Raw genomic sequence first — 70,458 nt, forward strand, 5'->3', positions numbered from 1 at the left:
GGCGCTGGAGCCGGCGGGGGCGCCCGCCGCGTCCTAGGAGCGCACGCTCCGCGCGCCCTGCCGGAGCGGGGGGCGGGCGGCGGGCGGCGGGGACCCCGCGCGGCGGCGCGAGGAGGGGGCTTCCCCGGAGGACGCGCCCCCGGAGGACGCCCGGCGGCGGCGGCGGCGCCCCGCTCCTCCGCGCGAGCTGAGTGGCCCCGGCCCCGGGCGCGGGCGGCGCGGCGCCATGCCGGCGTGACGGCGCCCCCCGGCTGCCCGCGCGGCCCCCGCTGCCCCGCGCCGCGCCACGCCGGCCGGGCGGCAGGATGGGCTGCGTCCAGAGCATCACCTGCAAGGCGCGGATCCGGCGCGAGAATATCGTGGTGTACGACGTGTGCGCCACCATCGACCAGTGCCCCACGCGCATCGAGGAGACCTCGCCCATCGTCCTGCGCTACAAGACCCCCTACTTCAAAGCCTCGGCCCGCGTGGTCATGCCCCCCATCCCCCGCCACGAGACCTGGGTGGTGGGCTGGATCCAGGCGTGCAACCAGATGGAGTTCTTCAACACCTACAGCGACCTGGGCATGTAAGCGACCGGCCGCGCGGGGCCGGAGCGGCCCTGGCCCCGGTCTCCGCTCCCCACCCGACCCTCCTCCCGGCTCCTGCTCTCCGCTCTCTCCATCCTCCCGCTAAACCTTCCTCCCGCCTCCTCTTCCACCTCCCTCCTCCCTGCGCTTTTGTTTCAGTGACAGGGCGGGCGCAGGGAGGCACCTCGCGGAGCGTTTTCTCGTGGTTTGCGTGTGACTCCCCATGAACGCAGGGAGCGCGGTGCGGGGCGGGGAGAACGCGACGAGCAGGGTTCGCGAGACCCAGCTCGGGGTGGCTGGCCAGTGCCCTGGGAGTTTCGGGGCGTCGTCTGGGTTTGGGGGGGCTTCCCGGGAAGAGTTTGGGGGACCGGTGGAGAGAGGAGTGGAGCGGAGTGCAGTGCGGGGGCGCATGGGGCTGTGCCGCGCGTCCTTTGGAGAAACCCGAGCGGGCTTGGAGGAAAGGGTCCCGGGCGTCCACGTTCCTCCCACTGTTGAATTGGAGCTCTTGTCCCCCGGGCTGCGAAGCCTGGAGGCGTTTCCACCCGGAACCGCAAGTCCTGTGGAGCCGCGCGCCTGGCTCGGCGCCCTCTGCTTGAGTTCTGGGCAGTGGGAGCGGGAGGCGCCGAGCGCGTCCCGGCGGAGCGGGGCTGGTGGCCTGCGAGAGCTGCTCCGGCTGGCGCGGCGCGCTGTGCGCCTTGTGCTCCCGGAAAGCGGGGGTCTCTTGTCGGTCGGGGGTCTTTACTTATTCCAGAACTTTCCTAATTGTGGCGCTGGGAGGGATTCCCGGGTGCCCACCGCCGGATCCTTCCGGCGAGCTGGGAGCTCTCCAACTTCTTTCAGCAGCGGTGCGCGCCGGGCGCGCGGGCGGTCGTGGAGACCCAGCCTCGCGGCCGCTCCACGGCCGCCAGGGGCCCACAGCCTGCCCTGAACCGCAGGCTGGGGCTGTCATGTCCGGGACTCTTATTTACTACATTTTCATAACTCCCTGCCGGCCTCCTATCAGAAGTAGACTCTGAGCGGATGGCAGCTACAATGGCGGAAAGGTTTGGGGCCTGCATTCTACCTCCTGTTACAACGTAGGTCTAGGGCACCCTAATGAGCCGACACCCTATCGGGAAACCGTCTTCTGGAAAGTCAGCCTCATTTCATTTATTAATCTAAACCTCTAGAGCTCCCAAGGTTCGTCTAGGGACTATGGGGTGGGGAATTTCTATTTTAAAAGATCAAACCATCTTTTTAGCAGCAGTTTGCAGGATTTTTATTGCGCTGAGAGCTTGTAAGTTACCGCTAGTCATAGCTGCTAAATGGAATGTTGACAGGTCACCTTGTTCTCCACCCCCCCACCCCCGCACCCCTCTCACACGACTACCCCCCAGAGAGTTTGACTTTCTTAAGCATAAAAGCTCAGTGTTGGAGAAATCTTCCTAGTGAAGGTGTATGAAAGGCCTGTTTCCTCCATGCTTCCACGCGTTATGATCTTGTCTTTCTGGAAGGCAGCTGGATGTGAGAAATGGGGGAGAGGTTATATTGGGTGAATCACGTCATTTCAAAACAGACACACCCTCCAAAGTATGATTATATCTGAACACATGTGTCTCCTAAAGCCGTTGTTTTTAGAAACCCATTATTTGCAGCCAAGTCGGGAAAAGGCCCAGACAGGGCAAGGGAGCCCTCCCTTCTATCTGCCTGGTCTGGCCCTGAGGGCAGTGCCACCTTCCTGGGGACCTGGGGGTCAGTGATTGCAGCCTGGGGCCCCTGTAGAGGAAGCCAGAGGGACTGAACAGAGACAGCCTCGCTTTTCTCAAGATTGTACAGCCTGGGCTCTCCCTTGCCTCACATCTCTTGTAAATAAGCATATCAAAAGCAAATACATAAATAATTCTTTCCATAAAAGAAAATATGCCCCACCTGAGGAGAGGCCGAGGGGAGCTCTCAAGGGACGTGGGAGTTGAACTTTGTTGAATCTATGGGAGGGTGTGTCCACATTGGAACCAACTTTGATGGGCATGGGTGGGAGCTGGGTCTGAGACTCTGAAAGGACACGTCCTGCCTGACTCTTGCTTGCTGAGTTCTTGTCTTTGGAATTTGGGAAAAAGTCTTGCCTTTAGACTGCCACTTTTCTGTATTTTAAGATTCTTGTTTTCCTGTTGTTGATGTAGGGCAGCAAAAATAGTCCCCAAGAAATCGTAAAGCATATTATTATAGATCCGTGTCTACAGTCTACCTGTCTCTTTGTGTCTGCAATAATTGCTATGTCTTTAAGACTGCTTTGGGGCCCAGATCTGATTGCACCAATTTCCACAAAATGCTGATGCCCTGAAAACTTTGCTGGTATAAACTTTTTCACAGGAGCTCCTAGTACATGAAAGTGACTGCAGCCTGTGGGTTATTGTGTCCACTGCAGCCAGCACCTTGAGTGGAAAAAACACTGCTGGCTGAATTTTCACCTGTGAAATGCACTTGTTACATGAAACATGATATGATGCGAGGGTTTAGGGTTTAGGTTAAAAAGGCAGCTGCCTTTTTAACAGTTTAGAAGGGTTGACGCCAGAGGAAATCGACAACTCAGAATGGCAAGAAAACTCTTCTTTCGGGCTTAATAGAAAACATGAACTTTTGTGGTTTAAATTTCTAACATTTCCAAGAAAACTAGGCCTCTGAAGCCTTTGAAATAGTTGATGATCGTGAAGATCAGAGCTTAAACTGAACTTGAACTCAAGTGACTTGGAACGTCCTCAGAGGAATCGATAGAAACCACGCTGGTGAGTACATTCATCTCTCAGTCGGGCCCGTGAACCCGGCCAGTGCAGCCCCAAGGAGCTGCAAGTCTTCACCCTCCCAGGAGGAAGGGCCACTGTGTCTCTCAGTCCCTCAGTAAACACATATTTACCGGGTGTCTCCAATGTACCGATGCCAGCAAAAAAAAAAAGAAAGGAATCAGCGGGCAGCTTCACTGTTCCTCAGTGTAGGTAAGAGGTGTGGACCCCTGCAGGGAAGGCCAGCACTCCCAAACAGTGTGGGAGAGATGCCAGAGAGAGGCTGGGGGCTGGGCCACTTTCCCAGAGGTGTAAGGGCTGGAGCTGGACGATGGACGAGATTCAGCGAGGCGAGGAGGAGGAACTGACCCTAAATGGAAAGCAGCAAACACGTGGAAGTGGGACAATATGAGGCGTGTTAAGGGGGCTAAGTAGGCTGGAGTGGAGCTTTCAAGTAGAACAGTGCGAGATGAGGTCCAAGAGGTAGGCTGTGGTCTGCTGGGGGAAGGCCACGCACCTGGAAAAGACAAGGTTGAGGTCAGAGTATCAGGAGGCCCTAAGACCTTCTTCAGACTGCTTAGAATGCAAGAGCTTTTCCACGGAGGCACGAGGCCTTTGTGATGGAACAGTGTGGGATACTAGAGTCCAACACCCAAGAGGTGTCCTGACTGAGGTTTGAACAAGAAACGGGGTTCATGTGCGAAGGATGGAGGAGGGGAAGCTGAGCTCGAGGGGAGCTGGCAGTAGCCAAAGGCCCTTCCCAGCCTCTCGGAGCCCGTGCACATTGCCTCCTAGAGCTGTAAGGGAGCTCTGACCAGCCCAGGGCTGTGGTGTGGAAGCCATCTCAGCCGCCGATCGCGAGAACCCTGGCCCGCGTGAACCTTTTAGAGGTCACAGCCCACCTTTCCTTCGGCTCCTGCCTGTGCCTCTTCCTCCTTCAGAGCCCACGGCGCTGGGAATATGACTCGACCCACCCACCTCCGTGGCCCGTTCAGTTCAAGCCGCTTTCTATTCGTTCCAGAACTGTTCCTGCTCAGTTCGCCTGCGATTTCCAAGTTGCTGAATCCAGCAGGCACTTGAGACACTCACCTTTTCCGCACTATTCCACGGAGCCGACGGCTTCCTGCATCTTGACTCACGCCCGTCTTTTAGCTTTCGTGCTGTTTTCCTGGCTGCTCCTCTGCCTCTCTCTTACCTCCAACCCATCGGGACACTTCTTCTCCTTTATTCTCCCCGGGTAATCTCATCCGTCCCGAGGGCATCCCGAGGGCAGCCGATGCTCTCTGCAACATCGTCACCTGCAGCTCAGGTGTGTTCATCTGCCCAACATTTCCACTTGGCTGTCCAGAAGATATCTGAAGCGTAACGGACCCAAATCCGTACCTCCGCCGTTCTTCCCCATCTTAGTAAATAACGCCACCAGTTCCTGGGCTGCTCGGCTGAAACACCGGCGTGTCACCCTCGATCCTTCCCCACCCCTTCACTCCATCCTCAGATCCTACTGATCCCATCTCCAGGATAGCTGTGTAATCCGGCCAGCACTCTCTGCGCCTGCCCCTTCCAGCTAGGACATGTCACCATCAGTTCCTCCAATAGAGGCTTTCTAACCAAATCTGCCACCCCCATTCTTGCCCGCCCAACAGTTTCTTTCTTCCCCACACAAGAGCCAGACTGATATTTTAAAAATATAAATGCTACCACTTTCCTGCTTAAACTCTTCAGTGACTTTCCATTGCAATTGGATAAAATGTGAAGATCTCTTCCCACTCTCTGAATTTCTCTTCTTAACGCTCTGTCAGCCTTTTACCGTTTCTCCAAAGGAACCAACTTCGTCCCAGTTCAGCATTTTTCCTTGTGCTGCTCTCGGTCTGAAATGCTCTTCTTGCCCACCCTTTTCTAGCAAATTCCTGCTGTTCCTTCAGGTCTCAAACTGTCGTGAGCTCCTCAGAGAGGCTGCTCCTGTTTTCACAGCTTAAATTAGGGCTCCCCTGCTCCCTTTCATAACGCACTGATCTTTTGCTCGTTACAGTTAGTGAGAAGATAATTGTGTGCTTATTTAACACTGACTCATCTAGAACGTAAGCTCCACAAGTACATATTCCATGCATTATATTCTCTATGAGCCAACAGTACTGGGCCCACAGCACACGTTCAATAAACAGCCAACAAAAATAATGAGCCCTTCTTCTAACCTAGGACAGTCTTTCCTCTTCACCAAATCACATGTCTCTTCAAAATTAGCTTTTCATATTAAACCTAAGGCTGATCCCACAAAGCTCTTGACTCTAGACACCCCAGCCGTCACATAGCATGGCCCCCCCAGATCCGCTGCTCCTTCTCCTTAGCACTGGCTCCTATCTGTCACGTCCTCGGTCCCTGCAGTATTCTGTGCCCCAGGAGTGGCATTCAGCAAGCACAGGTCTCTCTCTCTCACGTGCCCTGCTGTGAAGCCGTGGTCAGTGTCTGCCCAAGGAGACGTGACAGAGGAAGTTGGTCGTAGCGCTGTTCCACCCGCATCACTGACTCATGGCCTGAACCCCAGGCCTCGGGGACGGGAGGCTCAGCCATTGCTGAAATGCCCACCCTGCTGGGAGAGTTATTGCCCTGAAGCGAACGCTCCCCCGTTCCCAGCTGCATGCAGCCTGGGTGTGGTGTGGCTGTGAGCATGTTCCCCCACTGGTCACGGAGATGCCTCCTTTGGGCATTTGGCTCTGGGGACCCAGCTCAGCCCACCCGTCCAGGGAGCCTGATGAGTGTCCAGGCCACTTGAGACAGTCCCGTCCCATCCCCTCCCTGGTCAGGGAGCTCATGATCGAGGGACCCCCAATCTAGAGCGGCAGATGGGGACCACAATCCAGTTCCCCCAGGAAAGTCCTGAGTGCCCTTGAAGGGGAGCTGGCCTGACCCTCTCCTCTAATCTCCATCTCCGCCAGAGAGGAGCAGAGGATTAGCACGTCTTATCAGGGAGCAGTAAGCTCACCGGAGAGGAAGTGCAACTCCCGGGAGTCAAAGGGGTAGGTGGAACAGGGAGGAGGCAAATGGTGAGGGGAAAAGTTAATGGAGACAAATCAATGGTGAGTTAAAAACAAAATGGGCTTCGGTAGCCTGGGGTGCAAAAACATGTCTGCACGGCTGCTGGGTGGGATGCAGAAAGCAAGGGGAAGGCAGCTGGGAGGGCATTGGACTGCGGGGTGTCCATGGCGGCGGAGGCCAGTGCTGTGTGGGGCCAAGTCTGAGGAAGCTTCCTGTTCCCGGCTACTGCTGGGCCCGATGTGGGATCCAAGGTCCCAACACCCCATTTCTCTCTCGTTCCGATGGCATCTGGTCTTGTCTGACCCTCTCTGCGACCCTGTGAGCTGGCGGCTGCTATGATGCCCGTCTTACTGGGGGGGAAACTGAGGCTTAGGGAGCTCAGATGATTTGCCCGAGGCCACACGCCTGGTGAGTGGCTGAGCTCGGGTGTGCTGACCCTGCGTCCTGGCTGCCTGGACGCCGACGACCACAGCTTGGCCCAGAAGGACGCGCCAGTGGTGTGGCTGCTGCCTCACTTCTTCCTCAACCCTGTTGAGCAGCTCAGGGTTGTCCCAAGGTCCCACGCAGAGGATTCTGTAACTCCCTTCCCAACCAGCCACCCCAGTCCATTGTCACCGATAGTCGAGGGCCCACTGTTTCTGCTGTGTGAACGCCACACAGGCCGTAAGAAGTGTCCATAGTTGATAAATCGGCGGTGAGGACAAGTGACATGACATTAGCAGTCACACAGCAGTCTGGTGACCGGCCGCTCAGAGCAGCAGGGCCAGCGTGGTGCCAGCGTCCCCGGGAAGGATGGACGCCCACAGCGGGGGCACTCCCCCCACGGAAACAGAGCCCTGGGCGAGTGCCCAGGCTTTGGGGGTCCTTTGTGATGAGTTGTCGGAAAGGGGGGTGTGAGAGTTACTGCCCCGAAGTGACTGTTGGCACTGCTTTCTCATCAAGGAGATCCCACCACCGAAAGGGGAAGAAAATACCATAAGGTCTGCGTGCTGGGTGCTTTCCACATGGCCTCGTGCACACCATACCAGTGAGGGGGGCTCATGGTGAGGTTCGGGGGGTGGGAGATTCCTCTGCAGCTCTCAGGGGCCCCACGCTGGCCATCTGGGCTGCAGGCTCTCACCCTGTTCCCCTGCCGCCCGGTGGGCACATGTTGGCCCTGAGGGCAGCCCTGAGCCCCATCAAACAGTCACCCAGACCGCTCAGGGGCCGACCTGGGATCCGTGTGTCCCTCAAACTGTGCAGAGAGTTGCTCTTTGGAGAGATGTTAGGAGGAGAAAGAGGACCCCCTCCTGGTGGGGGGAGGACCCCAGCTCTGCCGTCAGCCCATCGGACATACCCAGGGATCCTTACACTATTAGTCCTTTTTCCAAGGCCCCAGAGGCCACCGTGAGAGCCCTGTAGACCTGAGGTTCTGAGATACGAGCCAGCTGCCACTGCTCACTGTCAGTTGAAGATACGGCTGCTGGCTTCGCAGCCCAGGGGTTGGGTTTGAGTGCCAGCTGTGTGACCTTTGGCAGGTCCCTCAGCAGCGTCTCATTTGCATGCATATAAATGGGCAATAAGGAGATGTGCCTCTTTCGCTGGGGGCCAGGAATCAGTGAGATGACACTGACGGGGCTCTCCAAACTATACCACGTGGTGCACATGTTATTTGTATTATGATAGCGATGGATCAGCCTGAAGAAACAAGGAGGGCCTCGTGGTGACCCTGTGGCTTCCCGGGGCACAGAAGCATCTAGACTCTAGGGAGGGGTCCCTGAGCCATCAGCTGCTGCCCGCCCTCCAGCCCCCTCAGAGCTGAAGGGGAGGAGAAAGCTCCCTTCCCAGCCAGAGCTGTCTTCCATGCATACTCGGGGGAGGGTGGCTACTTGTCACCCCACCCAGAAGTCACCCTCCCAGGTCTGCCCTGAGCGACAGACTCGGGGGACAAATGAGGGTGTGTGAGCCACACTGTCGTGCTCAGGGAGGGAGGTGTGGAGTTTCCAGCCTGGGTGGGCAGGTGAGACTAACACTGCAAGTAATTTGTGTCCAAAACTATTTTTAATACATGTTTTCCGACATATTTTTAATATATCTGTAATACATATTTTCACGATTTGGTCTCTCTACAAGGGGACCTCACGCAACGAACCGCACAATAATCGTAAAACCTCTTTAGGGCAACTGTTTTCCCGTTTTAGATGAAGGAACAAGGTCACTCTGGCAGGTGCTGGGAGAATCAGACCTGGTGTCCAGGTCCCCACCTCCTGCCCCAGTGGCCTCCTGTGCCAAGTGCAGTGGCTGCCGGCGGGGACAGGAGCCATGTGCAGTGAGCTCTTATGGGTCGGGTGGCACATGAGCACTTTGGGGGCACCACCGGTGGCCTCTGAAGACGAGAGGGTAGAGAGGGGCATGTAAATGTGCTCAGCAAAAGCAATGAGAAACCTCAGGCTGTCAGATTAAAACAAAATGAACAAGGCCACGTGCCGTCTGAGGTCCCCTTCGTGGGGTGACAGTAAGAGGCGGCCTCGGGAAGCCCCTGGCTGGCTCCTCTCTCGAGGCCTGGCCTTTCCAGGCTGGCTTGGGGGCCTGTGTTAGGCCGGGTGCCCAGCGGCTGTCCGAGGTGTGACTAATGGGGGGCCATGAATAACAGCCGCGGTCAGCATGCCATGCAGCATCCTGAACGGGCCGGCCGGCCGGGGAGGTCAGGGTTCCTGGGCAGCAGTGGTGGCAGGGCCGGGAATGGCCAGGAACAGGCGGATGAGACGTTGCTTTGCCCTGGGCTTGGGGCATGGGGGGCAGGACTCAGGATATGTGGGCAGGGAGAGGCTTGAGGGGCCCGCGGGCATGCTGGTCCTGAGAGAGGCTGTGGCCTTCTCGTCCCTCCTCCCAAGAGCCACTGGCGGAGCCCCCGTTCCAAAATGGCAGCCTCTGCCTGCGAGCCTGGGAGACGCAACTCAGGACCGGGTGTTTTTTTGAGTGACTCGAATATTGGAAAATCTGTTTCAAACTTCCATGAACAACCTTCACTAGTGTTTAGGAAGGACGAGATATGTGCCAAGAAGCTAAACCCAAACCCCTGTTGCAGTGTCTTCTTGGCCTTCGGAACCAGGGAGCCTGTCGTTGGCTGGACAGGTGTACACTTTAAGGAATGAGCAGGTGTTTGCTTATTGTCTGAGCACCTTAATTTAATGGCAGTGACAACAGCCATTTGTGGAACACTTACCTGGTGCTAAATGCTTCTTGGGCACTGTCTGTGAACTCTGTCCCCATGTTAGAGATGATGAAACTGAGGCTGAAGTCTGGGCAACCGGCCCAGCAGTCGCCCCGCTGGTCAGTGGCAGAGGAAACCAGAATTCCGGTAACTCCTCTTGAGGTTATCCTGCCTCATCAGGGTCGAATGAATGAAGGGGGCGTGTTCAGGATGTTGCCTGAGCGCTTGCTTGTCCTTGCTGAGGAGCCCTGGGACTGGAAAGCACGTACAGTCAGCAGTTACCACCTCCTATTTTTCCATCCCAGCCCCCCGCCCTGTGTGCTGAGGGTCCAAGTCTGTGGGCAGAGATGGCCGCCTGCCCAAGAGAGGAAACCACACGGGGTGCAGCCTCTAGTCACCCCAGGGATGTCTGCACAGCTGCCAGGAGCAGGGAGACCAGCGTATTCTCAGTGTCCGTAGGTCGCAGTTAGCAGGTGAGAAAGGAGAGGGTCTCCCCAAAGACGCCCATCACAGATGGCTGGAAACGGGAGGGCCTGATGGCCTGTGGGAGGAGAGGTGGTGGAAAAAGTGGGACTCGGTCTAGGTCCCCAACATCCAGAATCCCTTTCCTCCCCCCTCCGGCCCAGGTGCTGGCCCCCAGCCCACAGACAGGCAAGGGAGCTCCATGGCCCCTGGCAGCTCCAGGAGAAACAGGATCCAAGTAGTGTCAAAGATGACAGATTGTGAGGGGGGCAGGGGCCCTCCCCTGACAGCAGGGCTCAGCTGGGGGCCCCTGTGAAATGGAACAGATGGGGGAAGTCTGGGAGGGCTGTCCTAGCAGCCTGGAGACGCTGTTTCTGTTGCGGTTTTTACTTGGGTTTCCCTCCATTTTTTTTCTTTTATTTTGGTGAACTGGAGGCATTTTAGCAGAGGGGCGTGATCTAATTGTGTGATGTCTGCTTCTTCTAAAGGAGCAGGGGAAGGGAGGAGCTAGCGAGCAGGTGGGGGCCAACGCGTCTTCCTTTGCCCCGTTGGACCTCCGGGGGTCACAGCAGAAGCTAAGTGGCAGATCAGCTGAGATCCTCAAAGGACTGACTTTGTTTGCAAACAAGACTGTGGTTTTTAGTAACAATTGAATTCAGTGGATTTAATTTTTTGTGAAGGCTTATCATTTTTCTGAGAAACACACCCCATAATGGAATGACAGTCTAGAGGAGTGACCCAGCCAGCAGACCCTGTATTGGGAGGAAAGAGTCAGAGCCACCATTGTCAGCTGGGCCTCCTGGCTCCAGGTGGCAGAGTGAGTCGTCCCCTTTCTCATGTCCATTTAGTGCCCATCAGAAACCTGAGCTGCATCTCACCCACTTGGCTGTCAGGTGAGCCCCTTCCCAACCCAGACATCTGTCATCACTTCATCACCTAAAAGCCCAAGACGAACATGAGACGCTAGGTGTTTTACACACAACGTATCTCATGTAAAGCTCACTTAAATTCCTACGATCCCTGTTTGGCTAAAGCAGCTGAGGCTTTTGAAAGACGGTGTGACGTGCCCGAACTCACAGTGCTACAGCCAGAATTTAACCCCGGCTTCTGAGGACGTTGTGTGTGCTGCTGACCGCTGTTAGTACACCGTCATCGGACGTCACCACTTCTCCTAAAAGACACACAGCCCCTCGATTCCACGCCGGGCTTGAGTTGCTGGGAGCAGAAAGTAATGTGAACATCTGATACCAAGACCATGACAAACATTGTTGCCAAACTGCAAGTATATGAAAGGTAGTCGAGATGTATCTGGAAGCCCCCAAAAAACACACTCTCTTAAAAAAATATTATCAAAGATTTGAGTTCTTTGTGTCAGCAGCTCTGTGGACCCCTCACATCTTGCCATGCATTCATCTGCGGTTTCTACACGGGTGGCTGCATGAGCCTGAGTGTCACTGTTATCGTCACTGTGATGGCTGTTTAACGTTCAAGATGACCCACAAACAGAAGAGTGTCCCACAGTGGGAAGGCTTGGGCTTCAGAGTCAGCAATCACTGAAAGCTCGTTGCCCTTCACCCCTCTTTGACTGGAAATAACGTCATATTAAAAAGCATGGACTCTGCAGCCTCTGTATCTAGGTTCAAATCCTGTCTCCACCGCTTACCAGCTGTGTGACTTCAGGCAGCTTAACTAACCTCTCTGTACCTCTGCATCCTTATCCGTAAAAGGGGATGTTCATAGTACCTACTTCATGAAGTTGTTAGGAAGATTAGGTGAGTTGACATTTACAAAGTACTTAGAACAGCGCCTGATACATTGCAGGCACTACGTTTCTGTTAATTTTTGGGAAAACATTTATTGACAAATATATTTTTTGACAACTATTAATATTTATTGACTATTTTTAATATTTATTGACAAATATTAATGTTTATTGACAAATATTTATTGACTACCTGGTATGTGCCAGGAAATTTCCATACTATGAAGAAAAGCTTGTCTTGGTTGTGTAGAAGCTCTTTGTCCCGTCGACCAGCCAGCTGGCACTGACTGAGCACCTAGGAGCCAGGTGCTGTGCCAGCCCGCGTGGGCTGGGTGGTCAGGGAGGCCCACCCACAAGAGGGGACGCAGTAGACCCGTAACGACCAGCCTTCTCTGGGCAGAATTGTGCCGTTTCCCTAAAGTGTCCTTAGAGGTTCTCACTTGCTTGTCCTGGGGACTCTGTTCCCAGAGAAGCTGTGGCCTGAGACGGCAGCAGCCACGAGAGAACGTCTCATGCCTCCTGCTCCCTGATTCTGTCTGCGTGGTATTATCCCGGCTTTGTGACTGCTTGTTACCTCCGAAACCACAGCTTTCCAGGACGAGAGGGCAGCCCCCCTCGGCACCCCGAGGACTTTTCTGGCCGTCCTCACCACACACAGTCAGCCCTCCTGTCCTGGTGGTGAGCCCATTGCATTTCCCCGTGTCCATCGCTGTGCCCACTGAGCTGCGCTTTGTTCCTTCCTGTCCCCTCTCCTGGAGTGAGAGCCTTTCTGACCGTCTTCTACGTAGATTTGGCCTCTCCTGAAGCCCAGGCAGCTGAGAGCCAGACCCAGAGCTCAAAGCCCAGGGATTCAGATATGAGCTCAGAATTTCTAGGAACCCTGTTGGCTTTGTGTGTTTGCTTGGTGGCTGGAGGGATGTGCAAAGAGACGGGAGGTCATTATCAGAGAGTCAACAGCTAAGCCTGAGCAGGGGAGACTGAGGAAGGCAGGGGACCTGAAGCTTCTAAAAAGGAAGCCAGGCTAAGTCTAGGTCCCCTGAGCCAAAATGAAATGACCACGAATGCTGAGGAGGCCATTCACCTTTGCCAAGAGGTGACAGAGACGCCCCCGAGACCCATTCTCCATTGTTTGTCCACTTTCCCATTCCTGCTGACCTCCTGGGTTCTGAACTTGAGCATCAGCTTAATGCGAAGCCGACTAAGAAAAAGCGTCCATCGCCTTCATTTGGAAAACTTGCATAGATGAGCTCCACTGGGTGCCCAAAGTGCGTCTGACTTGAGCTTGTCTGATCGGAAACAGACCCAAGACTGGACACTCTGCTGATTCTTGCTAAGATAACACGCTGTGGCCTCTCAAAGTCAGAAAGCAGCTGGAAGGGAGTTTGGGAAAACATCTGACTCGTCCCTGCCCTCCTGCACACAGCCCAGAACAGGTGAGTGTCCTGGGCCTCCCGGCCGTTCCGCACCCTCTTCGCCCACCGGGAAGCCCTTTCCCTTTGTGAGCACAGGCGAGGAGCTGATGTCAGGACGGCATCTGCTTCCCACCTACAGGGCGTGCTGGAGAGCAGGCTGCCAACGTGCTCGCACAGGTTGGGCAGGGCCGGGAGGCAGGGGGAAAAACTTCCAAAATGTACCGCCTCATCTCGGCTCCGCCTTTGGACACACCTTTGACTTGGAACGATGAGCATGATAGAAACATGGAAAAGAGAAGAGTCTGGGTGAGAGTGGCGGGTCCTGCAATCCATGGCCTCCTGCGTCTGTGGGTATCAAATGGGGGGTCAGCTCTTTGGTTCCAGGGCCATCCAGGTGGCTCATCCTTCACTTTGACTAGAATGGACTCGACCCAACTTGATGGCTCCCTACCACCTTCCATGTGGGGCAGAGTTTGAGATTCAAGGATCCTGGGGCTGAAATGTGCCTTTTAAATGACAGTCAGGAATAGCAGGTGGACTGGTTCTGATTAGTTTGTTCATTTATTCTATTCTTTAGAGTCCACATATAAGTGAGATCATACGGTATTTGTCTTTCTCCATCTGACTTGTTTCTCTTAGCATCATGTTGTCACTTTGTGAGGGGTAGAAATGTCTAACTCGTACATTGTCTTGTACACCTGAAACGAGTAAAAAAAGAAAAAGAAAGACCAGCAGGTGGTCTTGAGTCCCGCCAGGGCCCACCCCATGGCTGGCTTTTTCAGAGAAACCCAAAACCACTTCTTTTCATAGGCAGGAGACTGGAAAAGAAGGTTGCTTCTTCTATGGAAAGAGGAAGAAATTCATAGAGAAGCCTCTGGGCGAGATACCGGGTGGGGAACAGAAGGGGGTGTCTCCGGCAGGCCTGTCATCCCCTGGGGGCCCTGTCCCTTTCCTGTGCTCTCTCCCTTTGGCAGCTGAAGATTTGCCCTGAGGAAAGTTAGTTTACACCTTGTTACTGTAGAAAAGAGCTGAGGTTTGGGAAAGAAACAGCCACCTACTCCTTATCTGTCACGAGCCCACGAGGCTTGAGATGAATGGGAGACCTCTCGCTGCCCCCTCTCCGCTCCAGACAGGGCGACAGCCAGCATCCTCCCCACATCTCCTGCCTCCCACCTTCCGGGAGTGAGCTCCTCCTTTAGGAAATATGTAACGTTTGTGTGCCTTCACGTACGTGGAAGCAGCTTAAGGGTGCCTGTGATCCTGGGTTTAAATCTGTCTCTTTCGTTTCCTACAAATGTACTGCCATCTGGTGACTTGTGACGCCCACGTCAGGATCATTCAGGAAGAAGGCCAGACCTGTTCTAGACCCCCCCTCCCCATTCACAGCTTTTCCTCCCACCCAAATGCCCCAGCATGCATGGACCTGGGAAATTCTTTCTCTCTCTCTCTCTCTCTCTCTCTCTCTCTCTCTCTCTCTCTCTCTCTCTCTCTCACACACACACACACACACACACACAGACTGTCAGGCAGTCTTGAGTTTGGTATTTATTTCCTGAATAATCAGAAGTCGGCACTCACCAATCCCCTTCCTCCTTGGGAATACTGGACCCACCAATTTGGGGTCAGGATTTCTTTGGTTCCTTTTGTCAGCTGTTTTCGCTGCCTTGTCATTACTCCCTCCTCTTTTATTTTCTTTAAAGGTCACTGAGGCCCTAAGGGCATCCGTTTCCTCCCCACCCTGCCTGCCCTCATCACCTCCAGGCAGGAGCACACTTTCATCTTCTGTAAGATGGGAATTAACATGTCTTCCTTGCCGAGTTTTCAGGAAGATCCTACATCTGCTTGTTTACCACTGTCTGTTGAGTTCCTGTTATGGGCCCAGCTCCCGGCACATAGTAACACTCAGTGACAGTAGCTTTAAGGTCCTCTGTCTCAGGCAAAGCAGTTTCACAACCAAGTGAGGGACACACAAGTGACAGGACTCCACTCTCTTCCTTCAGTCCTTTAACGCTCTTATGTCCGGGAACAGCAGCGTCTTGCTGGATACCCGGATAAAGCCCGCAGAGGTTTCCGTGTCCCCAACCTCCACGTGCTCACGACAAAGCCTGACTGCCGCTTCCCCACCTCCACCCCCTGCCTCTGCAGGCTCAGGCTCGCCACGACCCAGGGCTCTGGGGAAGATCGACATGTCATCCTCGCAGCACTTGGCCTTTAGAAAAAGCCCTGCTGTGCGTTCAGACATTGGTGTAAGAGTGAACTCGAAATCTCTGACACCCTCAACCCCTTGGGGTTCTCACAGCTTATTCTGCATGTCCTTTGCTAGTTCCCAGCTGGCCCCATAAACAAGCAAATTACTGGCAGGATTTGGTTATAAGACAGGGTACTTGGTCAACCCACCTGAAAATACTGGTGAGTGACAAAGGGGCTGTTTGAAAAAATTTAGTGTCAAGGCCACGTCTCTATAGTCCTTTTTTTTTTTAAGTTGGAGACTGTTTTTATTATTATTTTTAATTTTATCAAATGTACTGGTGACTTTCATTAATAAAATCATCTGTATGTTGCCTTGTGTGTTCACCACCCAAATTCAAATCTCCTTCATCACCACGTTTGACCCTTTGCTACTCCCCCCAACCCCCTTTCCCTCTGGTAACCACCATACTGTGGTCTGTGTCTGTGAGTTTTTGTTTGTTTGTCTTGTTCGTTCACTTACTGCTTTCAGTTTTATATCTCACATATGAGGGAAATCATATGGTTCTTCACGTTTTCCGTCTGATTTACTTTGCTTAGTAAATCAGAAAAGTATGATATTTTCAGATCATCCATGGGCTCCATCTTGTGAATGGAGGAGGCTGGGAGATTTCCCAGGTCTTGGGAGATCGGATATCTTAATCTCTCAACAACCAACCTTTAGGGAATGGCTTCAGTCTGTCCCGAGACTAAAAGACCTCAGATTATTCACCTTTGCGCTATCTGTGCGTAACGCACACAGAATGTAAGTGGCTCCTCAGAGCAGCTGGAGGTACATTTGGGCAGAGACCTCCCCACCCCCCAGGCAGATGCCGTGAGGTTTATCCAGAAGGGCTGGGTTTGGGGCCCGAACCCAGAACCCTGAGGCCATCACGGAAACGGAGGCATTTGGAATTCTCTCTGGCTAGATTTCCTCTCCATCCCTTTCCTCCCCTGGCCATCTTGGAGAGTGCCACCTCTCTTTTGAGTCTTCAAGGAGAATCTGTTCACCCAACACATCTCGTGCTGTTGGACTGAATAGAAAAGCAACGGAAGCTTAATCCTCGTTGCCAGTGGAACACAGGGGATGCTTGCTATGTGCCATGGTCCGAAGGATTCCCTTAGTGCAACCTGAATTTTCTTCGAGATGGTTTCCCGTGTCCCATCGCCCAACTTTAGGTGTTGGAGTCGGTTAACCATTCCCGACCTACCCTTTGCTCAGAAAGGAATTGTTTTCAGGGATTTGGCCTTAAAAGAATGTGTGTTCAGATGTCGTTGGTGTTATACACTAGTTTTAGATGATGTATGCCTGCCCCTTGACTCACTTTTTTCAGTTTTCTTCTGGGGCGGATGTAAGCCATGTCTGCTCAGGTGTCAGGAAAATGCCTACTGAGGTAGGTTCTACCTGGAAGTCGCCTGGGGAAGGTGTGCCCCTGTAGGTGGACTGAGCTCTTTCAGGGAACTTGTAGGAACCTCCAAATTGGCCTAATTGATGTTTTTGCACGGTAATCTAGCTGTTTTCATTGTGGACTTAATTAGCTTCTTTAAAAATAATTCTTCAGGTGAAAGCTGCTAATGGCCTCCGGTTCTGCCCTGCTGAGCTGAGCCAGGGGCCTCCTAGTTTGAGGCCAAGTAAAAGGGATCAGTACTTTGTCCCGTGGGCAGTAAGTGTGTGCAGTCGTTACTCCAGTATGGGCTGAAATCAGAAATAGATTCCTGGGGATCAAATATATGGTGATGGAAGGAGAACTGACTCTGGGTGGTGAACACACAATGGGATTTATGGATGATGTAATACAGAATTGTACACCAGAAATCTATGTAATTTTACTAACAATTGTCACCCCAATAAATTAAATTAGAAAAAAAGAAATAGATTCCAGATCAGGACACTCAGCTCTGCAAAGCTCAGCCCTTGTTCCCCACACACGCGGCCAAGAGAAGAGTGCTAGGGGCCAGGTTCTTGCAGAAATCCTGGGGGCTCTGAGCGACCAGGGGGCCACCCTGTGCTTCCCAGGGGCAGCAGCACCCCTCATCCTGCCACGAGCCCGCCAGCTGAATAAAGCACCCAGCCTTCCCTCACTTTTGGGGTGGAGGAGGAAGGGGGGGAGACAAGGGGAATAAAATATTGAATTGGGGACCCTGGGAGAGAGCTTCCCATAAGTAGAACAGGAGGAGACAAGAGGGTAAACCAGGACGGAGGAACTTGGGGCACTGGAGAGGGGCCAGGGGAAAGCGTTACTTTGGGGGTTTCCCAAATGCTTCCATGTCTTTTCCTGCAGTGGCCTCACACACTTCCTACTTGCTCAGTCCCATTGTACAGCCTGTTTGCACAAGGCATTGTTTTTTCAATGGAGATGGGCTTCTCAAATCCAGTTACCATTTTTAGGGATTCTGTATGTGACCCTTAAAAAATAACACGCAGTGAGAAAAAGGAAAGCGGCTTGGCCTGAGCCTTTGTCCTCCACGGAGCAGAAGGAATCTGAGTTTCGAATTAACTAGTCACTGGCAGGAGCAGAACTGCACGTGGAGCACAGGCTGTAGGCTGTTCTTCTCCCAATATTCTAGCCACACACGGGATGCCCTCCCTCTGTACACAGGCGTGTGCCCACAGCAGGGGCTCTGGGCCTGGAGTGCTACCTCCTGGCTTCCTGCCACCACTCACACACTCAGCAGGAAGACAGAGCCTGGACTGAGCGTGTGAGCGGGTGTCCCACGCTTGTTCGTGTTCCCACAAACCGCTCTGCCCTCCCCAGGGACGCCTCAGGCAGCATTCAAATCTTGTCCCCTCCACAGGTGGCCCGACCACAGGTGGTCTCTTTTTACTCCCACAAAATTGCTTTACCTTCCCCTCCCCACCCCCATCCTTTTTATTATTTCATTGCAGCACTCACTGCAATTATGAGGTGGAGATCCTTCAGTGCGTCTAAGAAGGGACAATCAAAGCGATGGCTCCCGGGACACCCATCCATTTGCCACCCTTCATACACATTTGGTCATTAATATTTATCTGCTAACCAGCCAGAGGGATGCTTCCTGCATCCGTGGGTCTGCGCAGGGAAGATGGCCATCCTGCCTCCGCCACTGTGACTCCCGGCCCCATGCCAGGTTCCACCCCAGGGGAAGTGGGAGGAGAGTTCCAAGGACCAGCTTCCCCAGGCTCGGCTGGCTGGCGGTTGTGGGGCTGTGGAACTCGCCCCTCTGTGTTCCAGCTGATAAGCAAAGAGCAGTGGTGTACGCGTGGATAGCTTTTCACCGTCGAGCAAGCATTTTCACTAGCATTAGCCCGGTTGGTTGTCACGATGGAATGTAGCACGGGTATTTACCCCCTACTTATAAAGGACTGGGGTGCAGAAAGGTGCGTGATTTGTCCAAGGCCACACACCTCCCGTGGGCCAGTGCAGGACCAAAACCCCGACTGCCTGCCTGCCATCCAGGCTCCTGCCACCTGGTCATTTCTGTCAAGGCCTTGGCTTCCTTTCCTCCTGCTGCAGGCTTCATCGTGGAGTGTGGAATAAATGAGGGAAGACTAAAATAAGTGAGCCAATAAGAGAATGGCGAATCAATAAATAAATGAATGAGGAATAAATAAAAGGGAGGGAGATGAACTGCAAAGGAGAAAAGTTTAGCACCTATTAACAGGTCTAATTAGGGCGTCAACATGCATGGTGTTGGCTTAGCTCACCTGTGTCTGTTTCCACATTGCTTTTCAGTTCCTCTGTCTTAGGCTTGTGTTTCATATGCATTTTCCGATACTTTTACCCTGAAGCTTACACTGGTAGCAAGGCCAATGTCACGGGTTGTTTTTATCAAGTAGCAAAATGCCTTGTGGGGTAGGATGGCTCGACGTTGTAACTGGTGAGTTGTAAGGTAACCGTGGGTGTGTGCTGAGGGTTCTGTATGGATCCGTTTGCCACCCACCCACCCAGGGCTGTCGCAGGTGAGGCAGGACCTTGGTGAACCTCCGCAGGTACCTGTGTGTTCTCTGATGGGGGTTCCACTGGCTCCACCCCCCGACACACACACTGGCTGTTCAGACAAATGTGTGAACTAAATGTCTCTTTCTGTCACCAAGTTTTTCTTTACCAATGATGTTCAAACTGGCAATACCTTTTTAGTGGCAGCGTATTCCATTTCTACTATTGGTAATAACAATAACGACCATTTATTGGGCAGCTCCTGGTGTGCCTAACCCTGTAAACAGCTGTGAGCACATACAGTGGGGCCCCTCTGATGGTGGGAGAGGGGCCGCAGACGCTCTAGGTTGGGGACCCGTGAAGTACCGGGTCCTGGGCCCACTGGGAGCAAAGCGGACTCGCCCTGTGTGGGGACACTCGCAGGTAACCCCAAGCTCTTCGCTGGATTGGTGGTGATGGTTCACGGGGTGCCCTCTGCTCGCCTGCCCGCCTCCTCTTGGAGACAGCACTCCACCCCTCCTGTTCTCGCCCACCCACCTCACTCCAGAGCCAGCTGGAGGCTGTGTGTTAGCCACCCTTGCAGTGGCCCTGGGGACCCCTCTTCAGGAGCCCGTGGGGCTGAGCGAGCGCTGTATGTGTACAGCTGGCACTCCTGCCAGCCCCGATCACCCCCGTAACTCTCACCAGCACCCACAGCTGCACTCCACACAGTAGGGCTTGTTCTTCCCTCGTTCACTCCACCTCCCCTCGCCCAACACCCTTCCGCGTTTCAACTTGCTGGGGTCCCAGCCCGACATACAGCACACCCGCGGCATCTGCCTGGACCCCCGTCCCTGCAGTGGCTGCTGGCCTCCTGCTGAGTGGGCGACTGGGCACAGCCAGCCAGCCGGTGCCCTGAAAGAAAGGCCCGGGCTTTGGCGGTGGCACCGTGTGATCAAAGCATGCAGACGCACTTGAGTTCGAAGCCCAGTTCCACCACTTATCTGCTGTGTGTCTTTGGACCAGTTACTTGACTTCTCTGAGCCACGGGTGCTGCATGTTTTCAGTGAGGATACTAAGCTGGCTTTATGGCCATGTGAGGGTTTATGGAGATGGCATATGGGAAGCCTGGCACGAGTAGGTTCTCAGGAAATCTGGGCCAGGACCTTCTTTCTCTCTGTCGCCAGCACCCCACCCGTGCCTGACAGTTCCTATAAGGTCTCACCCAACAGCTTTGAGCACCTGAGCTGCCAGCGCCTAGTCCTTAGCTTTCCTCCCTTGGCTGGGAAATGTCATCCTTGAAATTCGAGCTTGTGTCTGAGCTGGGCAGGAGCTCTGTGGGCCCCCTGGAACCATGCACATGTCATCTTGGCAAGGCTCTGGGCGGCGCTTATGACACGCCTCCTTTATTCTCTTAACCACTTAGGTTAGGCCCACTGATGGGCTGGAATCTCCTGCACGAATATTCATTCCTGTCTGTAATAGAAGTGGAAAGGCAGGAAATGGAAAGGCTGCTTAGGGAGGGAGCTGGGAGAAGGATGCAGGGGTCTCCCTGCAGTTCCTACGGTCCTGGGCGGATGGAGAGCCTTCTCCTGACTCATCCCGCCGGGAAACCCACACAGAAAGCTGTTGGAACATTGGCTGTGCGTCCTTTCAATATGATTGTGGCTAGATGGGGCTTGTAGTTTTCCCTGTGCCTCTTGTGGAGTCTCATTTCAAAGGAAGGTAAATACAGGTAAGCATAGGTTTTGCTGTTTGTAGCAGATGCCGCCAAAGAAATTGAAAGCACCTGGGTGTGTTAAATCGTTTTGACCCACCGGGGCTGCTTGCAGTAATTTCCCTGGAAACCTGTGCAAAGGGTTTTCAAGTTGAACTGAGACAATTGTAAATGTGTCCTTTCGTGGGATACCAGAAGGTGACTGCTAATGACGAGAGGGAACAGGGAGCCAGGTGACTTCTTGTCCTAGAAGCTCTCTCTGCTTCCACGGCCTTGGCCTTCTTGGAGTAGCAGTTTGGAGCCTGCTCTGTGGTCAGAATCACACGCACGAGGCCTGTCCTGTGTCTGTGAAATGAAAACATGGCATGATGGGCAGAGGGGCCTGTCAACAGAGCAGCCAGGGAAGGGACACTGTGAGCGGAAGCAGAGAAACGGGCCTGAGTGTCAGATGTCGTGGTTCTTATCACCAACTGACCCAACCTAAAGGAAGCCACTTAACTATGTCAGCCTCAGTTTTCTTGTCAATAAAATGGGGGGTTGCATCAGATTGTAGGGTCACAAGCTTTAGCTTTAGGGCCAGATAAAAATTTGGGGCTTCACTGGTCACTGGTCACTGTTACAACTACTCAGCTGAGCGTGAAATACTCAGTCAGCATGAAAACAGCCAAAAACAATATGTAAATGATAGGCATGGTTGTTCCAATAAAACTTTGTTTGTAAAAAAGGCAGTGGGCCATGGTTTGCCAGCCATGGATTAGAGGACCAATAAGGTTCTTTAAAAAAAAAAAGTCACAGTATTTCTTTTTTTAATTAACAGCTTTATCGAGGTATGATCAATTTATTGAGGTACCAAAAAAACTGTACCTATTTAATATTTAATTTGATGAATTTGGACATAAGCAGGCACCCATGAAACCACCACCAACAATCAAAGTAATAAACATATCCGGTAAGAGTCTTTCTAACAATAAAGTTGCATGTTATATCTTGGGAAGGCATAAAACCCATTAGAACATGAAATTGTTGCCTCTTTTACTTGCAATGTGATTAACTGAAGTCTGTCTTGGTACAGACTCTTTAACATAGCTCATCGGGCGTCAGACTCTTAGAGGGATTGTAGGCCATGAGTGCACTGCCCCTCCGTGCTGGAAGCCCCTGGAAGCCCCTGACTCCTGATTCCCTGTGGTCTGCAGAGAGCTCATTACTCAGGGGCCAGACACCCGCTCCGTCCAAAGCCCCTCCAGCTGTCAACGTGTTGTCAGCGCGGCAGGCCCTGATTCTCTGTGACTACCCGTTCGGTCCTCCTTGCCCAAGCTCCTTGGCTTTCCCTTCTCTGTCCACCCTCCTCCCTCACAGATGAGCTGGGCCTGTGTCCCGAGCCCCACACCCTTCCCTCGCGACCCCTGTCGGGTCTGCACACCCTGGCCCAGCCTTTCAGAGTGAGCACTCCCGCCGGTTGGCCTGCTTAGCTCCCCATCCAGCCGCACCCCACCTGGCTCAACCCCTGTTCCCTTCCTGGATACCCGGCAGCTCTGCCTGCCCCAATTCATCCAGGAAGGTTTAGAACACATGATAACCATTTAGGTAAAGCCCATCCATCCACTCTTTTCCAGACCAGTCAGACCCCCAGTGCCCTCTACTCACCTATGTACCCACAGTTCAGCCAATCCGCCATGACTAACGCAGCCAATGGCCTTCTGGACGGAAGTCTATGCTGATGAATTCATCTATCCATAGAGAAATAGTGCCATTAAGACTGGGGTGAAACAAAGGCCCTAGAAACGGCACTTGTCAGATGGGAGTCAATGGACACTTAAGGTGTTAGCCCACGGGAGAGGCCGCAGCTTGCACTGATGAGGAAGGTGGTGTTGGGGTGGGGCAAGGCACATGGACCAAATGGACAAAGGAGAACTTGCCGTTTGGGGGGGTCTGTTGTTCCGCTGTTGTATTTATTGAGCACCAACAGCAAACTACATGTTCCACAAAATGCAAAAGAATCCTCGCCAGGGCCTGCGTCTTCCCTAAACCTGGGGAGACAGTGGAAAGACCACAGGCTGGCAGACGTCAAGCTCAAAGTCAGGGGCATGGTGAGCCCCCAGCCAGGACAGTTGGCAGGGTGCTGCCACAGAAGGAAAGCCTTGGCGAACCTGTTCTCATCCCCGTTTCACCAGTAATCATGAGGCCCACGGGGTGCTTGGTCACAGAGCAGAACCAGCCCTTGAACCCAGGCAGTGCCCTGCGAAGAGTGGAGAATGGGCGTTTCAGCTGAGGAGGTGAGGTTACCTAGGAGAGAACACAGCGGGAGACGAAATATGTAAACCTTGGCGTCGGGGGAAAGACGCTCTTCTTCCAAAAGGGGCCTAGAGATACAGAGCTTTGAACTCCGGGACTTCGGACTTCATTGGGGTGGCTCGGTGTTCAGCTCTGACCTTGATGGAAGGCTGATGGAAATTGACTCCCAGACGCACCTTCTCTAGAGGGAGCACAGGCTCCTCTCTTTCTCTGGCTGGACGCCTCTTGCTCCCGACACAGCTCTGGATAGAGCCAAGCCTGGTGCTTGTGGGAGCAGTGTCTCCCTCCCGATACAGATAAGCCACAGTCCAGGGTGGCCACCTGTCACCCGGCATCTGGGGAGCAGGGATAGGGTCCCGTCTCTGGTTCTGGTTGGAAAGGACGAAGAACCTGGAAGCAAACTAGGGTCTGCACGCATGTCTGAGCAATTCCAGCTGCCACCTGAGCAAATGCCACCAGGACGCTGTCTCCAGTGACCCCTCTAATCGCACAGTAAGGAGGACCCTGGTACCACATGCCCCCCACCCGCCGACTCTCTCTCCTCATCGTCCCCCCAAACCTGACAATCACCATGTGTAAACTGTCCGATGGAGGAGGCTGAGGGCGACCTTTGGTACAAGACCAGACTGTCTCCATGGGACTCAGGTGCCCTGGGGTCGGCCTGGCTGAGACTGTCAGACGCTGTGAAGAAGTTGGACGCTGCAGCCACGTTGCTGACTTTTGCAGAAAAACAAAGAGCCGAAGCTATACTGTTGTCTCTGAAAATAAGGACAGTGCAGGGCAGGCTCCGTGTCTCTCAGCTGACTGGGGGTGGGGAGGGGTGAGTAGAGGCGCCTCCCCACCCCACTCTGTTATAATGCAGGATGGCTAAGTTTTTTTCCAAGTCCTGCTGGAAATCTCCTGGCTGGAAACCTTCCCAGACACCCAATTTTCTTGCTTGAAGTGCATTTCTTCTTTTCTCCTTGAAAATGAATGCGGGAGAATTTGTCTCTGTTATAAACCCATCCTGGAGCAAAGCATAGCATGTCCAGCATTCACACGGAACTTTCTAAAGGCTTGGTGTGTGAGAGCACTGGGGGCCGGGGGTGTAGGGGGGCTCCTGGGGGTGGAGTACCAAGGACTGGGGCGGGGCAGTCACACAGGAATCTTCAGGGACTCGGCACAGGGGAGACACGCAGACTGAAGACAGCTCTCCATAGGCTGGGCTCCAGAAGTAGGAGTCATGTGCCCCATTCCTTATTAAACCCCTCTTCTCCCCTCACGGACCAGAACTGCTGGGGGCTTGGGCCCTACCTACCATGAGACACCCCCACCCCAAGGAAAGCAGAGCTGACCTCTGTTCTGGGACAGAGTGACTCAGCCTCGGGAATGGGTTCATTCTCTTAAGAAGTGTGTTAAACACCCAAAGTCTGGCAGCCTGTTCTGGGCTCTGCATACAGAGAACTAAACTGGACCCAAGCCCTCCTACAAGGTCCTTCCGTTCTGGGGGAGACAGGTGTGTGTGCATTGGGGTGTCATAGGAGATGAGGTCAGAACGTGAAGCCCGTCCTTCATTCTGTGGGTGATGGGGAGCCACTGAAGGGTTTCGAGAAGAGGAGCGGTCTGGTGGGGGGTTTCATTTTCAAAAGGACTCTCCGAGGAGTTCTTGGTAGGTGATGGATTGGACTCATCTTGGGGGTCCCAAGCGTCCCTGGACCACTGAACCACCTGCCCCCACCTCCGCCAGCTGGACCTGGACTTCCTCCTCCCACAGCCCCCCCGCGTGTGAGGGCTGCCTGTTCTCCTGTCGGATTCCTGTCTAGAACGGCAGGCACTGCGTCCTGCTCTGCAGGGTACCCCCGGGTCCAGCACAGCCTGGAACTCTGCCGATGCTCACTAAATAGATGCATGAATGACCATCAAGTGGAACTAGTGCAGGAGGGAGGAGATCGGGGTCTGGGTGAGCTAGCGCCATGACAGTGGGAAGATGGAAGAGAGGGAAGTGCAGGCCCAGGTATGCTCAGCTCCCGGAGCTTTGCTGGATGCGGGAGCAGGAGCCGCGTCTCCTACGTGAGGCCACAAGCTGTCCTCTCCCAAACTGGGGGGTGGGGAACTCTTCAGGTTTCTCCCTGTGACTTGGGTCCAGGCTTCGTGGTGTGTGGTGACCAGTGCCTGCCCAGCCCCCAGCCATGTGCACAGACGTGCTCACCACTCAGTGACCGCAACACGCTCGGCACAGGGAGGGAGCCTGTGATCGCTCGCCGCCTGCATTGGCCTCAGCAGCAGGGAGAAAAGATGTGAGTGTCCAAATAGCAGAGAGAGAGAGAGAGAACTCAGGCCTCCCACCGCCTGCCTCTTCAGAGACACCCGGCTGTGCAGAGGGAAGCTGCGAAGTCGGTACTTCAGGGCCCAGGGTCAAGGCCAGTGACCAATCCCTGCTGTTTTTCATTGGAGGCCACCTCTTCATCTTCTGACCCTGGGCCTCCAGCCTCCGGGAGGAAGGCCAAGTGGCTGAGAAGAGGCAGACGAGACGCTGGAGCAGGTCTCTGCTGTCCACTCGGGACCATGGGGATAATCTCGTCCTCGGGGCTGCCAGGGCCGCCAGCCCACAGCCGACGGGCAGTGGCTCCTGGGTAATGACAGGGACTTGTGGTGCTGGAAACCCAGACTTGTGTTTCCGCACAACTCAGAGCCACTCGGGATGAAAACTTGCTGAGAGCAGCAGAGGCTCCTGCTTCGATGGGCAATTTGAGTTTCTCAGAGGCAGACAATATGTTGGTACCAGATGTCATTTTAAGCGGCAAACCTATGGTTATGTTGCTGCGATGTGCTTCTTTATTTACTCTAACCCGTAATCCAGAAGCCGTTCTGAAGGGAGTGTGGGCCGCACTCCTCTGAGAACCGAGCCAGGGCTGTGCCCAGCGGGGGAGTTCCACTGCTGTCTGAGCTTGCTGCCCTCGGCGTCTGTCACTGTGTCTGATGGCACTGGTCCTCGGGCGCTGGCACCTTGGTCCCCTCTGCCTGCTGGAGTGTCACCCCCGGATACTTCCTGACTTGCTCATCTCCAGCCCCAGAGACCCCCGGGGGAGGGCAGGTGTGTCACTGGCTGCGTATGTCACTTGGTAGTTCCCCACCCCCTTTCTGGCAGGGGTGAAGAGTGGGGTGGCTGAGGAGGCCTGGGGGTCCCTGTGGGCTCAGGACAGGGCAGGGCACGGGAGTGAGCATGTTCTCCAGGGCGGCACCTGACAGCCGGTACGCGGAGGGCTGGCTGTACTGCTTCTAGTGAAACACGCAGATGGCCTCCCCACCCATGCAGTCCCTCCTCCCCTCCCCAAGTGCCTTCAGGCACAGAATCCAAAGACGTGAAGAGTGTCCCCAGATGTGGGGAGCTCAGGCCAGCACAGGCCTGTGCTGCTCTCTAGCCGCCGGCCACCTGACCGCTGCCTCTGCCTGCCTCTCCGCCTTCCTGTCACCCTGGTGTCACGTGTGCTACCTGTGGGTTCTTCCACCGCCCGGCCCTCCTGGGCCCCCGACTACCGACTACCCGGGCCTGCCACCACTTTGAGACAGGGACAGCAGAGGGACCTCTGCCTTGAGGTTTTCACATCTGAGAAAGGAAAGGAGCCACCCAAGGAAGCCACCCTCCCCACAGGGCCTGGGCAAGTCCTTTGGGAGCTGTGGGAAGTGCAGGGACATTCAGCCGTTCTTGTGAGGTCAGCCCTGCCTCCCATCGTCTGTGGGGCTCTGTAAGGACCGGCCTCCTGAGCCCTGGGGCAGGGAGTGCCAGCGGACTTGCTCCCAGAGAGCCCTGCAGGGTGCAGATGGACAGAGGAGGGAGGGAGGGACTGGGTGTCAGCGGCTCGGCCACCTCTGCCTTGTCACCTTGGACAAATTGCGTGTTCTCATATATGAAATGGGTCTCGTAGCATTCACTGTGCAGAGGGCCCTGGGCATTAAGTGGACAAACGTACATGAAACGCTCTGCTCCCCTGCTCATACTAGGGGTGGAAAGCCAGAACCTGCTGCTCCTCGTTACTGCTGTCACTCGCTAGGAGCCCCGCACGGCCCCTCGCTGGCACAGCGCAGCCTCTGTCGGCCCCAGCCATCCTCTGCTGCTCCCAGGCTCCCTCCAGCATATGGGACCACATGGGTGCATGCAGCCTCCACACAGGCCCAAACACCGCAGGAAAATGCAGGCCCTTCCTGTCCCCACACCTATGGGACACTCCTGCACTATCAGCATTGAAGTAAAGAGCTGGCTGTTTGAAGCAGAGGGAAATGGGCCCTGACAGGACAGGACAGCGTGAGTCCACAGCTGCTGTCAGCCCCGGTGCAGCGGGGCCCTGGGCAGTGCCGGGCCCACCCTGCCTGGCGGTGCCCAGTGCAGCCCTCTGTTGGGTCATGACACCTGTTCTGGGTCACTCTTCACAAACTGACATGCCCCACTTTTTGAGAAACTGGGTTCATGTTTTAAAAGAAACTTAGGAAACAGGAAGAACTGATGGATGATTATTTACATGAGACATAAACATTCTCGTGTTCCCAAGTGCTTCCCTGCAAGACTCCTTAAAGGCCAAAGTTCCCAGGCTTGTAGGAGTGTAGGTTGGGGACTCAGAGAGGCCCATGTGTCCTTCTAGCCCGTCCACTTAGTGGCATGTTAGAAGGTCTCTGAGATCCAGTGTGGTCTTCTGTGAAATGGACATTGTTGGAGGGTTAAAGTCACTTACTCCTTCATGTATCAAAAATGACATTGCTGGGGGACTCTCCATATCACGCAAAAGGAATGACAGGTGGCACCACATTTAAGGGACTGTATTGGGGATGGTTGAACCTAAAATAAGAGCTGTGCTGCCTACACAGAATTCACTTGGGGAGCCCGTGCCCGGGGACCCTGAGGGTCAGGGCTGGCTTTCTGGGTGACCAAGGCTGGCTTAAAGCTGAGGAGCTGGAGCGATGGAGAACCTAGGTCTGCATCCTGGGTGACAAGACAGGCTTACGGAAGCAGGAAGCCCAGCAGGCAGAGACTGGGCAGAGGACGAGAACTGAATCCCAGGTGAACGGTCACAGCAGAGCAGGACTAACTGGGGCAGGAGGAGGGGCTTGAGAGCACCGACCACCTGGAGGAGCCCCCTAAACAAGCCCCAGGTGGGAAGGGTGGTGTACACGGGCAGGCCAGCCTGGGCTCCCCTGTTGGGGGGAGCAGGGCTATGTCCCCACCATCTCAGGACACTTGTCCAGGGCTTTTTATTCTCCAGCTCCATGCTTGCCTCCTTTGGCACAGATAATTAGCTTTTTTTTTTGAGATTTAATTGGGGAAGGGGAACAGGACTTTATTGGGGAACAGTGTGTACTTCCGGGACTTTTCCAAGTCAAGTTGTTGTCCTTTCAGTCTTAGTTGTGGAGGGCGCAGCTCAGCTCCAGGTCCAGTTGCCATTGCTAGTTGCAGGGGGCGCAGCCCACCATCCCTTGAGGGAGTTGAACCGGCAACCTTGTTGTGGGGACAAAGCCCCAAAAAGCAGTTTCCAGGCTCTCGGCCTCACATAGAAAGGTGCTGGCTCAGGTAGTAAATGGCCATCAACTGTGATCAGATGGCCAGCAGCTGTGGCTAGTTGGCCGTCAGCTGTAACCCATAAGCCATTGGCCACTAATATAACGGCTGTGGCTACACTAGCAGAAGGAATGGGAGCTAGCAAGAGCGGATTGCAGAGACGCGGATGCCGCCGGTGAGAATATATTGGTTTGACTCCCCTACTTATGGCTCCATGGGTGTTCCTGTTTGGCCTCACCATGTCCTGCGTTCTTATGTGGGGAGCGGGACCAGAGACCCCGCCGGACGCCCTGCGTGACAAATGGCGCACCGAGCAGGGTCCCCTGCGCGACACATGGCGTAGTCGGCAGGATACGGTGCCGGCCAAAGCTTTCCGGAGGTCAGTGGAGCAGTTTGTGCGTATGAAAGCTCAGTCTGAGGAAGACCAGGAAAAGCAGCTGCCGGAGAGCTCGATCCCCGTGGAGGGGTGGAAAGACATGGACGGTTCCCCAACCAGCAGAGGCCGGAGAAAGCGAAGGTTGTTGACGCCCTGTTGGCTGGGAACTGCTTGCTGACGCAGCCCGGATGCAGGACTTGTCCCAGGAGGAAACGCTTGCCGAGTCCTCCGTGGGAGATGAGGGTGAGGTCAAGGTCATCCCTCACCCCCAGGACAGCCCTGGCGAATGACTATAGACTATGGGGAATTGCCTTCTATCCCTAATTTAATGGACGCTTGACTGTTTGGGAACATACCACCATGTAGTGGGACTGGCGGATGTTTGCTTTTGTGTCTTGACTGGCCGCCATTGATAATATGTAAGCACCTTGATGTGAGCCGCTGTTGTTCCAGCACGGTACCCCGAGAGGCCCAGAGAGAGAGTGGCAGTGCCCTGAGAGGCCCTGGCTGAGTCCAGGAAGTCTGGCTGTGTCCAGAGAGAGTGGCAGTGCCCTGAGAGGCCCTGGCTGTGTCCAGGAAGTCTGGCTGTGTCCAGAGAGAGTGGCAGTGCCCTGAGAGGCCCTGGCTGTGTCCAGGAAGTCTGGCTGTGTCCAGAGAGAGTGGCAGTGCCCTGAGAGCCCTGGCTGTGTCCAGGAAGTCTGGCTGTGTCCAGAGAGAGTGGCAGTGCCCTGAGGCCCTGGCTGTGTCCAGGAAGTCTGGCTGTGCACAGAGAGAGTGGCAGTGCCCTGAGGCCCTGGCTGTGTCCAGGAAGTCTGGCTGTGCACAGAGAGAGTGGCAGTGCCCTGAGAGCCCTGGCTGTGTCTGGGGAGACTGGTGGTACCCTAAGAATCCCAGGAAGTCTGGCTGTGCCCAGAAGGACTGGTGGTGCCCTGAGAAACCCTGGCTGTGCCCGGGGAGACAGGTGGTACCCTAAGAAGCCCAGTAAATCTGGCTGTGCCCAGAAGGACTAGTGGTGCCCTGAGAGGCCCTGGCTGTGCTCAGAGAGACTGGCTGTGTCCAGGATATTGCATTCACCTCCAGGCTCCTCGCACAGGGACCCTCGCGGAAGACACTTGTCGCGTAGATTGTGAGGCGAGAACCTGTAGGGGTGGAATGTGGGGACAAAGCCCCCAAAAGCAGTTTCCAGGCTCTCGGCCTCACATAGAAAGGCGCTGGCTCGGGTAGTAAATGGCCATCAACTGTGATCAGATGGCCAGCTTCTGTGGCTAGTTGGCCGTCAGCTGTAACCCGTAAGCCATTGGCCACTAATATAACGGCTGTGGCTACTCTAGCAGAAAAAATGGGGGCTAGCAAGAGCGGATTGCAGAGAGGCGGTGCCGCCCGTGGGAATGTGTGGTGTGACTCCCCTACTTATGGCTCCGTGGGTGTTCCTGTTTGGCCTCACCATGTCCTACGTTCTTATGTGGGGAGCGGGACCAGAGACCCCGCCGGACGCCCTGCGTGACAAATGGCGCACCGAGCAGGGTCCCCCGCAGGACACTTGTGGTTGAGAGCCCATGCTCCAACCAATTGAGCCACCCGTCCGCCCTGATAATTAGCACTGATGGTAGCTCGTTAGCTAATTATTTCTGGCTCATGTTTACCAAGTCTGTTACAGGCATTTTGGACAGATCTTCTTCCAGAGAGCCAAGTTCTGGAAAATTCTTCAGAAAAATAGACTGGATATATAAGGCTCCCACCCTTTTCCGCTTTTCAGGAAAACACTGTGTGTCCAGATTCTCCAGCCATCCTTCCTCAGCGAGATTCAGGGGAGACTGTTAGAAAACATACAGGACGTGTGTGAGGTTAGAGACTGGCCTTGTCACTTACTGTTGGACCTTGAGAAAACACTGAACCTTCCTGCGCCTTGGTTTCTTGTCTAAAAAATGGAGAACCTCATCTCTTCTTCATAGGATACTGAGGATTAAACGAGGGCGTTTATACCAGAAGCATGTTGTGAAATGTCAAGTTCTAAGCCAGCGTTTGGCTATGGCTGCTTCCCATTCATGCAGTCCCCGCATTGATGGAGCATCTCCATGGCAACGGGAGGGCGCGGGACCCACAGAGGATTATGCCTGAGACCGACCACCTTGCAGAACTATACCATACATCCATGGCGGTCTTGTCAAGGCCACCACCTGCCTTTCTGCCTCAGTCTCCCCTCGCTGTTGGACCGTGCCAGCTACATGGAAAGTGAGAAATCACAGAACTCATTTCAAACGATATCTCCGTATCTCCGAGGTGGCTTTTCTTTATTATAGATTTTGGTTGGGGCTACATTCCCTTTGGTGTGGCAAGTCACGGCCGTGAAAGCATGAAATTAGCTGTGATCCTGGGTGGTCTAACCCCATTGTCCTCAGAGAAGTGACCTCCTCCTTTGGCACATGGCGCCGACTCCCTTGCGACTTTGGCTTTTTCCGCTCGGTCTTCCTGTTGAGTAGGGGTCAGTTTCAATGGCCGGGCGTTGACCTGCCTGTCCGGGCCTGGGCAGCGTCATGTGTGGGTGGGCGAGCAGATGGCTGGGGGTCCTGGCTTGGAAAACGGAGAGTTATCCCCGCGACTGTGAGCTCAGGAGCCCTAAAGAGTGGTGCGTGCGGATGGAGCTTTCTGGTTCCCAGTTTCTGTGATGACATCTTAACCCCCACGAGAGCACCGGGTCGGGAAGCGGGCCCTGAGAAGAAGAGCTGTAGGGCCTCGGAGGGGGGGGAGCCTTGTATTCCCGGCCTTGGCGCGAACCTTTTTGTTTTAAAACAGCTACTTGACGCAGGAGGCTGTTACTACTAGGAGCTTCCGGCTTGGCTTTGCATTCCCCTTACCTGTTCAACGTGGTCATTGAGGCTGGGAGGGCGAGCGCCCCCCGTGTGCTCAGGGCCAGTGGGAGCCCCAGGCCGCCCTGAGAGCTGCTGTTCCGCCCCAGGCAGTTGTGTGCACAGAGCACCCCCACTTGCTGCCGAGCTTTCTGCTGCTGAGTTCAAGGTCCACTTGCGAAATTCCAGCTCCCCTGGATGGAGCGTAGTGCCACCCCACACCACTGGGAGTAGAGGTGGACACATGGGGGCACAGAGCAATTCACATGGGTCTCACCAAACTAGATTGACAGAGATTCCAAAACATCGAGAGGCGTCTAAGTGGGACGCCCCTCTCACTGCCATGGAGCTAAGTGCTTTGCACACCGGCTCTCACTCAGCCTGTAAGAACACGGCCATGTGGCTTCTATTATCGAGAGAGGGGAGATCGGTGAGGGGAGAGGGGAGAGGGGAGAGAGAGCTGCGGGGGATCACGCAGCCAGTCAACCACAGAGCCGGGATTCTACCCGAGCAGCCGCCTCCGCGGCCCCAGGTTAAGTTCAGCTCTCCAGACAGGAAGGAAACCGCCATTTCTGGAGCTCCTGCCATGCTCCAGACACCGTGCTAGGTACCTGGGTCGGGTCTCCTCGTTTGGGCTACATAGCTGTCCTGGTGAAGGGGACCTCGGTAGCCCTGCCTGACAAACGAGAGGACTTCAGTAGCTTACCTGTCCTATTCCCACTGCTGAGTGGCAGAGGTGGGCTTTAAACCCAGAGAGGTCCTTCAAACCTTTAAACCCCCGAGCTCCTTCCCTTACACTGTTTGCCTCCCTCATGACTGTTGTGTGTTCAATTTTTAAAAGTCACCGTATTTATCTGCACTCCTCCCCACTTTGTTGATTGATTCTGGAGCACGTCATTTTGAAGTCCTCCTGTGTCCAAGGGGACACATAACTGGCTGTGACAGGGCTCCTGGTGGGTGTAATTCATGATTTTGATGCAAGGAAGAGGTGAGGAGTGGCACTCAGACCACAGAACATTCTGCGGCTGCTGGGGAGGGCACTTGCTCCTAAGTTTTTTGCTCCTTTGATGCTTCTGTGGGTGGGATTGTTGTCCTAATTGCCGTCGTAGCTCATTATTAGTGTCTGCTGCACCTGGGGAAGGTAGCTTGGGCCAGTCTCCCAGCGTGAAGCCCACGCAGTGGGTGCTTGGAGCCAGTTCTCCACCAGCTGTTGGTCGTCTCCATCGAACACCCAGGGGACTGGCTCTGTGCCCCACCTGGGTCACCTGTGCTCTGGTTTGGGGCTGGGCTCGAGGGATAGGAAGGCAGGAGCAGTGCAGGTCAGACGCCAGAGCACCAGCGGGTCAGAGGTGTTGACCACCTCCCCAGCAGCAGGTGGTGCGGGCGGCGCAACCAGGAGGATGCCGGTACCTGGGGAAGAGAGTGAAGGGGGACCCAGGCCCAGCGTAGGTCCGGGCAGATGTCCTGAGACCCCAGTGGCCTGGGAGCCCAAGGAGAACCCGTTTTGTGGGGTCCTGTGTTCTGGGAGGTGCAGCTCATCCCTAGGGAATCCCCACTGCGTTTCCCATTTAACATCTTCCTTCTGTGGCCCTGAAAGTCCCACTGGCCATCAGCACAAAGGCCGAGGGCTTCGGCCATAGACGCCAGGTGCTGACGTAGCCTCGTCCGCGGAGGTTGAGTCCACTTTCTTGGTTTCATAGATGAGGAGACTGAAGGTGAAAGGGCTCTCGCTGGAGACAGGGCTCAAGAGTCACCCAGAAGGGCATGAGAGATGGTATCTGGCCAGGCTGGTGGTTTCTGGAACAGGTGTATTTAGACTGAGAACCCTCATCCCCTCTGCTGCCCTCTCAAACTAACCTTGCCAGCCAGCCTGCTCACTCCCATGCCCCCCACACACGGGCTGCTCCCTGGAGGCAAGGCCTGTCCTCGCGGTGCCCACAGTCCAGTGGGGATATGTAAGCACAGCACGTTGAAAGGTACACACCACAGGTTGGTCCTCTCAGGAGGTGACTTTGAGCTCCCAATTGAGGGTAAAAGGAGCCGAGTGTATAAAGAGCTGCGGGAAGAGGGTTCTAGACAAAGGGAACAGCAAGTCCAACAACCCTGAGGTGGGAAGGGGGTTCGTCTTGTTCCAGGAGGAGAGGATCAGGGTTCTACAGTGTAAGGGGCCCGGGGCAGTGGTGGAAACGCAGCTGGGACCTGGTGGGGGCCAGACAGTGCCCCGTGGTGTCGTAAGAGGCCGGCGTGGGGATCTCTCAGACATGAGGCAGGATCTGATTGACATTTTAAAACACCACATCTATGGCTTGTAGGGGCAGGGCGAGCGTGGGCATGGGGCCCAGAAGGTCTCGTTGCTGTCTGGAGAGGACAAGTGGCTGGGAACAGGGTGGTGGCCAGGCCATGCAGATTGAGAAGAGACAAATTCAGGTGTGTCCCATCAAGAGGCCATGTGACCCCTCACCTCAGGGAGGCTGTGAGCTCCTCGAGGCTGGCACAGACCGCCATGCCCAGCACAGGGCCCATGCCTGGGCAGCTCCTTGGGGCACAGCCCCGGTCTGCACAGACACCCTCAGGCCTGTGTGAGGACATGTTAGAGACTCCCTTTACTGCAGCTTTTCGTGTGGGGAGGTACTCTGCTCCAAGAGCTTCAGAAGTGTATTCGGAGGTCCGGTCCCCCTCAGACACGACCCCAAAAGCTGGCCGCTGAGCCGAGACCTCAGGGCTGTGAAATGGGAACAAGCCAGTGGGGACGGCGGTTTGAAAGGACCAGCTTCCAAGTAGTGAAGGGTAACTGTAATGAGAAGCTATCCCAGCCCTAGAGACCCAGTGCAAACGGAAGAGGATGCTGACGAGAGTGGCCTTCCCCTCAACCTGGGGCTGCTCTCCCCACAGAGGGATCTTTAAACACTGGAAATGGTCTTTTCTGCTGTGGGAAAATGCCAGAAAGGAAAGGATGTGGTCGGAAAGGAAGAGGGCGAAGGGGAGCTGGGAGGCTGGGATTCACAGGCTTCCCGGAGTCCCACATCAACGGTGCAGAATGAGGAAAACCTCATTTTAAAACTTACACTGTAATCATGGTTAAACCATCTGAGAATCGGGCCCGCGTGGGGGCTAGGCCTGGCGTCTGCGTGGGCTGAGGCCGCCCAGAGGCTGTGGGCTTGTGACTCGCCTGGTGACATGGGCCATTGCATGGAGCCCTTCCAGCCCCCCCCCCCACCTCCCAGCACAGCCTGCTTCCCGGCCCTGAGCCCTGCCCCCACCTGCCCCTTGAAAGGGGCTTTTCTCCATCCTCTCCCCTCTCTATCTCCAGCTCCTGTAGTGGGGTTTGGGGAACAGAAAGGGCTGGGCGCTGCCTTTGCCGAGTCGGAGCAGGAGGCCCGCTGGCACGTAGGCACAGTGCGCTTCTCAGCGCTAGAGGGAGAAAATGTGGTGCTCCTCTAACTGAGCTTTCCACATCCTGCGGTGACTTTGTAGGGCTGAGCCATGAAGACGAGAGAGAACGTGGAGCCTCTTCCCCAGGGCTGAGGGCAGTGCGGTTAGCACAGCTGCTGTGGCCAGCCATCGGGCCCAGGGCACACTCATGTGGAGTGCCCCTCCCTTAGGAAGACAGGCCAGAAAAGGGCCGGCTCAGCCCTCGAGGCAGGTTTGGGGCAGCTGGGTGGGAGCACTGAGGTCCCAACCCCCAGAATGGGGTCTAAAGCAGGGCACCGGTCCCCACAGTCCCCACAGACCCCTTGTCAGGATGGAAGGACACGGCCAGAAGATACCTGAGAGGGTTCCTTTAATGTGTAGGGCCCGGCAGGGGCTCCTGTCCCCGGAGCCCAGGGGCGCCACCATCGCGAATCTCCAGGCCTCCCCTGGGAGCTCTGCAGATCCCCTCCACGTGTGGGCCCCCGACTCCCATCCCACTCCAGCAGGGACCTTAGGGCAGCAGTGCCCTGCACACCTGCCTCGTCCCTGCCTTCAAGAATGCCACTGCCCCCCCCAACCCCTTCAATGACCACAGGGCTTCAGGGGGTCTCTTCAGAGAGGTGGCTCTGCTCTGGTGGGCACTAGAGAACTGGCTGGGTCTGGGTGGAGCCTGGACCTCCACCCAGAGACCACTTATTTTAATGAAATGCTTCGCGTGAGCTTGTTTGATTGAGATTTGCCTCTTTCTTCTAAGGATGGGATGCAAAAAGCATGACGGTTGCAATAATCGATGTTTTCATTATTAGCTCTATTGGTGAGTCCATTAGCTGTGAGCTCTGGGTCAATGGCTGATTGCCTCCAACGCAAACACTGTGTTTATCACGGTGAGGAGAAGGTTGGGAGGAGGAGGAGGAGGAGAATGAGATAATAACTCACATTGACCTGGTGTGTTACTTTCCCCTGCATTTGCTCACACACCGTCTCTTCATTTGAGCCCTGTAACAGCTCCGAGATGTAAGGAGGTCTCCAGCTATTTTTCCTCCTGTTGTACACAGGAGGAGGCTGGCAGCAGTGACCTTCCCGAGGTCAGGAGGTGACACCCTGACCTCCCGAGTTTCCTCTATTCACCACGTGAAAGACGTGGAGGAGAGAGGGATGAGAGTGAGAAACAAAGCAGCTCCTCCCAGAGAGGTGCAGTAGAAAAGGCAGGGTTCGAGGTGAGAGATACCTGGCTTCCCATCCTGGCGCTGCCCCTCCCCGCCCGTGGGACTTTGGTCGGTTACTCTGAGCCACTTTTCCTTGTGTATGAGTGTGTGCCGGTCCCTGCCTCTGATGGTTACTGTCATGTGCCTACACCAGGAAGGTTCCAGGGCTGTCTCTTCCTTCTCTCCCCCATCTCTGTCCCTTACAAAGACCTAAAGTTCAGTGTCATTCGCTTTGGGCCATACACCCTGCTACGTACTTCGTTTTCTAATTTCCTTCTCCCAGCAAGCCCGGCCTGAGTACTGTGATCATGCCTGTTTTACAGATGGGGAGCTGGTACAGAAAGGGCAGGGACCGTGTCTCGTTCACTTGTTCACATGCCTGGGCAGTGGCAGCACTAGGCTGACGAGTCTGGGAGTCTGGCTCCAGGAAGCCTGCTCCCCACTGCAGCTCACGCCCCCTCCTTGCCACCTTCCTGAAGGAATTACCTGGACTGTCAGCTTTTTCTTGTGCTTGTTCAGTACTCTGTAACCCCTTGCAGCATGGCCTCCACCAGCATACCTTTACTGCTGTCTGGTCATTAATAAATCTGCTTGGCTTTCTCTTCACCCCACTCTCTTCGGTTTATGGGGTTTTTGACACGGGTGATTCCCTGGAGTTCTCTTGACTTTGGAAACTAGCTCTCCCTGTCACTGGCTCTTCTGCTTTCCAGATTCCTCTTGGTTTTCGTGCCATCTAAACCAGGCGGCTCAGATCTCTCTGTCATCCCAGAGATCTCACCGTCACCATCACATGCACTGACCCTCTCCATACAGACAGGTGCCACATTCCCCTCTCTAGCCCTGACTTCCTCCTAAGTGCTAGACCCAACTTTGCAACTCCACAGAGGCAGAAGCATCTCAGTTAAACTTCATAGCCCGTCTTTCCCTCAGGTCCTTTTAAGGACCTGGGCTTTTCCGGTGGTTTAGGAGCCATGGGAACTTGGTGGCAGAGGAGTGACACGATTTCCCGCTTCCTGGACACTCTGTTCATGTTTGCGATCACACGATCACGCATGATGGACGCTTTCACCTGAGGGTGCGTTTCTTTCCTTTATTCTCAGTAGTTCTCAGCCCATTTCCTCCACAGAGCTCTCCCCTGATAAAGCTCTCACAGGTGTCGTCTCCGACTCATGTCCCACTTGGAATCTGTGTCGCTTGCTTTCATGTGCAGGTATCTGATGGCATGAATAGTCACTAAGTATCATTTATAGTCACCAATTCATTCATTTCTACTTATGTGTGGCTTGTCCGCCTCCTCCAGTGATAGTCCTGGTGCTATTCTAATAATCGATCCTAAATGAACCAGTGGATGGTAGTGCTTTTTTAAGGTGAGTGAATATATAAAGTGTAAAACTATGATAAAGTACTTTGTAGTATACCAGCTGTACCAAATCCCAGATACACAGGCATGAAAAGAATTAAAACAAGATAATTATTTATTCATTCAGCAAAGATTTATTGAGATCTACCATGTGTTAGTAATGTGCCAGACACTAGTACAAAAATAAATCACAATCCCAAGCCTCAAGGAAATCATAACCTAATGGGGAAGACAGACAAAGAAACAAATAATTATAACCTGGGACCTGTAAAGATCTGGATCTATCCATGGGAGCACAGAAAGGAAGGCTTCCTGGAGGAAGTGACACATGCAATGATTCTCAAAGGATGAGTAGTTAGGTACAGTGAGATTTTTAGGAGGGAGAGAGCAGGGCAGGTAGAGGACAGGGCATGAGCAAATGGGCACAAGTGAGAAGCAGCGTGGTGTGGAGACAAGCAGGCCCAACCATGAGGGCCATATATGTCCTTTATGTCCACTGAGGAACTTGGATTTTATCCTGTGGGTGCTGCTAGTGGGGTCCATGTAGAGGATCCTTTGAAGGGTGTCAGGCATAGAAAGGACGTAATCAGGTCTGCGTGTCTGAACACCAGTACATCCTAAAAGATGAGTTTGAGAGGGATCGGGGTCGGAGGCAGAGAGACCAGTGACAGACCATTTAGTGGACCAGGTCAGAGATGCTGAGGGCTTGGATGAAGTGAGGGCAGTGAGAGTTGGATGGAGAAAAGGAGATAGACTCAAGCATCACTTACCAGGCAAAATTCACAGGATGTGGTGACACAGTAGGTATGGCAGTCTAGGAGAGGGCACAAGAAGAGCCAAAGATAACCCTCACTTGTGGCCTAGCAGACGGTGAGCACTGGGCCACTGCTGCCGCAGAGACAGGGGAAAGGGCCACGTTTATGGTGGAGATGATGAGGTTAGTTTGGGCCATGTGGAATCTGAGGTGCCTCTTTCTTCTGTGTAAAGAGAAATAAAAATTCACTTATCTTGTGGGATATTTTGACCATTATCTGAGAAAACATAGCCACACTTGTTGGAATAGAGCAAGTCCTCAATAAGTATCAGCTATGATGGTGGTGGTGATGATGGTGATGGTGGTGGTGATGGTGGTGGTGATGGTGGTGATGGTGATGATGGTGGTGGTGGTGGTGGTGATGGTGGTGGTGGTGGTGGTGGTGGTGATGATGGTGGTGGTGGTGGTGGTGGTGGTGGTGATGATGGTGGTGGTGGTGGTGATGGTGATGATGGTGGTGGTGGTGATGGTGGTGGTGGTGATGGTGATGGTGGTGGTGGTGGTGATGGTGGTGATGGTGGTGGTGGTGATGGTGGTGATGGTGGTGATGGTGGTGGTGGTGGTGGTGATGGTGATGATGGTGGTGGTGGTGATGGTGGTGATGGTGGTGGTGGTGGTGGTGATGGTGGTGATGGTGGTGGTGGTGGTGATGGTGGTGGTGGTGGTGATGGTGATGGTGGTGGTGGTGGTGATGGTGGTGATGGTGATGGGTGTCATGTGATGTGATAATGGTGATAATGGTAACGATGATGGTGGGATGACGATGGTGGTGGTGGATGAGTCCATGGGAGGGGAGAGAGACATGGGCTAAGAGTGGGGCACATGTCCTCCTCCCTCCTGTACAAGATCAGGGGCATCCAGGAAGAGTAGCAAAGTGCCCCAGATGGCAAGTTTGCTAAACTAAGCAATTAGACTTCCACGCTGGACTGACATCAACGGGAGAACAGCATCCGAAAGACCGTGTGCGCCAGCCTGCAGCACAACTTCCACATTGAGGTGATTCCCAGAAAGTGACCACTATCTCCTGTGTTATCAGTTTCTGTGTCAATGTTTTCTAAGTGCTGATTGGCCAATGACTGGAATTTAAATTCTATGATTTCCTAGGAATTAGTGTAACCTTAACCTTGCCCCTTTTTGCCCCCCTTGCACCATAGTTCCTTCCAAGTACATCAAATTTTACCCACCAACAAAGAAACCGTACACACACTCATACTTCCCAAGAAAGTGGTTCTTGCAGTGGAATGCCTCTAAATGGCTGATTATAATTCCACCATCCCAAAGAGTCGATGCCTCTTTGTGGGTGTCACAAATGCCCCTTGGAGCTTTCTGCTTTAGGTTAGTTGGACCAGCTATGGTTTTATTTAACTTGTTTTGGTATCGCTCTTTTATTTCTGTAGGTTTTTAGAACTTGTTCCTATTTAATCCTCCAAACAGCACAACGTAGAACTTTCTGAGGTGAATTCTCCTCTGAACGTCCCATTTTGCCTACCTTGGCTGTGGTAGTAGAGTGGCGGGCCCCTCTCCAGCTTCTGAAAAATTCATTTAGCCTTTTCTTGTGCATCTCTTCTGCTTTGCCAGGTCAAGCTGGGAACTGCCCGACCTGAGGGAAGGGAGAGTAAAAGCCATCAGTGACTCAGACGGGGTGAGCTACCCTTGGTACGGGAACACCACAGAAACGGTGACCCTGGCTGGCCCCACCAACAAGATCTCCAGGTTCTCCGTCAGCATGAATGACAACTTCTACCCGAGTGTGACGTGGGCAGTGCCAGTGAGCGACAGCAACGTGCCACTGCTCACCAGGATCAAGAGGGACCAAAGTTTTACTACCTGGCTGGTGGCCATGAACACGACCACAAAGGAGAAAATCATTCTGCAGACCATCAAGTGGAGGATGAGGGTGGACATTCAGGTGGACCCCCTTCAGCTCTTGGGGCAACGGGCACGGCTGGTGGGCAGGACTCAGCAAGAGCAGCCCCGGATCCTGAGCCGGATGGAGCCCATCCCCCCCAACGCACTAGTGAAACCCAATGCCAACGACGCACAGGTCCTCATGTGGAGGCCCAAGCGGGGGCCACCTCTGGTTGTGATCCCCCCTAAGTAGCAGCAGACTGGCCTGATGGTGTGGGGAGCACATGCCGCGAAAACACGCCGTGAGGCCGCCAGCGGTGGCGGGAGCCAAACTGAGTTTCTGAGCCAAAGCAGACCTCTTGGTTCACCAGCCTTCACAGCCACTGGTGACGAGGAGGGCTGCTGCTTGGGTGGTAGAACCATAATCCTTAGGAAAAGTCCCTTCCTTTGGGGAATAAAGAAATCAGTGATTTGACAGACTTGCTGTGACTACCATGCAAGTAGCCATATTTTGGAGCTGACCGGGATGATTCTCCTATCCGAACTATTGACCATTTCTCTCCTGTGAGATGCAGGGGATGGAAACGAAATTAAACAGTGCCTGTGGCAAATGCTGCTTCTCAACCAATTAGAAGTGGGCGTGGAAACATCCACACCAGGTGTTTGTAAGAGACTCTCTGTCTGACCATAAGGTGCTGGGGAAAAGGGTGGCATGAAAGTACGGTGGTGACGAGAATGGGGAGAGAAAGGAATAAGTATTATTACAAACTAATTCTTGTGCATTTCTTAATGGATCATCAGATCATCAACATCCTCACTGAAATGCAAGGAACACTTAGAAAACTGGAGACGTGTTGAGATTTGCCCTATTCTGTGGGAGAGCTTCCTGGGAGCTGTCCAAGGTTCTGATGTGAACTATTAATAACTGATGGCGTCTTTCAGTGGTTCCATCTACCTACCTCTTTCCAAAAAGTGATTATTCAGAGTATCCTTAATCGCAGTATTTGGATAGATCATTTCTGTATTCTGTAGCAGCTATGCTATTTGGGGCCTTCACCATGTCTTCAGTGAAACCTGAATTGTGATTTTGTTTACAGCTGCTTATTCTGTTCCCATGACTAGCCCTAAATTTACAAAGATAATTATTTATGAGGCACGAATCCATGTAGGGTTTCAAGAACATTTCAGCAAATAAGAATAGTATTTTCATTTTTTTGTCTGTTTGTTTTTTCTTTTGTTTTTGTTTTTTGTTTTGTTTTGTTTTTTTTAGTTTCTGAATGGTTCACCATGTAGAATGCATGCGTGCATGCCAGGGCGTGTATAGTGCAATGACTAGCGGGGTTATTGGCAGCACCACATATGCCCTGGTAGCATTGAGGCACACACGGCACATACACTGTGTTCCCACATATGTTTACTGGAGCTCAATTTCACAGAAGCGCAACTTTAGCTTCTTGAGCCTTTGTGAGAAAGTGCTTCATAAAGCTTAACTCCAGAGCTCCTTAATGAAAATCTGAGCTACTCTTGTTAAACAAGCCTGTACAGCTCAGAGCCAGCCAATAAAGATGAGAGACCATATTTCCTTTAGTCAAGCCAATATCAAACTTTTTAAAGAGTTTCCGGTCTTTACAGTAAGAATTTTTCCAGCTTTTCTAGCTTATATCACCCCAAAAAAGAGCTTTTCTCTTTATTCTCAATCATGCAACTTGTGAATATATATACAGAGCGTGCCAAAAAAAATGTATTAAGAAAGGAAAAAAACAATGAAAATTGTAATACTCAATATATACCGATAACAAAAGATGAATACAAGTCATGTTTGACTTCTGCAATTACAAGAGGTGCTCAAAGTGGTTATATCAGCGTCCAGACACTTCTGATTACGGTGGACGACTGCTTGAGCAACGCTGACCAAAGTGTGTACATTTTTTTTGGCACCCACGATGTGTATGTGTATGTGTATTTCCTTGTTCAAACCTCCCCATGCAAAATAATTCTCAACCTCTCACTATGTCATCGTGGGTTTTATGGATGGATACTGCCAGCCTAATTTCAGAAGTGAGAGAGTTGTGGTCAGAGCAATGCGTATAGTCCTATGGCTCCTAAGATGTGCCTTCTACCAGTTTGGGAAGGGAGCAGGGAAAGCAGGAGGAATTCCTCATCACTTTTATTCCGTTTGGTCTCATTTCGTTCAGGTTCTAATCCCAGGGGATGGTGCTTATTTACATGAGAGGGTTCACAGATCCATCTCAGGTTATGTGGTGTTAACCTCACACCCCAACCACCCGCTGCTCTCGTATAGATTAGTTACTGATGGCAAGTGGAGCTATTTATAACAGTGCATTTAACGATACACCAGTGACTCACAAAAGACCTGGAGACATTTCATCTAGAAATAATTGAGCTGGTCCATTTGGATTCCTCTGTCCCTTTCCCTCCTTCCTTGGTTTGGTTGGGTTTTGGTTTTGTTTATGGGTGAGGTAGCCCTAAGGAGCTCCGTGGCTGACATGTAAAGCTACCAATACTCAACACTGATGTATCAGAAATCACCACCTCTCCCTCTGATTGAATTAGGTCCACCCTCGTGGGATGCTGGAGCATGGGCACTGATCCTGAAATCTATGTGGCCTGACTTCCAGAAAATCTGATATTTAAAACTCCAGAATTGTAACAAACAACAGATTAACGAGAAAGGATTATTTCTATCCCCAAATCCTATATAAGATTTCTGTTTCCACATTCCTTGTGCCTGTCAAAATGTGACTTACACCATTAGATTTACATGTAACATAACTTTCTCAAAAAAAAAGCAAGGTGCGGTATACTCAGCTAGATTTGTTTCCCCTGAAAACTCGTGCTTTTCATAATTTTAAAAGAAATCACCCCAGGCCAGTTTTCTGGAAAATCAGGGAATGGCAAAATGAGAAAAATAGATGGGAAGATGCTTGTAAAAGATAAAGGTCCTGTGCAAATGTACATTACGGTTTTTGTTGGTGAAACTGTTGTGGACTCCATGGCTGAGTGTCTCAATTTTGAAATCACCTGGCAGAATGCTCTGTGGCCCTGCAACCAATTATTTTAAAGTGATAGTCGTTTTACAGGAAAACAGTCCTTTTTTCTTTCTGTGACCCTTAGATCGTCACCTCTCAGCTTAGTCAGGATATTGCCAAATGAAAGGCTCTCCAACAAGAGAGAACTCACCTTCGAAACTCTGTTGGGGTCACCTCATCATCCCATCAGGCCTTTGTTCCCGAGAGTCCACAGCTCTGACACCAGATGCCATCAGTTTAAAGGGGCTCATTCGGTGCCTTGATTTTTAGTTGCATGGTCTTGGAACTCTGGATTTTACAAACACATACACACACACACACACAGAATGGTTTCTTCGTGGCACAAATTCCTGTGTGGAAAAGAGCATTTCATCAGATCAGAGGTTCTTAGATCTAGTCACCTTTGAGATATTTTATTCTGCTATCTCAAGGAAATTGGGGTCCTGTTACATGAGGTCATCTACTCAGGGTCACACACTTAATTAGCAGCAGAGCCAGGAGAAGAGCCTGGGTCTCCCAAATCTCATATCACAACACTGTCACACTTACCTGAGACCCACCGTCCTCTCCTGGTCTTCCAGCCAAAACTTGTCACCTTCCCTGGACCATTCAACTAGAGACAACTGGATCCACCCTTCAAAGAACAGGGGGAAATGCTTATTACAATCATGTCTGAAAAAGGAATGTTCCAGATTCCTTTTTATCAGTGACAGCTGTTTTGAGATTGAACCCTTAATCTGGACCCTTGGCTAGACATGTTTTACAATCCCGAGTCATTGCTTTGGTCCACAGCACATGGGCAGGTTGGAGGCTTGTCCCCTGTCCACGCCCACTCTGTGGGCCTTTTGACAACTCCCTCTGTTCTGGTGCTAGGAACAACATCTCAGAGGTCAATATCATGTTCTAAGCAGCAATTCTGAGCAGTGAAATAAAAGAATTATGATATCGAATTCACCAAAGTCTTCCATATGCATTTTCTCATCCCCAGACAGTCTTAGGAGGAGTACAATATTGCTATTATTATCCTCACTTTACAGACACCACATTGAGCTCCAAAGAGGTTAAGTGACTTAGTCATAGACATACAAACAGAAAATGTCAGGAGCCAGGGTTCAAGCTGGGCCATTTGGCTCCAAGTCCCATGGCCTTCCACTCTCTCGTGCTGCCTCCCCAGTTGTGCCCTGACTATGGGGCACAAAGAGAAGGGAAGGAGAGAGAAAGCAAGCCACGGGGACCTACCCAGTCATGCAGTCCCTCCCCATCTACTAAGTGGACATATTAAAAATAAGAGAACAAAGGCTGTTTTCTTACGCAGAGGACCTGGTACTCATCAGGGAGACTGGCCCAGGAACAATGCCTGTCGGGCGCCATGTGGGTGAGCTGTCTGTCACCCGGCAGCAACCAGCACAGTGCTGGTAATTAGTAGAGCAGGAAAGTCTCAGGATCCCTTAAGCACCATAAGCACAAAAGGAGGCGGAAAGCACACATCCCGCAGCTGAGGTTTCAGCTGAGCAAAGCCCTGCCACCCGCCGTCCCTCATCACGGCAGGAGCAGCCATGGGACACAGGCACTGGAAGCAGTGGCCTTCCTAGCTCTGCTTGGCACCTTGAATGTTCTTGTTAGCACCGAGGCCACAATTAAACATTGCCAGAGCCAGCTCCCAACTGAGTTGCAAAGAAAGATGTAAACACACACACACACAGACCCAATACACTCACACACTCCTGCAGCTGAAAAGAAATTCAACAACCCAGCGAATGCCTGAACTCTATAATTAAGCCTAAACGATCCTTAGATAAAAAGGGAGCTGAGAGAGCAAGCTCAGTGCACACAGATATTTTTACCCGCGAGTCTTAATGCCATTAATTTCTTTTGAGTTCTTGAGTACATCTGGTTCCAGTTTCCTTGGTAAAACATCTGACTACGGAAGGCCTTCCCAGGAGCTGCCAGCTCCGTGGCCAGAGGACAGCCAAGGTCGTCTGGCCATTCTCACTTTATTGTCAGAAGGGAGGCCCATTGGCTGCAGGCCAGAACCTCAGCAGGATTTGAGATCGTCTGGACCCAGCTGGTGACCTAGACCTTGAGCAAATCACTTCGTTAATCTGGGCCTCAGTTTCCTTCTCTGCTAGCTGAGCCACTGCTGTAGCCCAGCCAGCATCACAGTCAGGAAGACACGGTGGGATGAGGTCAAGAAACATGTCTGAAGTGCTGCCTGATGTACAGTGTGCTCACGTCAGTAGACTCAGGGCCCAGGGTTAATGCCAGGCCCTCAAGCCCCATCTACTTGGAAGCCCAAAGCGATGTCAGGAAACCCACTCTCCCTGCCAAGTGAGCCTGGCCTCGGTGAAGACGGTGGGCTTTACTCTCTCCCCACCCCAGACACCTTGCTGGAGAGGCCTGGGCCCTGGCAGTCAAGGAAAGGAAGGAGACCGCCGCCCGGCCCTGTAGAAAGCAGCTCTGCACAGAATTTGTCACTGGAACTCCGGGAGGCCTTTTGGAAAGGAAGGAGCCTGGGGCGAACATCAGATGTGGGCCAGACTTGAAGTCCCAGCGCGATTTGCCTAGTTTAGGGTGACTGGAGAGGCCAGCCAGGGACAGCTATGTTTTCTCCATCATGGGCTCGGCAAGAGATACAGAGTAGAAGTAATAAAAATTAGATGATAGATAGCTAGGAGAGAGAGAGAGAGATGATAGATAATCTACCTACCTACCCACCTTTCTGTGGCTCTCTACTGTCCTGTCTACAGTTTCTGATGTCCCAGGTCTCGGCTGGGGCCCCACAGTTTGGAGGCAGCGTGACTGGTCTGTGGGTGCAGGTAAAAGGAGGAAATACATCTTCCTATGCTGCACCCCCCACCCCAGGCTGTCTCACCACACCGGAGCCACACTGGTTACGGCCCTCTGGGTCCACTGTGCCTGCTGTGGCCCCTTCCCACAGGGCCCCACCTGGACCAGCCTCACAGCCACCCAGCTTGCCGCAGGGCTACTTCCCAAGCCCCCCACCTCCGTCCCTACACCCTACACTGTGCCTCTCCCCCAGCTGGGCCCCCACCGCAGACTCTGAGGGGAGAAGTAATTTTGCCCGACTGGGAAGTGGTCCCACCGAGAACCTACCAGCTCTTCTCAGCAGGCCAAGTGTGAGGCAGGCCCTGGGCAGCAAGCTGCACGGCCTCGCACAGGAGCCTGTGTCTGCCTCCAGGCTCCCATTTTCCTTGGCTAACCCAGAAAACCTGGCTGGATCCTTAAAACAGCTGAGTGTGCTGAGTCAGGCAGTTCCGCTTGAGAAAAGGGAAAGTAGACCCTGGAATTAGAGCAATGGGGGTGTTGGGGGGGCACAGGGCAGCGGCCCAGCGGCCCTCGGACCTCCCTGGGGATCAGAGGGCTTCAGACAGAGCAGATGAAGTGTTTACTGAGTGTGGCTGAGGCCCGGCAGCCCCGGGAGCAGGGAGGAGACAGGAAGGAGGGCGGAATGCTCTGCTGCAGGCCAGCCCGGGACTCAGGGAGCGGGGCAAGGCCCTGGGTGCAGAGTGTATACCCGATTTGTACAGGAGCCGCCCCTCGCTTGCTGGGTGAACCCCACAGTGTCCGCCCCAGACGCCCAGCTTGCCTCACCCAGCCCAGCCCAGCTCCCTGCCAACTTCCACGCACTCTTGTCTTCAGAAGGACAGCGGAAGAGGGAGGATGGTGAGATCCCACTGCGTACACAGCCTTTCTGCCAGTGGGTATACAGAGCGTCTACGGTGTGTCAGCCTAAGCAGACCCCCGGCCCGCTCTCTTTGGGGAAGCTGTGGGGGTACACAGCATGGGGCACCCCAGACCCTGGCCAGGTCTCCCTTAGTCTTCTCTCTATCCAATACATCCACCCATCTGCCAGTGCGCGGGGGTCCCCTCTGGCCAAGGGCTCGGTGAGGATGAATGTGGTGACAACACAGCACCGTCCAGCTGAGCCCGTCCAAGGGAAGGGCCAGGGGGAGCCTGCAGCCACAGCAAAGCGCACAGACCCGGGGGACAGAGGAGACAGCTGGGTAGCTCCCCGTCACCCCCACCTGTCAGACCAGTCAGAACCGTCTACACAGACGTGATCCCGTGAAATGGTGATTGGGAAAATAATAGGAAAGATAATACATGCCCTCCAGGCTGAGAACTATTTCATTACATTGGGCTTTGAAAGCAAGGCAGCCAATTAAATTATTTCCCACGTCTTCACGTGCCAGAAACTATAGAAAGCTATTCCTTTTAATTCATTAGGGAAGAAAGAAGGACTCTGCATATGCACATGAGACGGGAGGGGCTGGGGCTCCCTCTTAGGGCCCAATGTGTGCACACACACACGCACACACCAGGCACTAAACACCCATCTGTCTCACCTGAAGAATGACATGGCTTTTCTGCAACCAAGAGAATGTCTGCTCCCAGAAGCCACACAAAACCAAACAAAGGCAGAAGCCTTCTTTGGACACGTTCCCCAGGAAGGAAACAGGGCATTTGTTGTGAGAATAACCAGCTGTAAACTCAGATTTGAAACTTTCTGCAGCCAAAAACGACTTTGTCTTTCCCGCCTCAGTGAAGAAGTGGGCATCTCCCCGTCAGCTCCTGTCAGAAGCTCAGAGGGGTCTCGTGGATCAGGAGACCTGAGACCCTGAGGCCTCATTTTGAATTGACTTGACCATGCAGGTCTCACGCGGGTCGCCTCCACCTTTCCATCTGTGAAAGGGGAAGAAGACTGCTTCTCAGTGCCATGGTCACCCCCTTGAAATTACCAGGCTGCAAGAGCACCTCAGCGGCGAGCTCTGAACTCCTTGTGACCCACTGATGGACCAAACTCAACCATGCAGCTAAAATAGTTTCTGTACCCGTCAGGCTGACCCAAAGGCACCCCCTTGTAGGCTAAATATAATTGATATAATATGAACAATATAAGGATAAAGGTAACAAACAGCAGTTGTCACGATGCTGTGAATTTGCAAGTAGCCACCTGGCCAGTGTGGTCCACGAGCAGCAGACACACAGACTCTGAGGTGATCTCCAGGCCTGTGCACACGTGTGCCCACATCGTACCCCATCCCCGTCACCACGCAGGTCTGCCGTGCTGTGCCATGCAAGACACGAAGGGCCAGCAGAGCCTAGCACAGCCAGCGGCGCTGGCCAATTGCTTTTTGAGGAAAGGGAACTGGCATTTGCGACACACAGCAGGGCAGCTGTCCCACAGTGCAGGGTGACAGAGAAACAGTTTCTACAGTGGCTCCAACGCTATTACGTCCCCGTGTGTGTGCAATGGGTTGTCTGCCAACTTCAAACAATTGCAACAAGGCCAGGGAACATCTGAAATGCCCCCCCATTTCTGTAGCTCCTTTGTGCCTGGCTGCTGGGGTATACCTATAGATGATCGTGATATTATTTTAGTTTTTAATCATTTTTTAAGAACTACATAAATGCTATAGACCATACTTATAGAGAAATGCATCGGTAAATAAGTACCCATAGTTTTACATAAAGTTGCAGGGTCACGGTCCCTTTGAAATTTATTTATGGTGCCCAGATGATGACATCTGCTTTTACAGAATGACATTCTTTGCTCATTGTCCTAATGCCCATTTTATTTACGTTTCCATGTCCACATACAGGTCACCTAGTAGGACAAGGCATGCCCAGCAAGCAGAACCACATGGCAGAGACTAAGAGGAGGAAATGAGCCACGGACGGTGCAGAAGCTGAAGCCCTGGACACCTGATTTCCCATTAGCACTAGTGCCATCCTACCTGTCTCCTCGCTGCCCTCCCATCCCGTGACCTGTCACCTCTCACCCCTCCAGGGGCCATGCAACACTCCCTATGGGCTGGGTGGCCTGCTGGTTGGCTCCTGGGGAGCTGTGTTGAGCGGGGACTTGTGCCTGCTGTCTCTTTGTGTGCAAAGATTGGGTCCACCAGATCTCCAGCCCATCCCACCCTCTGCGTGAGGCTGCCCAGGCGTCAGAGCTGGGCAGCCTGGACTTCAGGGGCCTAAAGTGGTCCAGCCTTGATTCTCCAACCCTGCCTCTCCTCCCTACCCGCTGGGTGGGAAACAGAGAGCATAAGCCTCTCCCCTCTTCCTCTCTTCTCCACATGGGGGGCCCAAGTTAACACCTTCGAGATTTCTCTGCTCCTTGGAGGGCCAGGGCCAAAGCATCCTGTTTCCCCCATATGGCCAGGCTGGGTACCTTTGGGTGACTAAGGGCAAAGCGTATGCCGCCAGGACCAAGGAGTGAGGGGAGAACCACCCTAAGAGGGCAAGAATGTTCTACGTACTAGTTTAGTTATTTATGAAATACGTATTTATTATACAACAGGAAATCCACCCCCATCTTTGAAGCCTCCAGCCCCAGAAGGTGTTTTCCAGGCCCCCGAGAGCACAGTGAGTTATTCCTCTTTGAAGCCACAGAAAACATGGCAGTGGTGGGGGCGGGGGGTGATGATTCTTTCCCTGCCCCCAAACACCTCCGCCAGAGGTGTTTCAACCGGAAATGGGGTTAGAAACCACCAGCTAGTGGGGCTCTAAAGACACGCACATCAACAGAAGCACGGCTGTCTAAGCAGAACCCTCAGAACCCTCCTCTCTGCTCCCCTCCCCACTCGCCCCAGGTCTCCTTTCTCCTCCATCGCGTGCCGGGGGGTGGGGGGGGTGGGGGGGGGAGCCAGTCCGCCCCAGGTGCCCATCTCAGAACTGTGTGTCTCCTCTGCTCTGGTGCCGTCCTGTAACACTATCTACACGTCAGAGACCCCGAGGAGCTTAAAAAGACCCTGGTCCCCTCCCCAACTCATTCCAGCGAGACTCTGGGGGCTGAACCTGGGCACAGGTGTTTTTAAAAAGTGACCCCGATGATTCTGATATGAGACCAGGGCTGAGAAGCACGTCTGGTGTTCTCTCTCCTCTGCCCCTGCCCCCCTCCCACCTCCTTCACTCTTTATGTCCCTCCTTTCTCCAAGGATGGGAGGCCATTGAGGAACCCCACCCCTCCTCCTCCCTGAACCTTCCCCAGCAGCTCAGCTACCCTGAGCACATCCCTGCCGAGGTGGCAGGTCCCACCGCTGTCCCCCCGAGGCTGGAGCCTCCACCCGGCCTGGGGGCTGTTCTCAGACCACCTCCAGCTTTTCCAGGAGCCGAAACCTGCCACCTGCCAGATTCTCTCTCCACCTGAACCTCTAGGCTCCCCAGCAAAGCTTTAAAGGGCACTTTGGTGACATGCATGGCTCCAAACCCCAATCCTGGCAGGAACACCCACGCCCAGTCCTTATAACCCCAGCCTTGGCCATTTCTGCGGAGGGTCTCCTGGTGACAGAGGAAGGAGGCACACTGTCCCAAGCCAGTCTTTTCCTAACAATCGGGCAGCATCCAAATCCCAGATGGCTGAGAAGAGACATCTCATGCTTCATACTTATAAGATTGCCACTGCTGAGTGGGGGTCAGTGTGTGTGACTGTGTGTGTCTGTGTGAGTGTGTGTGACTGTGTGTGTGTGAGAGTGTGTGTGTGTGTATATCACGATCCACAGGGGTGTGCTATGTTCATGATGGGCCAGAGTGAATTCCGTGTGAGGTATACATAGAATTTGTGATCTGTACATACCGTTACACACACAGGCAGCCTAGGGAACCTGTGAGGTAGGAAGAGTTGTTTTTGCTACCCGACCCCCCATCTGAGTAACTTCCGGGCAAACACTATGGCACACACCCCGTGGGCGGCCCCCTACTCTTCTTTCCCCATAGTCAGAATGTCCCTGCCCTATGTCCCATCTCTCAGGGTCCTAACTTCTGACAGGTGACAGACCGTTCAGTCAGTGAATGCTAAAGGTAGAGTGTCACCCCTCCCAGGTGACATTTATATTTTAAGAGGGGCTAAAGATAATGCCTTAATCTGAAGGGGGAGCTTTAATGGTGGGGATTTCAGGCACAATCGGGACCAGTGGGGAGATTCTTTTTTTATCTGGTAGGCTTTTTTAGAGCCCCCCAAATCGTACCTATGTCTCCGATCCACCCTCCGTTAGTGCATGAACACAAGCACAGTCACCCACATACACTACCCATAATTTTGAGACACCTCCCTTATACTGGCTCTATCTTGAAAAATGAATTTTTTAAAAAAGGAACCAGCTAAATTAATTTAAACCTCACTGGGAAATGTAGCCTGTTTTTCACCAGGAGCCAGCCATCTGGCCACCCCACCCCCCACTCCCCACCCCACCCCCACCCCGTTCCATTTCCCTTCTGCTCCTCCACCATATCAGTTAATTTACTTGTGTCCTTTCTGTGCTCTCCTTAGCCCCCACCCCCAATGTATTTTCTTCCTTTACTGTGTCCCCATTGGAATTGTGCTGTATTTCGGTGTCGTCAGGACAAAGAGCAGGTATAAAGCATGAGCTTGTGTATGACTTTGAAGAAAGAAACCAGGTATTCTGCTACAGTTTGGAGGAAAGCCCAACGAAGGAAGAGACGAAAGCTGGCTCTGCAGAGTGCCTTAAAAATGACTTGAATTAGGAAATTCTGAGTCGTCAGTCTTTGGATGTTACATAAACTCAAACAGATGTTGCATTTCACTTCTCTGGGATTAAAAAAAAAAGTTAAATACAGTGTGTATTCAACAACAACGTAGTATCTCTTCTCTTGAATTTGGTCCTGGTTTACTAAAAGGCTTGGGGAGAGGCCCCCAGAACAAGCACCTGTGGGACACGCAGGGGGCAGAAGCAGGACTCCTGCCCAGCTAGGAAGGGGTCCTCACCCTTCTACCTGATGACCCACCGCCCTCGTCCACGACCGAGCACTGTGAAATTGGGGAATAGGAGAACATTCTAGAAACGCAGAGGGTAAACCTTACCCTTCCATCCCACCCACTCCCACCCATTGCTCCTCCCTGAAGTACCATTTGACCCGTTTCTGCTTTGCCTTTGGAAATGGTTTTCCTTTAGCTTAACCCTTGCCACCTGGGACCTGACTAAAACAAGATACTTTGAAGACTCTGAGCTCCCGAAGGAAGTGAAGGCTTCTGGGGCACTGCCTCCTCTCTGTCCCCCAGAGCTGTGTTTTTACGTGGTCAGAGCACGTGCAGACGAGGATGGGCAGTGTAGTTGGGATGGAGACCCTGACCTGTACCTGGGCTCTGAGAAGTCTGTGGACGTGGGAGCTGACGGTCATGACTCTTCCGGCCACAGCCCCCGGGAACCCCCCTCCCGCCTCCCTGCGCCTCCCCCGCACGCGCTTTTCTGCTGCGGGAGCCATCGCCTGGCTCCTAAGGGCTTGGTGTCACCTACTTAACCGCTGTTCTCTCGACAGGACCTTTTGTTCAACTCTGTCATGGCTATTTTCCACAAGAGATGTGACCCTTCTGTGGGGTCAGCGGCTTTTAGAGGGCTGTGTGTCACTAATTCTCCTTCCCTCTCTCTCACACACACAACCACTCCAACCCTCAAAGACAGAGAACAGGAAGGAGACCCAGACAGTGAAGGAAAGAGGGTAACTACTGTTTCTGCTCCTGGGAAAAAACCGTTTCTCTATCATGCATGTCACGGGGTGCGTTTTTAAACGTACATGATTATAACCTGAACCCCCCCCCCTCACCTGGTCATCCCACCAACACATGCTCCACTCTGTGGGAGCAGCTTCTTACACGTTTAGAAAAGGGACTCCTTGATCGGTGGGCTCTATGAAAGGGCAATTTGCACTTTATCCCTAGTTCATTCATTTTAAGAAATAACGCACTGGCGATGGCCGAGCACACCGAGTGGGAATGTGTGTGTGTGTGTGTGTGTGTGTGTGTGTGTTTGTGTGTGTCCAGCTCAAATGTGTGAATGAGAATTGGGGACATCAAGGCAGTTGAGGCAAACTGAAAATATAAGCGGTATTTCTTTCTCATTTTAAAAAAGTACGAAGTTCTACATTAAGCTCTGCCATGGTTTAGAAAAGGAAACAAGATGTGTTTGATTTAAAAAAACAAACATATATATATGTACATGGAGGAGCAAAGACAGAATATTCAAACAAAAAACTATATATTTGTCATTACCTATATAAAGAAATAGTACATTGCCTGATCAACCTGGGGTACACATATGGTCCCTTTTTTCCCAACTAATTCCTTGCACTTTCTTAGGTCCTGTTAGCCGAGAGTGCACTGATCCTCTCTGGAGGCCTCCCGCCCACCCACCCCAATATCTCAGGAGCCCTGGGTCCTGAATTCACCCCGAGGAGAGTCCAAACAGCAAGCAGAAAGAATAGGGGCGTGTTAACTCTGCCCTCCCTGCTCCTTCCAGACAGAAAGGTACAGTCCTGCTGCCGGGACGCCCACGACACGAGGGGTCCCCTCGGTCTGGCTTCAGGCACCATAATTTGCTCAGTCACTGCTCTCAAAGAAAAACGATGCCAAGAGGCCTGGGACAGGAGGCCCTTCCTGAATCAGTCCTCCATTGGGCTGTAACCACCTTCCTCACACATTTCTAAGCCTCTGTGTTACACCCAGGGCCACGACCTAAAAGCTTGCGCTCGCCGAGACAGCAACCCACCAACCCAAGCCCTTGGAGACCCCACGAGGGATCCAACGTCACATCTGTGGTGGAGAAGCGGGCTGTCATTCTTCGCCTTACAGAGAAGCCCAGGTCCTCTTTGCAAGTTGACCCACTTCCCACCAGGCCCCTCCCTGAAACCCCACATTTGCAGAAGGAGATCACTGGAGTGACCAGCAAGCCAAGATTTACTATTTCAACATTTATGAAAGACCGACGTGGGCCAGACACTGTTCTAAATGCTACACATTCCTCATGACCAAACAACAAAACTGCATCCCCCATGAAACTTCCATTCTAGTGGAAGGAGAGATAGACAACAGACATACTAAATAAGGAAACTGTAGAGCGGGTTAGGTGGTGAAAAGTACTGCGGGGCGGGGTGGGGGAAGAACAGAGAAGGGGGATGGAGAGTTCTAGAAAACCTATGCCAAGAAGCCGCCGAAGATTGCCACCATAACTGATAATTATGGCCTCTCCAGCCACACCATTTAATCTCTGCCTTATCAGCATCCTGTTCCAAGTAACCCCTGAAATCTACACTTCATACATTCCAAAGCAGACAGAGGCTTGTTTGTTTCCCCTCTTAAGCAACCATGGAGACTTCATTTACTGCTGCAGTTGAAACACGTGAAGTGACTCCCAAGGTCACGCAGCTACCAAGTGTCAGAGAGCAGATTCCCACCAGCCACGGGATTTCCTCAATGCACTTGCCAAAACCACCAGACACAAAGCCAGAAGGTCCAGAATTAGGGCTCGGCATTGCCTCTCACTAGGGGTACAAAACCTTGAAAAGTTCCCTGCAAACATAAGACTGGATGAGAAATCACATTATAAATTAGAAGACGTGGTACAGATGTGAGGCTTTGGGGCAGCTGCGGGCTGTCTCAATGCTCCACTTACCTCCTATCTGTGTGAGTCATTAAGCAAATAATTATAATGAAAAGGAGTTATTTTCATAGCACGCTGCACACCACTCCCCAAGCAACCCTTACTCAAGTTGGAAAAATTAAAACAGTATATAGTTTCTGTCTATAAACCAATTATCTGATTCAAATGGCTTCAAGGAAGCCCGCGTCTAAGGTGTTCTCCAGAAGCACGTGCGCCATTACACTAGGTGTGGGGAAGAAGCCCTGCCTGGCCCTTATCAGGCCCGTGTGGTGACAAGGACACGGGCTGGGAACAACCAGTTGGGTGGATCATCCTATTCCAGCCTCTGCTTGCTCTTTGTCATCTCACCTACCAGTGAACAGAAAGAAACGCTCACACTGGCCTGAAAAGGCAGCTGGTCCGAAGCCCGTCAGTCTCCGCCGGTAAATAAGCCTGAATTCAGCTGTGGGAAAACTTGGAAGACGAAAGTGCAAGAGAGGTGCCGTGGACTACAGGGTGGTAGCCTCCCAGCTCCTGACACCCCATGTGAAGGTGTCAGGAGGCGGAGCCTGTGGAGATGATGAGGCCGTGAGGGCGGAGCCTCACGAATGGGCTCAGTGTCCTATAAAGGGACCCCAGAGGGCTCCCTCGGCCTTCTGCCTCCTGAGGCCACAGCGAGACGAGGCCATCTACACTATGAACCAGGGATCGGGGTCTCACCAGAGGCCAAACCTGTTGGCTCCTTGATCTTGGACTTCCAGCCTCCGGACTTTGAGAAATAAATCCCTGTGGTTTGTAAGCCACCTGCTGCACATCAATTTATTATTGCAGCCTGAATGGACGAAGACACCTCACAAAACGTACCTATTCTCTGCCCCACGTGGGCAGTGCCATGATCTCCTGTCCATGAAGCTTGATGCTGTTAAAATGCACTTGCCTCTCCCTGGAAGGGCAGCCTGGGGTGGTGGGGAGAGAGGCCGCTCCCACCTTCCCCAGGGCTGCTGTGGGGCTCTGCAGACTGCACACTACACCACTCAGGGGTACCATTCACATCCTGATTGTGGGGGCTGGTGTGTATGTGTGACGATTTTCTGGGAGATGACCGTCAGAGGTCCAACAGGACAGAACCCATGTTATCCTGACTGCCTTGCTACCCTGACTCCCTGGAGGGCTGAGGCATCATGGCTCCTTCCATCAGAGCGGGGGACAGGGGGTTGGAGAGAGAGTGGTCAGGACTCCGGGGAGCTCCACAGTCTCCTTATCGGGCGCCCACCTCCCAGGCTGAATACCTCAGCTGCACCAGCCCACATCTCTTGGCTCTTCTCATGACCACCAGATTTGGTGTGGGCCTCTGGAACCACAGCAATGACCAGGGTTATCACCGCTGACCTGGCAAAGTTCTAAAGGGCTCTGACCCCACCGTTTACAAGTCCCCTTGAAGGCTCCCCAAATGCTGTCTCCTCTCTCTCTCTCTCTCTCTCTCTCTCTCTCTCTCTCTCTCTCTGTCTGATTTTACAGCTGCCTTTCTCTATAAACTTTTGGTGGAAGACCTAGTCACAAGACCTCTTCATATTCCACCCCAAAACTGCCCCACTTGTAGTCCCAGGACACCCCACGCACCTCGGCTCCTGCTGTCCCAGGTGGATTCCCACACACGCAGGCCGTCCTCTGGGAAGCGGGTCATTTCCTAGTCAAGACTCACACATCCACAACCTTGGAGCCCGTCGTGATCAGTGCCCTTTTCATCCATGAAAAACTTTTTTATAAGCTTCCTCCCTCCTTCCTTCGTCTTTCTTTCTTTTTATTTTTAAAAGCCACAGAGCCACCATCCCCTGCCCTGCCCCACACTCACTTCTTCCTGTGCCTGTGTAGACAGCAGTATACCCGTACCCCAGGCAGCCCTTTGGGCTCTGCCTGAAAAGAGGGTCTCGGGCAGGTGGGAGGTGCCCGGGCCTACAGATTCCCTGGTGGATGCAAAGCCAGGCTCTCTGGGTCCCCTGCCTTTGTCCCACACACACAGTCCCTGCACGGGCAGAGCCCCCAGCCCGTTACTTTACTCGGGCTTTGGGAGATTATTTACAGCTCCTTAATGTCTGCTTTCCATTCCGGGCTTCTTACGAAGCAATAAAACAGGAGACACACTTACACCTGCTCTAAATGCCATCTCCCCCTGCAAACACGGGCTTCTGGGAATTTGGGTCCCACCCTCTCAGCGGCCCAGCAGAGGTTCCTAGGGTCCTGTAATTATACTTCTTGTTCCAAGGGGATCCGAGGCGGCCCTCTGGAACTGTCTAAACCAGGGAGGTGTATTTGTGTGTAGGCAAGCCACCCACCTACTAGGATGGCTTGTAGGCGGAGCCAGTGCAGGAACTAATCAGGGAGCCAGTAGCCCTCAGGACAGCAAGCCATCAATAAATCATCAAAGGCCGGTGCCATTAGAGGAGGCAAAGCCGGATATTTTATTCATGACTGTATTTTGAAGGGGTTTGCTCAAGGCTCACAAATTATTCATGAGCTTCTATTTTTAAATGCAAATTACAAGGGTGTTTAAAGGGGCAGGGAGGACTCCGCCCTACCCCAGTACCACTCTGGTCTATTCTGGGATAAGACCGTCCCATTTCATGTAGAGCCTCTGCTTTCCGAGGCCCACCCCACATCGCTGTCATCCTGTGTCCTCTCCTGGCCGGCCGATCGGAAGGCAGGCCCAGCACCTGCCTCTCAACCCGCCTCTGTGCCACTCATTGTACCAACAGCTCCGAGCCAATCAGAATCCGAGGCCAGAGATGGACTCCACTCTGGCCGGTGCTTGTTAAGGTGCTGACTTCTGGGCCTCTCCAACTTCCTGTATCAGAAAATCTGACAGGGGGTCCTGAGGTCTTCGTTCTAACAAGATCTCCCGAGTAATTCTCCTACAGAGCGCAGTTGAAGGAACCCCGAGCTAGTCCAGAACTTTCTCAGATGTCAGTACCTATCAGACTCACCTGGATGACTTGTTAAAACACAGACGGCTGAGCCCCACCCCCAGAGTGTCTGGCCCAGTAGGTCTAGGGCCTGAGAATGTGCGTTTCCTATAAATCCCCAGGGGATGCAGAGGCTACTGACCTGGGGGGCACACTGAAAACTGCCGTCTGGTCCACCACCCTCCTGAACTCTGAGGCCCTGCGCTGGAGGAAGGCCACGCATCTCCGGAAGAGAAGAGTCTTACCCGGAAGGTGTCCCAGCCCCCGGGTCTCTAGACCGCCGTCGACCGCTGCTTCCCATCACATCCCACTTTTGAGGCTGTTCCCAGGGCCCGTTGATTTGCCAGAATATGGCCAGAGCAAGGACTTAACTCAAATCTCATGACAGCTTTAAGAAAACTTGGCAAAGTCCTCCTCTTCAATCCCTCATTCTCGAATTGTCCACATGTATCACAGAGGCCTCTGCATTATAGACGACGTTACCTGCATTTCTTGATCCGAGAAACACCAATTAAGCCCTTACTCTGTACGCACAGGTGATGGAAAGATTCAGAGTTCTTGCCCTGAAGGAACTGACAGTATACAGGGTCAGATCCAAACCTAATTTTATATATCGCAGCTCTGGGCAATGGTGCTGTTGATGGGAACGCTGAGAGGGGCACATGACTGGCCTGGGGCTGAGTGTGAAGGGAGGAGGGATAGGAGGAGGGAGAGGAGTGAGGGGGGCAGAGCGCAGCGTAAGCAAAGGAACCAAGATGAGCGAGAGCGTGGGTGAGTGACAGGTCCCCAGCAGGGCTGGTGGCTTTCTGCAGATCTTCAGTCTGGTAGTGGGGGTGGGGGGCAGCATCTTTGACATTCAGAGTGACAGGCTAGTCCTTGGAGAGGGTGCAGTGGGAAGCAAGGGGGAAGCTGGGAGTGGGAAACTTCCTTGGCTTTGTGAGATGGACCAGCAAGGAGCAGAAAGTGGAGCCATGATCTTGTGACACTTCACGAACGTGACCCTGGACATCAGCGTCTGGAGGAGCCCCGCTCCGGCCGGCAGGGAGTGAGGACCAGGCTGGCAGATGGGTGGCTGGCAAGGGTTCTGAAGAGACCCTGCCGCTGGCCTGGAGGAGGCGGGGTCCGCCGACTGGCTTTGGGGACAGTCCCGCAGACTCACTCGCACGACGGGCTTCTCCCCCTCCTCGCCCCCGATCTCCAGGTGAAACCCATCCTTCGGGTCCAGCTGAACCGTATCCTTGCTCAGGAAGACTGCCCGGCTCCCCATTCACAGTAAATGTGCCCTCCTGTCCTGCGGACACCTGTCGCCTCCACGCTGTGCCTTCTTTGTGGCACAGAGACTTCCTGGTGTACTTGTCATTTCCTCAACCAGACCACGGCTCTGAGGGCAGAGGCTGTGTCTCGTGCCTTTTTGAATCAAACACAGCGCCTGGCCTGATATCCATCACGTTGCTGGGTCTCAGAAGATGTTGACTCGATGAAGGAATGAATTGAATACATAATTGAATAAAATGATTTCCCATGGTGGCCTCGTTCCCAGGAAGCAGGCTAGCTGCCATGTGGTTGGAATGAATATCCGGGAAGACGTCACCCCCGATCTTGGCTGTTAACTTGTACGCGACCAGGCTCGGTGAGGAAAGGAGCCCTGACTGAACCGTCCACCTGCCAAAACCCTGAGTGACTGATTCAAGACAGTGCAGCCACAGCCCCCAGCACCCGGCTAACGGATGAGGGCGGCAGAGGCCCGGATTCATCAGAGGCGGACAGTTCACTCTGCGTGCTCCATGGGCAATGAGCTTGTGTGCCCTGGGGGCTGCAGGCGCTTGGAGAAAATAATGATCACGGGGCAAGGGCTCGGCCAAAGCAGAGTCACACGGATTGCAAGGTCAGGAGGAGATGCTCTGGCCTTTGAGATCCCATCGAAGTAATTAGGAAAGAAGAGGGGTGTAGGGGGGTGAGAGGAGAGGAGGAAAAGTCAGATTCCTATCCCTGACCAATTCCGAGATTTGGGTGGGTGCCGACCCGGCCCCCAGATCCCGTTCTAACTCTGCCTTCTCACGCAGCGAGATGGGGGGGTGCAGCGTTTCCCCACGTGCTTCCCTCTCCTTCTTCACATCCACACACACGCTACTCACTCCGGTCGCCCTCCTCCTCCAGGCCGAGCTGAAGGAACCATTTCCAGGGACGTGCTGAGAAGGACCACACACTGCTGCGGAGTTGCTGGGAATTGGGACCACTCCCAATACTCACTCAGGAAACCCGGCTGTTACGTGCTAAGCAGCAACTGCATACCCAGGGGTGTGCCAGGCTCGAGGGGTGGGTACAAACAGTAAGACTCACCCCGGCCATCAACACTTTATCCCTCGGTTGTGGGAGAAAACTAAGGCCCATGCAACAATGAGAGAAACCACACGGCAAGCCTTGCCCAGGGGTGCCCTGCAGGGTCCACATCGGGGCAAAAGATAAGGAGGTTCTTTGTGCCTAAAGGTCCAGGAACAACTGGCTCAAGGCAGATCTGCTTTTCATCACTACCACTGCCACCACCCTAAAGGATACGATACCTGTCCTGTGATAAAATATGCCTCCCACGGGACAGACGGCGCCTCCCCAATGCCGCTGCTGCTAACATTGGCTCCTGAGAAAGGGGAGGCTGACGTGGGTTACCGTATCTCGAGAAGACTTCTCAGATGAGGAGGGTTTGGGGTGGAGCCTGGACATGTGGGGAGATCTGCGTAGCGACCCCAGAGGCCGCACTGGTTTCCCATCAGAGTGGGTGCAGGAGGAGCTGCTGGCTGGGCTGGGGGGCGGGAGCTCCCTGTGGGGTTCTCACAGAGCAGGGAGCCTGTCTCCTGCGAGCTGGCCCTGAGGTGTGTGCCTGGGGCCCGGGAGAAGGTGCAGGCAAGATTCTTGGAAGAGAAATAGGGTGTACTAGAGAGTTTCGATTGGGGTCCCAGGGCCCCGAAATGAAAAGAGAAAGCCCTTTGAAGAAATAGAATGTGGAGTAGACAGCAGAGTTTACAGACGAAGTAACAAAGACAGCTGTCGAGAGGATGGGGTCCTCCCAGCTCCCAGGAGGGGCCTCGTTCTGGGGACCGCTCCAGCTCTTGAGGCTCAAAAGCAGTGTCACTTCTCCACAGGGGACTTGTGGGGCCGCTCCGAGGGCTGAAGCGTTGTCAGGAAAGAAAGGGATGAGTCTGATTCTGTAGCTCCAGAGGCAGAATTAGGCTCCGTGGGTAGAAATTATAGAGAGGCAGATTTCAAGCCAACATTTGCCTGAAGTTTTCTTGCCATTAGAAATGCCCCACTGCCTGAGAGGTCACAAGTACCCGTCACCCAAACCAGGGGTGTGAGCAGGAGGTGACGTCACTCATGTTTGTACCTTTCATACCTCCCTCGGGCTGCAGAGTCTCATCAGGAAGCGCCTGAACCACTAAAGCCATGACCATGACCCAGGTCGGGAGTAACCAACGTAAAGAAGCAGATGAATTCAGGCAATATTTGGGAGATAGGCTCCAAAGAGCCGAATGGTTCTTAGAGCAGATATTGGGCTCTCGCTGTATGCCGGGCATGAACTCTCTTATTCACTTCCCCTGACAACCGTCGTGGGTCGTTTCTAGTATTATCTCCACTTTTAAAGAGGAAACTGAGACATCAAGCAGAGCACATGTATAGCTGGTACGTGGCAGAGCTGACGGTCAGCCGGGCACTCGTGCTCCACCCTTGACTGTGTGGCTTGGGCAACAGGGAGAAGAGTGGTGCCAGTTACGGAGGGCCCACGAATGTGGGTGGGAAGAAGGTTATGAGTCCAGCTTCGACAGGCTGTGAAAACGGGCAGCGCGGGGGTGGTCTGGAGCGCAGGGGGCAGGGAAAACAGATGTGCGAGTTATCGGCAAATAACCAAAGATCACACAGCACAGTCTTCCTCCTGAGAACGATGCTGAGTTTGGGAGCAACGACTCCAAGGGCAGAGGAAGAAGGACGATGTCAGGAGGGCTGCACCCGCTGGGTCAGGGCGCCGGGAGCAGAACCAGCGCTTCCCATGAGCCGCCTCCGTCCCCGCCCCCGCCCCAGTCATGCCCACTAGCCACTCGGAGGGCATGTCCCTGGCTTCCGGAACCCAGCCTGCCCAGGCCGCCTCCTGGCACCTGCCTCATGCCGCGGACAGCAGCTGCTATAATACTGATGAACTCCTGCTTTGAAAAGTCGCGTTTCCACACTGCCTGCCCAAACAGTCACAGACAGATAAGGTAGTGTGCCATTAGCGCGTCCCTATCTGTTTAATACCCTCCAGAAAGGCAAAGCAGGTGAGCCTGGGAGTTCGCTCAGTGCTGGGGAGCTTGCTCAGCTAACGGAACAGCGTTCTCCAAACTCTAGGAGACACGGCGGGGGCAGGCTGTCTGCCCGAAGGGGCCGGGAGTCACAGTAAACTACCCACTAGACACAGGAAGTTAAGAGGACGTGAGACGCTGGCCTGGAAATAGCACGTCATCCATGGGACAGCATGCCAGCCAGTGCCAGTGATCCTGGCCTCCTGCACTGGTGCCCTGCAAGGTCCCCTTCCTCAGTGAATCAGGGCTGACCTGTGTGACCAACAGAATACGGTAGAAGTGTCTGATTTGCGGGGCTGGATGATCAATGACGTCACAGCCTCCACGCTGGTCTCTTGGGTTGCTCCCTCAGACACCTGAGGACACTCCAGTAGCCCCTGGAGAGGCCCATGTGGCCTGGAGCAGAGACCCCAGCCAACAGCTAGCCAGCATGCCAGCCATCTGAGCGAGACACCTGCAAGTTACATGGGCCAGCCCCAGTCAAGCCTTCAGATGGTGTGGCCACAGATCACACCCGATGGGACCGCGTGACAGCATTCTGAGCCATAACCACCCCACCAGGCTGCTCCCCAATTCTGGCCAACAGTAAGTGCTACAGGTAATAAAGGATGATTGTCGTTTCGAGCCACTGACTTTCGGTGTAAAGTGTTACGTCCGCTAACATAGTTGGTAACGACTAGACCCAGGGTAGAGGATGGAATAATATTAGCTGGGCCCCCACTCCACCTCAGGGACTCACAAATATCTCATCTCATCCCGACACTCCCTCTATGAGCTCATTTTCTCTCTTGTAAGGGCTGGGGGGAGATTAGAGTTCTCAGCCACTACGATCCCAGATAATGCAGATGTTCTTTGGCCCTGTGGTCCCACCTCACTGTATCCACCTTCCTTCCGGGACAGGTTGTTCTCAGACTCCCCTCTGGCTCTGGACAGTCCCCATCTCATGAGAAGCTGGCTTCAAGTGCAGCAAGAGGGTCTCAGGTGAGCCTTAAGAAATCCCTGGGAGTTCTCGGAAACGTGAGTTGCCAAGAAAACGTACGAAATGCCCTTCCCTGGAGGCTTTTCAAAGTAGTGTTAATAACCGTCTGTCTGGGAGCTCCTCGGCTCGCTGAACAAATGAGAAAGAAATGAAGCTAAGTCTGAAAGAAACCAGGTGATGGGCTTTTCGTGATTTCCATCTTGCACATAATAAGCGTCTCAAGGAGAATTTGTGGGGTGAATAAATGAATAATGGGCCTTTCGTCCTGTGCCAAGTGGCAATGAGCTGTGTGACAGTGGGCGAGTTGTAGCACCATTCTGAGCCTCAATTTCCTTATCTGTACATAATAATTCACTCAAAAGAAGTGGAATAATTATAAAACGCCAGAATGCATATCAAGCCTCTCGCAGGTGTCCGAAAGATGGAACGTGCTTGGTAAAAGAAGAACCATGTTGACTCAGCAGAGAGGGGGGCACCTCAGTGTCATCAACAGTTGGAATGCAGGCGCCTTCTGTGTCTCCTGGCATCTGTGGGGAGGGAACTTTGAAAGGAGAAGTCCAGATGGTAGACCCAACAGTCCGCCCCACCAACCTCCAGCTGCTTAACACCCGCCTGGGGCCCCGCAGCTCCAACCCTCCCTTTGCCATGACTACTCCCAGAATCTGTCTACCTGTGACCCCATCACACAGTGCATCCAAGGGCCACCCACTCCTGGCCCAAGGCTTGGAAGTCTACCTGCTCTACCAGCCCTATTAGGAAACTGACTCTTGAGGGGTAGTCACTTCAGGACCTCCCCTTCACAAAAGGGACTTTCAGTCCCACCAACGGTACGGTGTGGCCACTACCTACACATCGCCCAGGGGAGCCCCAAGACCTGGCAGCCTTCTCCTCCTGCCCATCTACACATCAGACCCTCTACACCCATCCACTGAGATGGCTGATTCCTGCATTTCAGTCCATGTAAAGAATTTTCCAAAAGGATCAGATCCAGGGGCGGGGGACCTAGCAGGCAGTCCCGTAAGTGGCAGTAACCCCTTCTGGCTCTGAGAATGTCCCACACGCTTTTATCGTCCACCCAGCACAGGAAGGTGAGTGTGGAGAAAGGGCCCTGGGGCACTGTTATCAAGTGTACGCAGATCAAAAAGAGGTCTGCAGGCTTCGGCAGGGGCTGTCGATGGCTAATTCAGTTAGAACCTCTGATTTCATTAGGGGGAGGAGACCATAATCACATCTTGAAGCCCATAAGTAAAGGGTCATAATAGTTAAATAAGTGAAGAGGGCTCCAGAACACTCAATAATACAATCAGGTTAGGTCCAGGAAGAAAATACAATCACTGGGTCAAAGATGACCCTTGTTTTTCATTAGTCTTCACTCAGCTTGCTGGTGGAGATAATTTGTTTTGCATTCATCTCATTTGGCTCTGAAGAGTGTCCTATTTCCTCCAATATGCCCTCAGCAGAAAATACCATGAACCTCACCGAAGTTAATAAAACAACAAAAGCGAACCCAGCCGCACTTGAGCCAGAAATCTCGTACCTAACTGGAGGATAAGGAAACCTACCTTATCCTCATTGACAAGACCAGAGTTGACAAGACGAGATATGGTGGATTCAAGTCAACCCTTTTGGATTTGTCCTGCCCTTCACCAGTTACAAAGCTTTGTCACCTGCACTGTCTCGTTTAATTTCTCCTCACAGGTGTCAAAAATAACCTTGGAGATGCCTGGTTCAACATTTACCGAGCATCTGCTCCCTGTCGGACAATGTGTCAGGTGTGGGGAGGGGACACCAGATGACCTGCCCACGGTCGCAGATGTAGCAAGTGGTACGGCTGGGATTGGAGCCTTGCTCGTCCACCTCTTCGTCTGGGTCTGTGACCTTGAAGTGGGGCCAACAGAATCAGCCCCTCTGACTGCAGGACAGACATAGGGTGTCTATCCCATAGCTAGGTACACGTTTGTCGTCCTGTAACTCAGACCCTCTATTTTGAAAAGCGCCATCTTAAACTTTTTAAAATAAATCCATTTTAAAGTAAGAGATTTATTCTTTTGTGTTCCTAGGAAGGATGAAAAGCCTGGAAAGGTGAACGAGAATGTTCTGAAAGAAAATGACAAAGTCCCATCACGTGAGAATCAGGACTTCGCAGCATCCGGCCTAGCAGAGCTACCTGCCTTCCCTTGTAAATGGCTTCTGGCTCCTGGAATTATCTGGGCCAGGGACCAATATTTCTCCATAGAGAATAATTCAATACCGCCAATGCTATGTCTTGTCACCCGTCATTCTGTTGTACATATGGAATTACCTTCTATGGGTTTGTCTCACTCACTAGACCATGAACTCCACAGGGGAGCAGTTGTACCTTACACAGTGTGACCAACATTTGGGGCTGAATATTCATTAACTTTAAATGCTCTCTACAAAAGCATCTGTATGTTTTAGGTGTTCTTCGATTATAGGACATGCTCAGGAAATCGGGTTTTCTACATATAAGAGAGTTTTCAAGGTAACTTGGAAATAGTTCTCGATGCCCCGAAACTCTTCACACACGACTTTCCTCAATATCCTTACGTAGAACAGCCACCCTTCCCCTCCGCTCCTGCTCATTTGATTTTTACACTTATTAGTCCATTGGATGACAGTGATTGGTTTATGCCAGAGATGCCTCACACACAGATTTAATATGTGTGCTGGCAGCTGTGCCTCTCCTGTGTCAATATGTCTCCCAAACTGGAAACCTCTCTGTCTTTGTATCCAGTTCCTTATCATGGAGCCTGGCACAGAGTACACAGGGAAGAGGAAGGAAGGAAGGAAGGAAGGAAGGAAGGAAGGAAGGAAGGAAGGAAGGAAGGAAGGAAGGAAGGAAAGAAGGAAGGAAGGAAAGAAGGAAGGAGGGAGGGAGGAGAAAAGGAAGTCAATCTCAAAATAAAGCAAAAATGGACTGAACTGAGAGAATAAACAAGTCTACAAAAATGGGGGGAACATAAATATGCCTCATTCAGAAATTAATAGAACAATGGGCAGTAATCAGTAAGGACATAGAAAACTTGAACATGTGCAACAAACCTAACCTAATTGACATATTTAGAACAGCAACTGCAAATTACCCATTCTTTTCAAGCACACTGAGAACACTTACAAAAATTAACCATATGCTGAGCAATAAAGCACATCTCACCACATTTTAAAGGAGAGACATCAAACTGAACATCTTTAACCACAAGGGCAGATATCCATCACAAAGAGATGGCCGGAAGTCTCCATATGTTTAGAAATTAAGAACTATACCATCTAAACAACTAATGAAGAAACCACAATGATAACTAAAATATAGTTTACATAAGAGTAAAAATATTACATATCAAAACTTTTGGGATTCAACTAAACCAATGATCTATTGGAAAAGAAACGGAAGATGAATGAATTATCAATCACAGAACTGCAACTTCTCCCCTCAAAGGCCTCTGCCAGTGCAGTCTCCTAAGCCAGACCCCAGTCAGAGGGGATGTCAGAGCTGTGCCCACCCCACCTGGATCCCACCTCTTTCTCTTTCTTAGCTTAGCCCTTCATTCAGGGAATTGCAGTGCCTTCTCAAGCAACTTCCTGAGAAAAGGTGCGTGGGACAGAGTATTTCCCAGTTCTTACAACTCTAAAAACACTGTAACTCTCCCCCCACACTGACTATTACTTTGTCTACGTATAGGACTTTTGGGGAAAATTCATTTTCCCTCAGAACTTGAAGATATTTCCCCATGGACTCCCAACATCCCGAGTTGCTGATGGAAAGGCTGGTGCCAGGCTCTTGTTTCCTGGTGGACCTCCCATTTTTGTTTGTTTGTTTCCTTTTTGGAAGCTTCTAGGAGCGTCCTTGAGCTCTGAGTTTCACAGTGAGATGTCACGATTGGAGTCGTTTTGCACGGATGGTGTCGAGAATGTGGCAGCTCTTTCCATGTGGCGTCTTCGCCCTGCGACTCTAGGAATTTGCTTCTGTTCTTTCTTTGACAAATCTCTCTCCTCCATTTTTCTTTTTGTTGGACTTTTACAAATCAGATGTTGAAACCTTCTGTTAATTTCTCTAACGACAATTCCCAGGTTTTGTCCTTATTGGTCTGTCCGTCCCAGTTGAGGGAATGCGTGCCTCGACACTAGACACTCAGCGTGGGGAACGAAAAGGAGGCACACAGTTCCCGTCACTTGTCTCTTCACAGCCCCCACCGGCTCCCAGGCCATGCCCCACGTCCTCGATCCTGCTCCTGCAGGCATCGGTGTTCTCCTTTGCGATAGCCCCTACTTTACCAGCCACAGTCTTCCCCCCTTTCTCCATCTTCCACAAAGTGTTGACGTCTCTCATGCTCTTCATTGTAGAGAGAGTACAGTACAGCTTTTTTGTGATTTTATTCTTATTTTAAGGGGTCGCATAGATGAGAACGTAAATCTATGTACTCCATCTCCCACCCTCACTTGGAAGCCCAGCTTCTTTCTTTTTACCTGCTTACCCACGATAGGACAGCAGACATGTTTTCTCACGTCTCCCTGTAGCACCGGCCAGCCATGGCTAGCCATTCCTTAAACGTTGGTTGAGATGAACAGAGTTGCCCAGTGCACATTAAGCATGCTCAGTCGCCCCGAGATAAGTAGTGCCAAGTCCTTAAGGAAACCTACAAAGATAGGCCTATATAATAACCTGTCTCCCAACTAAGGTCAGGATGGAATTTCTGACACATTACAGTGCCTTGATGGGTAACCGCGTAAGTGAATTTTTTTTTAGATCTTTTTATTTTTTTCTCCCCTTCTGCTGCCTCCCGCCCTCCCACTCTGGTTCAGGCCATTGTTGCTCAGTCTAGTTGTGTAGGACACAGCTCCCCGGCCTGTGCTGGTATAATGAGCCTTGCTCTCCCCTTGGCTGAGGCAGTCGGTCAGCCATTCACAGCAGATCTCGGCAGCTCTTGCCAGCTGCCGGCCACTCACGCTGGCCACCGGCTGCTCATGGCAGCACACGGTAGCCCACAATAGCCCACAGTAGCACACAGCAGCCCACACCAACCTCCAGCTGCTCACAGCAGCCTTAGTTGTCTTAGCTGTAGAGGGCGCAGCTCACTGGCCCATGTGGGAATCGAACCGGCGACGTCGGCGTTAGGAGCACTGTGTTCCAACCACCTGAGCCACCAGGCTGGCCCTGTAAGTGAATATTTAAAATTGAGATGGTCTGGGGCGATCGGGGACTCAGGGCTAACCTAGCACTCTGCTGAATCTCCAGCCCCAAACACAGTGTGCTCTGCAGACAGAAAACCCTGGTAGCATTGCTTTTTATTTTTTCCCCCTGAGAACAGCAGGCATTTTCCAAGTTGAAAGCGAGAATTGCTTCTTCTCTAAGAGTGAGTAACTGCTGGATATTATCCCAGATGTTGCTGCTTTTGTTTCATTTGAGTTGATAAAGACTCGAGATTTGGATCAATGAATTGGGAGGTTTTCCTTCTTATTAATGATTTAGACTCTGGCTGATCACTGATGAAAGAGTTGAATTCACAGAGGATTGATTTTCTAGGTATTTACTAGGAAGCAGCCATTTGACTTCCAGTAAGAACAACAGCTCATTTCTCTTGCTTTGTCTGAGTCGGCCAGGAACGTGGCAGCGCAGCCCAGACTGGAAGGTCAGGCTGACCCTGGTGACTTAACCCTGGGAGAAAAGAGAGGGCAAATCTTTGCATGTCTCGAGGTAACAAAAGCCCAGTGGAAATACAAACAATGGCATGTGGGTTAGAATCAGTGTCCCCTTTGGCAGAGAATCCATGGCAGAGTGGAGAAGCAAGGGCTTTGCACCTTGTGCTTTGCAACTCTGTGAACTTGGGGAAGTTCCTTGCCTTCTCTGAGCTTCATGTCCCTTGTTTATAAAATCACTGGAGGAAATTAAATGAGAGAGTGAATGGGAAAGAGCATATGCAGTGATGAGCACGAATCAATGCTGGTTCTCCCTTTCCTCTTGGGTCTCAGGAAGGAAGGTGCTGGAGTTTCTTGGGAACCATGCCCACGACGGCTGCGCCCTCTGCCCAGACAGAAGCTGGTAAGTCTTCAGGCAATCTGGTGCTGCTTCTCCATTCTAAGGCACCGGGGGGGGGGGGGGGGTACTCTCCTCCCGTTCTTCTCCTTGTTTTCTCCTTCCTTTTCTCTTTCCTTGTCTCTTTTCCTGTCCCTTCCCCACTGAGTCCCATGTCAAGTAATAAGAAAGGACCTGGGGAGCAGCCATGGTGTACAGTCAGACGTGGGGCATAAGAACGGAAGGGAGAACAGAAGGGAGAGAAGAGAATGATCACACTGCCACCTTTATAACACCTCTCTCCCTCTCACCCTGGGCATTCTCACCTGTGCCCGTTATTTCACTTGCCACGGTTAGTTGATGGCTTGCAGTTCTCCATCTGCATCCCGGACATCTCTTCTCCAGAACGCATCCCAGCAGCCATTCCTCATCTCCACGTCTGGTTCTGTAAGCTCTTCATCGCAGTACATTTGCCCGGATCCATCATTCCCCCACCTGCCTTCTTTGCCCCGTAATGCACTTATCCTCCAGTCAGCCCATTTTACGAAGGAGCACTACCGTCCATCCAGCTGTGCAAACCAGAAGCCAAGGACACGTGCTTCACGTTTCCCCTCCACTAATTCCCCCTGCATCAGTCATCAAACTCTCCCATGCCTACCTCCTCTGAACTCTATCTTTCACATTAAGTCTCCTGTATGTGTCTCCAAATCTCCTTTCCCCTTGTGATTTCTGTCTCTGTACCTTTATCTGTGCGTTAAGATATTTCTTTCACTTGAACTTCTAGGTCATTAATATTGTTTTCAACAGCGATCATTCCCCTCCATCATTTTTAAATTTAAAAATCATGGCTGATGTTTGTGTTTGTTTTTGTTCTTTCCTTGTCGGGTTTCAGAGGTCTCTGTTTTTAAATGCTATATGACTGTCCACAAGTAATCGCTTTTTTTTTAATAAGATCGAGCTCCCTCCCCTCTAGCAGTTTTATTCCAAAGGCGTTACCTCGCTGAGCGTT

General features: G+C 52.8%; 1 protein-coding gene and 1 long non-coding RNA gene across 10 annotated transcripts; one reads left to right on the forward strand and one right to left on the reverse strand.

Moving 5' to 3' along the window:
• Positions 1 to 270: 270 nt before the first annotated feature.
• FAM78B (family with sequence similarity 78 member B) lies at positions 271 to 52,322 on the forward strand. 9 transcript variants are annotated; one of them, XR_013991749.1, is made up of 3 exons: positions 271 to 568; positions 40,436 to 41,364; positions 49,380 to 49,510. XR_013991749.1 is itself a non-coding variant. In XM_081026412.1 (3 exons), exon 3 carries the CDS (start codon positions 40,584 to 40,586, stop codon positions 40,956 to 40,958), a length of 375 nt encoding a protein of 124 aa, XP_080882538.1. In that variant the 5' UTR covers positions 39,556 to 39,853; positions 40,255 to 40,312; positions 40,436 to 40,583; the 3' UTR covers positions 40,959 to 43,913. The 9 variants fall into 9 exon arrangements, 6 of the variants coding, with proteins under 6 accessions (XP_080882539.1, XP_080882534.1, XP_080882538.1 ...); XR_013991750.1 differs by having other exon boundaries at positions 40,436 to 41,370; positions 49,380 to 49,508; XR_013991751.1 differs by having other exon boundaries at positions 40,436 to 41,677; positions 49,380 to 49,428.
• Positions 32,568 to 44,020, reverse strand: LOC308487755. Its single transcript, XR_013991752.1, has 3 exons — positions 43,907 to 44,020; positions 40,347 to 40,457; positions 32,568 to 39,020 (listed from the first exon to the last, which is right to left on the reverse strand). It is a non-coding gene; the product is annotated as an uncharacterized lncRNA (long non-coding RNA).
• Positions 52,323 to 70,458: the final 18,136 nt, after the last annotated feature.

The sequence above is a fragment of the Rhinolophus hipposideros genome (genome assembly GCF_964194185.1).
Source record: "Rhinolophus hipposideros genome assembly, chromosome: 19".
Lineage (NCBI taxonomy): Eukaryota > Metazoa > Chordata > Mammalia > Chiroptera > Rhinolophidae > Rhinolophus > Rhinolophus hipposideros.

Bases quoted from the DNA above. Each gene is read 5' to 3' on its own strand.
- FAM78B (XM_081026408.1), top strand. From the start codon at position 306: ATGGGCTGCGTCCAGAGCATCACCTGCAAGGCGCGGATCCGGCGCGAG. The intron at 569-40,435 runs GTAAGCGACCGG...CTGCTTTGCCAG, and splicing joins ACCTACAGCGACCTGGGCAT to GTCAAGCTGGGAACTGCCCG.